The 72,089-nt window shown below is 45.0% G+C and overlaps 1 protein-coding gene across 1 annotated transcript; it reads right to left on the bottom strand.

Moving 5' to 3' along the window:
• Positions 1-23,676: 23,676 nt before the first annotated feature.
• Positions 23,677-71,225, bottom strand: LOC141075588 (uncharacterized). Its single transcript, XM_073562699.1, has 7 exons — positions 71,092-71,225; positions 63,029-63,178; positions 62,720-62,899; positions 62,522-62,645; positions 62,341-62,438; positions 62,052-62,142; positions 23,677-25,583 (listed from the first exon to the last, which is right to left on the bottom strand). Exons 1-7 carry the CDS (start codon positions 71,110-71,112, stop codon positions 24,148-24,150), a joined length of 2,100 nt encoding a protein of 699 aa, XP_073418800.1. The 5' UTR covers positions 71,113-71,225; the 3' UTR covers positions 23,677-24,147.
• Positions 71,226-72,089: the final 864 nt, after the last annotated feature.

Raw genomic sequence — 72,089 nt, 5'->3', positions numbered from 1 at the left:
TGCATCAGCTGGCAGTCATGAGGATTCACCCTGGTTGACGGTTCAGCATCATCTGGGCTCAGTCTCAGCGCTCATTTGGACATCTTCAGTCTACACACAAGACACAACCTGCACTGAGGGAAAGTGAAGTTCACAATCATACTTGAAAGTTCCAAAGTCTTGGCAGAGCTAACTCAGTCCAAAGCAACAGTCCAAAATAACTCAGTCCTGGTGGCTTGTTTTCCACCCCTTGATCAAATGAATCAAACAAAATTACCGTAGGTTTGTTGGTCCAAATTGTGCCCAGAATGACCTTTGAAATTTTCTACTGTAGCAAATATTTCTACTCTAGATAATAATACTACATAAAATATATATCATGTGTGTATGGACTTATACACTGATCAAACACATCAGATTCATGTCAATCGCATTTGCATAATAACGATGATCATAATTACCAGTACAATCGTGTTCATGGAGATCACAAAATAATGTTACTACTAATCAGAATCAGAACAATTACATGTTAAGGAAAACCGAACCCACACCAATTCGCTATTAACCCAATTCTAACAAATTATTATTTTTTCATAATATACACATTACATATACACACACTCTGGCTAAACCTATTGCACTCATTCAGTAAGCAGGAGAGATTCTCATTTACATATAGACACACACTTTGGGTGCCCACACATTTGCATTGCATGACTCAGGCGTAGGTGAACAAAGCTATATCAAGACATTAACAAACTAGCATTCATTGAAATCATTTAACATATATATTCTTCAAAACCCAATTTGCACGGGAGATCCCAAAAAAATAAAAAATGTTAAAACTCAAAAATAAGTCATAAAATATAATCTTATATTAGATGGACTCCTTTTTCACTACTGCAGGAATGAACTATTTACTGTGCACTGTATTTACATGTTAATTAAATGGCCAAGGTTTCTTCTTTCACTCCTGCAAACAAACGAAAGGTTAATTACACCCCCCACCCCCCAATCCAACATGTAGTGGACTGAAAAGAGAAAAAACAATTCCTTTAAAAACCAAGAATGCTAAACACAGTACAATTAAAATTCAGAAAATGAGCTCTTAAAATAAAAAATATACCAAATAAAAAGTAAAAATAAAAATACCACGTGGGTTTTTTCTTTGGCTGTGAACCAATTTTAATCAAGGGATATCCATGACAAATACACAAAGCACATACAGTGACAAAGACAAACACTTAGTACAAATAAGTCATCTATTTATCTTGTCAACCCCCAGTATATTATCAGTCATCTAACTTTAGGTCAGTCTTACATTCATTGTCTGTACTGTCACTCCCTCTTTGCCTTGTATGGTTCTCTCACAATGGCTCCCACATACAGAATCATCTTATATCTGCTGTGGTCTTTTGCCTTTTAAAACATCAAGGTCTATTACAAACCCTCAGGTGAGGAATGCACATTTATGCATCACCAAGACCAAACCCAATTCATCATATATCAGCCAGCGCATACGTCACAGTATGCTCACAGGAGTATTTCTCTTCATATATCAGCCAGCGCATACGTCACAGTATGCTCACAGGAGTATTTATCATCATATATCAGCCAGCGCATACGTCACAGTATGCTCACAGGAGTATTTCTCTTCATATATCAGCCAGCGCATACGTCACAGTATGCTCACAGGAGTATTTATCATCATACATCAGCCAGCGCATACGTCACAGTATGCTCACAGGATTATTTCTCTTCATATATCAGCCAGCGCATATTTCACAGTATGCTCACAGGAGTATTTCTCTTCATATATCAGCCAGCGCATACGTCACAGTATGCTCACAGGAGTATTTATCATCATACATCAGCCAGCGCATACGTCACAGTATGCTCACAGGAGTATTTCTCTTCATATATCAGCCAGCGCATATTTCACAGTATGCTCACAGGAGTATTTCTCTTCATATATCAGCCAGCGCATATTTCACAGTATGCTCACAGGAGTATTTCTCTTCATATATCAGCCAGCGCATATTTCACAGTATGCTCACAGGAGTATTTCTCTTCATATATCAGACAGCGCATACGTCACAGTATGCTCACAGGAGTATTTATCATCATATATCAGCCAGCGCATACGTCACAGTATGCTCACAGGAGTATTTCTCTTCATATATCAGCCAGCGCATACGTCACAGTATGCTCACAGGAGTATTTCTCTTCATATATCAGCCAGCGCATACGTCACAGTATGCTCACAGGAGTATTTATCATCATACATCAGCCAGCGCATACGTCACAGTATGCTCACAGGAGAATTTATCATCATATATCAGCCAGCGCATACGTCACAGTATGCTCACAGGAGTATTTCTCATCATATATCAGCCAGCGCATACGTCACAGTATGCTCACAGGAGTATTTATCATCATATATCAGCCAGCGCATACGTCACAGTATGCTCACAGGAGTATTTCTCTTCATATATCAGCCAGCGCATACGTCACAGTATGCTCACAGGAGTATTTCTCTTCATATATCAGCCAGCGCATACGTCACAGTATGCTCACAGGAGTATTTATCATCATACATCAGCCAGCGCATACGTCACAGTATGCTCACAGGAGAATTTATCATCATATATCAGCCAGCGCATACGTCACAGTATGCTCACAGGAGTATTTATCATCATATATCAGCCAGCGCATACGTCACAGTATGCTCACAGGAGTATTTCTCTTCATATATCAGCCAGCGCATACGTCACAGTATGATCACAGGAGTATTTCTCATCATATATCAGCCAGCGCATATTTCACAGTATGCTCACAGGAGTATTTATCATCATATATCAGCCAGCGCATACGTCACAGTATGATCACAGGAGTATTTCTCTTCATATATCAGCCAGCGCATACGTCACAGTATGCTCACAGGAGTATTTCTCTAAGAAACTCTAGAATGAAAACAACATCATTAGACATCAAAACATGGCAAAACTGTTCAAACAACAATTTTCAGGGATGTTCCACAACTTTTATAATTAGTCCATGAGGGAATCTTGGCAGGGGGTGTAGTATGCCATGGTATTGGAGGAGTGCAAGGGGCGGTTACAGTGGGGGCTTTGCATGCCTCCATCAGGTGTCCCACCTCTATCTTTCCAACCCCCTATCTCATTTGTCGCCACCCTCTTGGGTCTGGCGAGTTGCAATTTACCTTTTCTCCTCAGATCTTGCCATCTCCTCAGCAGGTCACTTGTAGAGATCCCATCTATCTCCTGGAATGGAACTCCACTAGCTATCAGGTCACAAAACAACTCTGTCTTGCTCTTTCTAATTTGGGTATCCTCCTCTTTTCTCCTTTCTTGATCTACTCTCTTTACTGTACTATTTTTTGATACTTTTGCTCTCTCTAGAGCAGATAGCTGGGAGATTAAATTGCATGCTGTGTAGACAGTAGTGGAATTTCCCATAAGTGCACTGAACATAGTGAACAATGGGGCTTTGTGTGACGCTGGGGCACCTTCTATGCACTTATTCTTCATCAATACTGTCAATATTGCAGCATCTGGTCCCTTCCAATCCTCAACAACAGCAAAATGATCATTCAGATCAGGCAAAGGATTTTGAGTTATGCCACCTATACCTGCGATTTCTCTCAATCTCTGAACTCCATCTGCAAGATTCTCCCATCGTGTCTGTGGTATTAATTCCATGGGAGAGTCATACACTTGTGCCACAGAATCCCTCAAATCAAAAATCAAATCAAATTTATTATCGCCAAGTACATATTACATATATACAAGGAATTCTTTGTGGCAAAGAGGCAACATAATATATAACAACAGATACAACAAGTAACATCTAACAAGACAGATACAGTATATAGTCTACACATGATGATTCATTGTTGAACAGAGAGTGGATAGAAGCTGTTCATATGGCGGTTGGTGCTGCATTTGGGGACTCTGAAGCGACGTCCTGAAGGGAGTAGTTGGAATGAGGAGTGTCCCGGGTGAGAGGGATCGGATGAAATTTTCAATGCGTGGGATCGAATACTCTTATCATAAAGATCCTGGATTTTAGGCAGGGGGAACCTATAATTCTCTCTGCTGTTCTGAAAGTCCTTTGTAAGCGGAGTTTGTCATGCGCAGTGGCTCCCCCATACCAGACTATCAGAGAGGAACAAATCACAGATCTGATGACAGCATTAAAGAATAAGATCAGCAGATTCTTAGACAAACCATATCTTTTCAGCTGACGCAGGAAGAACATCCTCTGTTGTGCTTTTCTTATAACAGCATCCACGTTTTTCCCCCATTTAAGATCATGAGAGATGATAACACCAAGGAATTTGGTCTCTGTGACCCTAAGAACCACTTCGCCATGGATGTAGATTGGAAGTATCTCATGTTGATCTTTCCTAAAATCCACAACCATCTCAGCAGTTTTTTTTAGTGTTGAGTACAAGATTATTGACTTTACACGGGTCACATATTCTTTTCACCTCACTCCGATACAAGTCTTCAGCATTTCCACTAATGAGACCAATCAGTGTCATATCATCGGCAAATTTCAAGATTTTTACTGAGTCTGCTGAAGAGATGCAATCATTCGTACTCACCAAATGCAGCAAAGAGAAAGTCTCTGTAGTGTCCCTTGCACGCCTCATTTTTAGACGTACCATAGGATCAGTACAAATACTACAAAGTCCTACTGCCTCAAGACGGTTCAAGATTATAGTATCGGCTCCCTGATCCCATAATCTGAGAATCCATGCTAACAAAGGTTCTCCTGCTTGCTGCCTGTTCCTGGTAGCTAATTCTGTTAATTCTCCGGCCGTATAATTCCTAGTTTCCTCGGTCATTGAAGCTTCTGCTCCTGTAGCTGCGTTTCCTGCATCCATCCTATCTCCACTACGCTGTGTGACTTCTCTCCTAGTTTTAGTAGTCACAATCGGTCTGGCTTGCTTTTCTTCCTCATCTGTCTCACAGCCATCCCATTCTAGCAAATCTGACCATTTCTCACGTGCAATCAAGGTTCTAATCTGTGCAGTACAAATATCTGACACTGGCCGCTGTCTCCTCCTGCGCCTATTCTTATTCACATTTTTCATTACATAAGCTTCAAAATTCCTTTGAATATTGTCATGCTGTTTCATTTGGTCTCTCAAGGCTGATTGCAAGCTAATCCTTTGCTCTAAAACTGTATGCAGCTCTAAACGCAAATTGTCTATCTTCTCCTGTATTCTTTGGGACACTTGCACACAGATCCATCCAACGGCTGCTGCAGTTTTCTGCTCTTTTGCATCATACCTTGAGAGATCAAATTTGCCAGCCACATCCTGAGGATTTGATAACCGCTGTCCCTCCATATATTTGTTACATTCCTGTGCCATTGGGGTCCACTTTCCTGGTAACACCCATTCTGGCAAAGATCTGACACTACTCTCAACGGCTTTCCTACTCTTAACAAACTTATTCAATTTTGCAAACATTTTTATTCAAAACAATCCCACTTCTGACACCAATTTTGTATTGTAAGGGTTCCAATGGATTGTGATGAATAAGAAAATGCTCACACAAGAATTGAATTTACTAAATTGATTTACTATATAAAGTGATAAGATCAAATAATAAACAATATAAATCTATAAATACATATGCATTAATCAGAAACAGGCATTATTCATACATTACATTATTCAGATAGTCTCATCTCAGTCCTCTCTGGTCTGTCACACCTCTTTCTCTGTCTCTCTCCCTCTGCTAATCAGTACCCTCCTTTTATATGTAAAAACTTCTCTAAAGCCTTTGATGTCCCAAAGTAAGTGTGAGACTTAAACAGTATCTATCCTTGGATGCCAGTGAGACGACCCCCTGAGGCCAAATAGATGAGATTTCACCAGTTGACAATCCATGGGGAAAGTTAACACACCCAATCTAATTATGGCAACGAAGGTCCTTTGTTGGTAGATAAGCGTAAGCCAGTTATTTGCTCTGCTTGGACAATTTGATCATCTGGTTGAAACAAGTTTCAATGACTTGTGAAATACGTTATGGATCTTGAATGTAACTGGAAGAGCCAGTCGAAAAGAAACAGGATTAAGAATCTCCAAAATCTTATACGGTCCAACAAATCTTGGCTTACATTTTGGAGATGCAACCTTCATAGGAATATTCTTAGATGACAACCAAACCATATCACCCACTTTAAACCGGGGACCAATGGTCCTATGCCGGTTGGAAAATCTCTGGGCCTTTTCCTGAGAGAGTGACAACTTATTCACCACTTGGTCCCATATCTGCTGCATTCTCTCAACCACAGTGTCCACACCTGGGCAGGACGAAGATTCCACTTGCCCTGAAGAGAATCGAGGATGAAACCCAAAATGACAGAACTAGCTCTATTATTCAGCGCAAATTCGGCCAAGGGCAAAAATGAGACCCTATCATCCTGATCAGCAGATATAAAACATCTTAAAAAAGACTCCAAGGTCTGGTTTGTTCTCTCAGTCTGCCCATTGGTCTGGGGATGAAACGTGGAGGATAAGGATAACTGAATTCCTAGATTGGAACAAAAGGCTTTCCAGAATCTGGAAACAAACTGGACTCCTCTGTCGGACACAGTGTTCTCAGGAATCCCGTGTAACCGAACCATCTGTTGTAAAAACAAGGGTACCAACTCAGCGGAAGATGGCAACTTTGGGAGTGGTACAAGATGGACCATCTTCGAAAATCTATCACAAATCACCCAGATAACAGTCATTCTCTGAGAGACAGGAAGATCAGAAATAAAATCCATTGAGATATGGGTCCATGGCCTCTTGGGCACCGGCAGGGGCATCAGCAACCCACTAGAACAAGAACAGGGTTTAGACCGAGAACAAGTCCCACAGGACTGTACAAAATTCCTGACATCACGAGATAAGGCAGGCCACCAAAAAGACCTACCGTATATACTTGTGTATAAGTCGAGATTTTCAGCCCTTTTTTTGGGCTGAAAGTCCCCCTCTCGGCTTATACACGAGTCATATACTGGGGGGGATCGGCGGGGGGAGGGGGAGCGGGGGTGTCAGATCATACTCACCCTTCTCTGCAGCTCCCCTGCTTGTTCCATGTTGACGGCGCTGCTCTCTTCCTGCTTCAGCTGTCAAATGGTACCCGCTCATTAAATATGCGCATATTTAATGAGCGGGTACCACGTGACTGCTGAACCAGGAAGAGAGCAGCGCCGACAACATGGAACAAGCAGGGGAGTAGCAGAGACAAGCGCCAGGACCCGGTGAGTATGAACGGGGGGTGGGGAGGCATATTCACCTGTCCCTGCGCTCTGCTGTCTTGCGTCCTCTGCAGTGACATTCAGGTCAGAGAACGCTAATCGTGCTCTCTGCCTGCACAGTCACTGCAGAGCCCGCAACGCTGATGAGCAGGGGCAGCGACTGAGGGGAGTATACAGTTTTTTTGTTTTTTTGTAAGTGAGGCAGCGGCAGCAGCACCATGATGGGGCCACACACTGTGCAGATAACTGGGGCCACATACTGTGCTGTATAACTGGGGCCACACACTGTGCAGGTAACTGGGGCCACATACTGTGCATCATGACTGGGGCCACATACTGTGCATCATGACTGGGGCCACATACTGTGCATCATAACTGGGGCCACTCACTGTGCATCATAACTGGGGCCACATACTGTGCATCATAACTGGGGCCACTTACTGTGCATCATAACTGGGGCCACTCACTGTGCAGTTTAACTGGGGCCACATACTGTGCATCATAACTGGGGCCACTCACTGTGCATCATAACTGGGGCCACTCACTGTGCTGTATAACTGGGGCCACACACTGTGCAGGTAACTGGGGCCACTCACTGTGCATCATAACTGGGGCCACACACTGTGAATCATAACTGGGGCCACATACTATGCATCATAACTGGAGCCACACACTGTGCATCATAACTGGGGCCACTCATTGTGCATCATAACTGGGGCCACTCACTGTGCATCATAACTGGGGCCACTCACTGTGCATCATAACTGGGGCCACTCACTGTGCATCATAACTGGGGCCACTCACTGTGCATCATAACTGGGGCCACTCACTATGCATCATAACTGGGGCCACTCACTATGCATCATAACTGGGGCCACTCACTGTGCATCATAACTGGGGCCACTCACTGTGCACTATAACTGGGGCCACTCACTGTGCATCATAACTGGGGCCACATACTGTGTAGATAACTGGGGCCACTCACTGTGCATCATAACTGGGGCCACATACTGTGCATCATAACTGGGGCCACATACTGTGCATCATAACTGGGGCCACACACTGCAGATAACTGGGGCCACTCACTGTGCACCCTCGGCTTATACACGAGTCAATACGTTTTCCCAGTTTTTTGTGGCAAAATTAGGGGGGTCGGCTTATACTTGAGTATATATGGTACTCACCAAATCTCTGGTACCCAAAATACCTGGATGACCAGCCAATGCGGAGCAATGAACTTCAGACATCACTCTCTTTCTCCACTGGTCAGGAACATACAATTTTCCCATAGGGCAACGCTCCTGTTTTCTCCACCTCTCCTCAGTCTCGTGATATTCCTGATCATCTGGCCAATTTTTCTGGGATTGTCAAGACACTGACTGATCTGACCAAGAAGGGAGCTGATGTGCCGAATTGGGGCTGGTGATTCTGTTATGAATGGGTCACCGAGGAGTAAAAACAAAACAAGCTCGTCTCAGAAAACCAGAAAGGTTGGTAACTATGCAGATTGCAGATCCCTGATCATAACCACACAACTAGCAGCAGTCGTGGAGCGTTCCTACGATGAATCCACAACTGGAGAACTAAATAAGCCTAAAGCAAGAAAAGGGGAAATCTAACTGCCCCAGAGCAGACCCCAAAGGAAAGACAGCCCCCACACATGTATTGATGGTGAGAAAAGATGAAAACACAAACACAGGCAGGAAAATAGGCTGAGCAAATGATGGGGCCCACACTAACTAGAAAGGATAGGAAAGACACTGTCTGCAATCTGCCAAAAACCCTACAAAAATAATGTCCAACACTTCTGATAACAAAATTAACCCTGAAGTCACTAGACTTCTCCCACTATATCAGCACTCTGAAATATTCTGAGACAGACCAAAAAGAGGCCAATCTAATAAGGGACAGAAATAGCAAATTGGCAAATACAGATGAATAAGAGAGGAAATTCAGCACAGCCCCAGTCGGGGCTGGCTGGCCTCATAAAAAACTGAATAGACCAACAAAGTCAAGTGTGAACATTAGCAAAAGACTTAGCTTGAGATGACTGGAACAGAGGTGAAAACCAAGACCTGAGAAGCCAGAAGTATCACCAGCACCAGAATAGGGCGTCGGCTGTCTTAAATCCAGTCAGAGATTCCAGAGATCCAATCGCTGTCCTCATCATCAGGTGGCAGATCTCCACCACTTAAATCAACCTCACTAACTCCTGTCACCACCAGAGGGAGAACGGAAGGAGAACTCCCAACTGGTAGACCAGACAATGAGTTCACAACACACCCTCATATCCACCCTCTGTATATGCACCCCCATAGCCATCCTCTATAGTATATGCAACCCCATAGCCACCCTCTGTATATGCAGCCTTATAGCCACCCTCTGTATATGTAGCCTTATAGCCATCCTCTGTATATGCACCCCCATAGCCACCCTCTGTATATGCACCTCCATAGCCACCCTGTATAAGCTGTTATGATTGAGTCACCGTAGGAGGCAAAAATAGAAATGCTAGCTAAGTCCAGAAAACCAGAGAAGTTGGCAGCTATCGGATTGCAGACCCCTGAACCTATCAACACAACTAGCAGTAGCCGTGGGGGGGGGCTCCTACGATGCCCTAGGCCCCTCGATCACAGCCGGAGGACTACATAGCCTAAAGACAGAAAGGGAAATCTAAACTGCCCCAGAGCAGACCCCAAAGCAAAAGGCAGCCCCCCACATATAATGACGGTGAAGCAAGAAGAAAGAACAAAACACAGACAGAAAGATAGACTGAGCAAAGATGGGGCCCATGCTAGCTTAGATAGGAAAGGACAGGAAGGCTGCTGTCTGCAATCTGTGAAAAACCCAATGAAAATAAGAGCCAACAAACTGACAGTAAAAAAGGCCCTGAAGACGCTAGGCTTCAAAAAAGCTATGTCAGTACTCAGGAATATTCTGAAGACAGAGCAACAGGCAAAAGGAGATTCAGCTCACCCCAGCAGGGAATGGCAGAATCCAGAAAAGCAAGGAAAACAAAACACTAATGCAAAAAGGCAAAGCAGAAATCTTAGCTTTAGATGAGCAGGAATCAGACTGGTTTCCTAGAAGTCCACAGAGAAATCACCCGCAGGCCAGAAGGGCGTCGGCAGCCTTATATCCAGTCATTAACTCCACTCAGCCAGTCATCATCATCAGCCCCAGGTGTTTGACAATCAGACTCACTACCTTTCTTCACCAGAAGAGGGAGTTCCTCGGGCCTCAGTAGTGAAGGGGAAAATTAACTCACAACAGTACCTCCCCCTTGAGGAGGGGTCACCGAACCCTCAACCACGCCACCAGGGCGATCAGGGTGAGCCCGATGAAAGGCACGCACCAATCTTTTGGCATGAATATCAGAGGCAGAGACCCAGGAAATATCCTCCTGACCATAACCCTTCCACTTAACCAAATACTGGAGTCTCCGTCTAGCCAGACGGGAATCCAGTACTTTCTCTACCTCATATTCCATGTTACCTTCAACCAATACAGGGTCTGGAGGTGCAACCCCCGGAACAACAGGTTCAACAAACCTCTTCAACAAAGATTTATGGAACAAATTATGGATTTTAAATGTGACAGGAAGAGCCAAACGAAAAGAGACTGGATTAATAATCTCCAAAATCTTGTAAGGTCCAATAAATCTAGGCTTAAACTTAGGAGAAGCCACCTTCATAGCAATATTTTTTGATGATAACCACATCATATCACCAACCTTAAATTGGGGACCAATCAGGCCCGGATTGGCAATATAACCAACCGGGCCAGCTGCCAGCTGCTGCGGCCACTGTTGCTCCTGCCCCGGCCCTCTGCGGGCACGGCGGTGATAGTTTCCAAGTTCCTCCCGCACTGCAGGGAGATAAGCCGCCACACCCCCCCCCCTCGCACCCCATCCTCGCCTTAGCATGAGACCCCCTCCCCCCCGCAGCCACTCACAGCGTCGCACTCGCTTGCCTGCTCGCTCTGTTCGCAGGACCTGTGATGAGGTCACAGGAGGGGAGGAGTCAGGGGGTCACATGATCAGGAGCCTTTGTCCAGACCCCCGATCATGTCACCCCTGACTCCGCCCCTCCTGTGACCTCATCACAGGTCCTGTGCGCTCAGCCTTGCCTCTACCGTCTGCAAGACTCTGCTTTGCTGTTGTCATGGTGCTGGTTGAAGTAAGTATGTGTGGGGTCAGGATTTACAGTGTGGATGTAGCAGAGCCGTGTGTGTACGAGGTGTACGGAGCGGAGCCGTGTGTACGAGGTGTACGGAGCGGAGCCGCGTGTGTATGAGGTGTACGGAGCGGAGCCGCGTGTGTATGAGGTGTACGGAGCGGAGCCGCGTGTGTGCGAGGTGTACGGAGCGGAGCCGCATGTGTACGAGGTGTACGGAGCGGAGCCGTGTGTGTACGAGGTGTACGGAGCGGAGCCGTGTGTGTACGAGATGTACGGAGCAGAGCCCTGTGTGTACGAGGTGTACGGAGCGAAGCCGCGTGTCTACGAGGTGTACGGAGCGGTGCCGCGTGTGTACGAGGTGTACGGAGAGGAGCCGCGCGTGTACGAGGTGTACGGAGAGGAGCCGCGCGTGTACGAGGTGTACGGAGAGGAGCCGCGCGTGTACGAGGTGTACGGAGAGGAGCCGCGCGTGTAGGAGGTGTACGGAGAGCCGCGCGTGTAGGAGGTGTACGGAGAGGAGCCGCGTGTGTACGAGGTGTACGGAGAGGAGCCGCGCGTGTACGAGGTGTACGGAGAGGAGCCCCGCGTGTACGAGGTGGACAGAGTGGAGCCGTGTGTGTATGAAGTGGAGCCATATGTGTACGGGATGTACGGAGCGGAGCCAAGTGTGTAAAAAGCATACAAAGCGGGCTTTTCCCACGGACACAGGAGTACATGGCGGAGCCCCGAGGAGCATTTTAAAACACACACATGACGTTCCACCTGAAGTGATGTGCTGGAAGCTGACCGGAAATTAGATAATTTCTTGAGGAGATTGTGACGGAACCAGGAATGCTTCAGATCCATCACCGTGTCCTCCTCCGACAGCGCAGACAGCAGGATCGCCTTGGAATCGGGGATGCCGGCCATGTGAGCGGATCATGATAGGTCCTGCACCGGGAGGCTCAGGTGGGCACTACAATGGGAGCCGGGCTGCTATAGTATCTTTCCTCTCTCTCTGTTCTTTCTTTCTTTTCTTTACTTCTTTCTTTCTCTCTGTTCTTTCTCTGTCTCTCTCTGTTCTTTCTTTCTTTCCCCTCTTTCTTTCTCTCTCTGTTCTTTCTCTGTCTGTCACTGTTCTTTCTTTGTCTCTCACTGTTCTTTCTTTCTTTCCCCTTTCTTTCTCGCTCTCTGTTTTCTTTTTTCTCTCTCTCTCTGTTTTCTCTCTTCCTTAGTGCCAGTCAGTGTGCCCATAATGCCAGCCACTGTGCCCTCAGTACCAGTCAGTGTGATCAGCAGTGCTAAATGGGTGCGATTAGGTGTGGACATGGGTGTGACTATTTGTGAAATGGGTGTGGCTGGGCGTGGCCAAAATTTGCGCGCCGCAGTCTTTGTCCATCTTTCCCTTCTTCAAAAGTTGGGAGGTATGATAGGGGCGGCTATGACCAGGTGGTCTGGTTGCCCAATGGATAGCAGTTCTGCCAGGAATTCTGTAATCATGCATACAAAAGGGGACAGAGATTTGGGAGGAGTACTGTACATAAAAGCAATAAATAGGACTGAGCTGAAATACTGGGCACAGCTATGACTACATGTTATATAGTCGTGTTAATCTCCTCTCACTTCTTGTAAACTACAAGTGTACAAAGATATTATATAGTCACCATGTGACTAGTGGGCCTGTGTAACTTCAAATGCCAGGGCTGAATTTTAGTCCCAGTCCGGCCCTGGGACCAATGGTCCTATGTCGGTTGGAAAACCGCTGGGCCTTTTCCTGGGAGAGAGATAACTTATCCACCACTTGGTCCCAGATCTGGTGCATTCTCTCCACCACAGTGTCAACCCCTGGGCAGGCAGAGGGCTCCACCTGCCCTGAAGAAAATCGAGGATGAAACCCAAAGTTACAAAAAAAAGGAGACATCAAAGTGGCAGAACTAGCTCTATTATTTAAAGCAAATTCGGCCAAGGACAAAAATGAAACCCAATCATCCTGATCAGCAGAAATAAAACATCTCAAATATGACTCCAAGGTCTGGTTTGTTCTCTCTGTCTGCCCTTTGGCCTGAGGGTGAAAAGCAGAGGAGAAGGACAACTGAATTCCCAGCTTGGAACAGAAAGTTCTCCAAAATCTAGACACAAACTGGACTCCTCTGTCAGATACAATGTTCTCAGGAATCCCGTGCAAGCGAACCACCTGTTGTAAAAACAGGGGCACCAATTCAGAGGAAGACGGCAACTTAGGGAGTGGTACAAGATGAACCATCTTAGAGAACCTATCACAAATCACCCAAACAACAGTCATCCTTTGAGAGATAGGCATATCAGAGATGAAATCCATTGAAATATGGGTCCATGGCCTCTTGGGGACAGGCAAAGGCATCAACAACCCACTAGAGCGAGAACATTTAGACCGGGAGCATGTCCCACAGGACTGCACAAAATTCCTGACATCACGAGACAAGGAGGGCCACCAAAAAGACCGACTCACCAGATCTCTAGTACCAAAAATACCTGGATGACCAGCCAAAGTAGAGCAATGAACTTCGGACATCACTCTCTTCTTCCACTGGTCAGGAACATACAACCTTCCACTGGGACAACGCTCAGGTTTGTCCTCCTGGAACTCTTCCAGAGCATGTCTCAAATCGGGCGAGATGGCAGAAAGAACTACCCCTTCGCCTAAGATGGTAGCAGGCTTGGTCACCACAGGAGAATCAGCAAAGAAGCTCCTAGAGAGGGCGTCAGCCTTGACCTTCTTAGTTCCAGGAAGAAAAGAAACCACAAAATCAAAACGTGTAAAAAACAAGGCCCACCTAGCCTGTCTAGGGTTCAAGCGCTTAGCCGACTCTAGGTAAATCAAATTCTTGTGGTCAGTGAGGACCACGACTTGATGCTTAGCTCCCTCCAACCAATGTCTCCACTCCTCAAATGCCCATTTCATGGCTAACAGTTCCCGATTCCCCACATCATAGTTACGTTCAGATGGAGAGAACTTTCGGGAAAAGAAAGCACAGGGATTCATTTTAGATGTTACAGGATCCTTTTGGGACAAAACAGCTCCTGCACCAATCTCAGAAGCATCCACCTCTACCTGGAACGGAAGTGAGACATCAGGTTGCCGCAAAACCGGGGCGGAGGTGAATCTTCGCTTCAGCTCCTGAAAGGAAGAAACAGCCTCCGGAGACCAATTTAACACATCAGCACCCTTCTTAGTCAAATCAGTCAATGGCTTGGCAATACTAGAAAATTTTGCTATAAATTTCCGATAAAAATTAGCAAAACCCAAAAACTTCTGGAGGGCCTTCAAAGAAGTGGGCTGAACCCAATCGTAAATGGCCTGTAACTTGGCCGGGTCCATTTCAATAGTTGACGGGGACAAAATAAATCCCAAAAAAGAAATCCTCTGTACTCCAAAAAGGCATTTAGATCCTTTGACATACAGGGAATTCTCCCTCAAGATCCGGAACACAGTCCGAATATGTTCCACATGAGAATCCCAATCCTTGGAGAAGATCAAAATATCATCCAGATAGATAATCAAAAATTTATCGACAAAATCTCGGAAAATATCGTTCATGAAGCACTGGAAGACAGAAGGGGCATTAGTGAGCCCAAAAGGCATCACCAGGTACTCAAAATGTCCCTCCGGAGTATTAAACGCCATCTTCCATTCATCCCCATGCTTAATGCGAATAAGATTATACGCCCCCCTGAGGTCAAGCTTGGTAAACCAGCAAGCACCTTTAACTCTGGAGAATAGATCAGAAATCAGGGGTAACGGATACTGATATTTAACAGCAATTTTGTTGAGAGCACGATAATCAATGCAAGGTCTTAATGATCCATCCTTTTTGGCTACACAAAAAAAAACCGGCACCTAAGGGTGACGAGGATGGTCTAATATGACCCTTCTCCAACGCCTCCTTAATATAGGATCGCATAGCCTCGTGCTCGGGTACAGATAAATTGAAGAGCCGACCCTTGGGAAATTTACACCCCGGGCTCAGTTCAATAGCACAGTCATAACTCCTATGAGGAGGCAGAGACGCAGACTCATTCTCACTAAATACATCATAAAAGTCCGCCAAATAATCAGGAACATCATGCGACTGAGGAGAGGTGGAAAACACCGGAGCCTCACTAAGGGCACACCGACAACCCCAACTCACCACAGACACAGATTTCCAATCCAAAACTGGATTATGAATTTGTAACCAGGGAAACCCCAGAACAATAGTATTTTGCAGATTATGTAACACCAAAAACCTGCAATTTTCTTGATGGTCTGGGGCGACCCGCATTACCACCTGGGTCCAAAACTGAGGTTTATTTTTAGCCAAAGGAGTAGCATCAATCCCCCTCAAAGGGATAGGCGTCTGCAGAGGTGTCATCGGAAATCCACAACGTTTAGCAAAATCCAAGTCCATTAGGTTTAGAGCTGCTCCCGAATCCACAAAAGCCTTGGCGGAAAATGTGGACAGGGAGCAGATCAGAGTAATAGCCAGAAGAAACTTAGGTTGAACACCACCAACAGAAAACGTGTGTGCAAAGCATTTCTCGCGTTTAGGACAGACAGAAATAATATGCGAGGCATCTCCACAGAAAAAACACAACTTATTACGCCTTCTGAACTCCTGACGCTGCTCTCTGGAAAAAACTCTATCACATTGCATAGGTTCAGACATCTGTTCAACAGGTGGCAACACCTCTCGTGCAGCTCTGCGTTCGCGTAAACGCCGATCAACCTGAATGGCTAAAGACATAGAATCGTCAAGACCAGAGGGAACAGGAAATCCCACCATAGTATCTTTTATGGCTTCTGACAACCCCTTCCGAAAGAGAGCAGCCAGCCCACTTTCGGAATTTTTGACAGTACAATTCTGCAGAATCACGACCCTGGTTCAATGCCAGCAGGGTCTTTTCAGCCTGATCAATGGCATTAGGTTCGTCATACAACAACCCCAAGGCCTGAAAAAATGCATTCACATTAGTCAGAATAGGATCATCTGGTTTCAAAGAAAACGCCCAATCCTGGGGATCGCCACGCAGCAAAGAGATGACAATTTTAACCTGCTGCGCGGAGCTCCCTGACGAGTTAGGCTTCAAGGCAAAAAATAATTTACAATTATTTTTGAAATTCAAAAATTTAGACCGATCCCCAAAAAATACATCAGGTATAGGAATCTTTGGTTCAGCAGCATGTGAATGAGCAAGGTAGGCGGAAATTCCCCGCACTTCCGCAGCGAGCTGCTCCACACGATCAGACAATTGCTTTATCTCCATTGAGAGAAAAAAAATTCCCCCTACGGCCTCAGAGATATAGAGGAAAAAATATACACACTTTTTTTTTTTTTATACAATTCTTTCCTGCTATTGAGTACCCTAGAATCTGCGGTAGGGCGGGTGATTCTGTTATGATTGAGTCACCGTAGGAGGCAAAAATAGAAATGCTAGCTAAGTCCAGAAAACCAGAGAAGTTCTCAGCTCTCGGATTGCAGACCCCTGAACCTATCAACACAACTAGCAGTAGCCGTGGGGGGCTCCTACGATGCCCTAGGCCCCTCGATCACAGCCGGAGGACTACATAGCCTAAAGACAGAAAGGGAAATCTAAACTGCCCCAGAGCAGACCCCAAAGCAAAAGGCAGCCCCCCACATATAATGACGGTGAAGCAAGAAGAAAGAACAAAACACAGACAGAAAGATAGACTGAGCAAAGATGGGGCCCACGCTAGGTTAGATAGGAAAGGACAGGAAGGCTGCTGTCTGCAATCCGTGAACAACCCTATGAAAATAAGAGCCAACAAACTGACAGTAAAAAAGGCCCTGAAGACGCTAGGCTTCAACAAAGCTATGTCAGTACTCAGGAATATTCTGAAGACAGAGCAACAGGCAAAAGGAGATTCAGCTCACCCCAGCAGGGAATGGCAGAATCCAGAAAAGCAAGGAAAACAAAACACTAATGCAAAAAGGCAAAGCAGAAATCTTAGCTTTAGATGAGCAGGAATCAGACTGGTTTCCTAGAAGTCCACAGAGAAATCACCCGCAGGCCAGAAGGGCGTCGGCAGCCTTATATCCAGTCATTAACTCCACTCAGCCAGTCATCATCATCAGCCCCAGGTGTTTGACAATCAGGCTCACTACCTTTCTTCACCAGAAGAGGGAGTTCCTCGGGCCTCAGTAGTGAAGGGGAAAATGAACTCACAACAATAAGCACCCCCATAGCCACCCTCTGTATATGCACCCTCATAGCCACCCTCTGTATATGCACCTCCATAGCCACCCTCTGTATATGCACCTCCATAGCCACCCTCTGTATATGCACCTCCATAGCCACCCTCTGTATATGCACCCTCATAGCCACCCTCTGTATATGCACCCTCATAGCCACCCTCTGTATATGCACCTCCATAACCACCCTCTGTATATGCACCCTCATAGCCACCCTCTGTATATGCACCCCATAGCTATCCTCTATAGTATATGCAACCCCATAGACACCCTCTGTATATGCACCCCCATAGTCACCCTCTGTATATGCACCTCCATAGCCACCCTCTGTATATGCACCCCCATAGCCACCCTCTGTATATGCACCCTCATAGCCACCCTCTGTATATGCACCTCCATAGCCACCCTCTGTATATGCACCCCCATAGCCACCCTCTGTATATGCACCCCATAGCCACCCTCTGGTTATGCACCCCCATAGCCACCCTCTGTATATGCACCCCCATAGCCATCCTCTGTATATGCACCCCCATAGCCATCCTCTGTATATGCACCCCTATAGCCATCCTCTGTATATGCACCCCCATAGCCACCCTCTGTATATGCACCTCCATAGCCACCCTCTGTATATGCACCCCCATAGCCATCCTCTGTATATGCACCCCCCATAGCCATCCTCTGTATATTCACCCTCATAGACACCCTCTGTATATGCACCTCCATAGCCACCCTCTGTATATGCACCCCCATAGCCACCCTCTGTATATGCACCCCCATAGCCACCCTCTGTATATGCACCCCCATAGTCACCCTCTATACATGCACCCCCATAGCCATCCTCTGTATATGCACCAGTTGCCATGGCTTCAACCTTTTTCTACCGACAGCTCACCTTTATTCTGAAATGCCCCTCTAGTGTGCCTAACCTTATCTACGGGCGGCCACACGTAGCAAGTCAGAGCGAGCCTGCCAAGCTGTAGCGGGAAGGCTCCTTGCCTCTCACCCGGTAGACCTACAGGATGTAACGAGAAGGCTCTCACCCATTAGATCAGCTGACTAGAATAGGAATAGGCCTTTTTCCTTCCAGCCCAGCTCCATGGATTGTGGGAAGGCTACTTTAACTTAGACAGCTCATCTTTCTTTTGAAATGCTCTTCTGTGTGTCTGGACCTCTGTCTTACAGCCCACACATAGCAAGTCAGAGTGAGCCTGCCAAGGTATATCCAGAGGGCTCCTTGCCCTCTCCTCATCCACAACAAGAAAACCTGCTGACTAAACTAAGAAGGCCCAGGTGTGATAGGCCTCTGACCTACTTTATCAGCCATACAGTCGGCTACCTCCTTTGCTGATACACAATTTGCTATACAAATCAATCACACAACTAGAAGCGGGTTCAAACACATTAATGACCAAACAATCACTTACAATTTCCTTCTAAATTAGGCACCATATTTTACTTTCAACTTCCACAATTTCTTTCCATTTCAATTAAGTACTGTTGCTTTAAAATGCACAAATCTTATAGCGAGCCTTTCAGAACCACAGAGAATCTGAGCGCCGCTCTGTGAATCCTCTCATTAGACACTCAGCAGAGATAAGACGAGAGGAGCGAGAGAAGGGGAGAAGAGAAAGTGCGCAGCGCCATCATTCCCCCTCCCATCAGAATGTAGTGTCCTTCAACTAACAGAATGCCATAGCTCTTTAGACTTAATCAAAATCAATTTCTACAAGAAAAACTCAAAATCACGGGATTTCAATGTAAGAGCAGATAACTGTATAATGTAAGTAACCACGTCTTGCCATTTTATGGCCAAATGCATTCAGGAAACTTTACAATGTAATGCCACATATAACACGAGCTATATCATTACTCAATTCATTCAGTCTCAGATGTAGATTTGAAATATCTATAACGCATCTGTCCGGGATTCCCCCACAACTAGAAAGGTCACAAATCTCTTGACACAAAATGATGTGTGATGATTCATTCATACGGTCATTTGATTTTACAAAGAGAAGATAACAAAAATCCCTTATCTCAATTACTCATCTCTCATTTCATTCGGAGGTTCTCATAGACATATATACAAGGATTCACACAGCCTGCGTATCCTGCACTTTGGATTTGACACCTTAACCTGCAGCCGTGTCCACTGACACTCTGAGAACACCAAAGCCAACTTCTTAAGCAACAGGAATCAATGAAAACCTGAGCAACCAAAAACCACAGCCCTATACAAAATAGAGCCTCATATGATTTACTGAAAATCCAAAATAGACGCTGCACAGAGTCTATCCCAGACTTTGTGATACACAGTACACCAGTACACGACCAGTTAGTATATTAGTATATTGCCAGAACAGATTAACAGATAATACAGATGACAATTATTATCTTATTACTCTATTATTCAACTCTCATACGGACATACTCACCGCTCACTGGTGATGTGGGTTATTTTTGAACCGTGTTTGTACAGTCTTACCCAGAGATATGTAGAGATTAGAGTTGAGCGACTTTGGTCGGATCGGGTTTCGTAAAACCCGAATGAAACAAAATAAGTTTCAGATGAAACTCGTCCGACTAGAGCAAAAAAAGTCGGAGTTTCGTCCGACTTTTATTTCCCATTGACTTGCATTGGGGTCGGGTTTCGGACGAAACTCCGACTTTGTTTTGCTCTAGTCGGACGAGTTTCATCTGAAACTTATTTTGTTTCATTCGGGTTTCACGAAACCCGATCCGACCAAAGTCGCTCAACTCTAGTAGAGATCCTTAGAGAGGTTGCAAATGCAAAATCAGTGTAAGAATAAAAGTTCTCACCTGCTGCAGCCTGGATTCTGCATTTTCAACCTCCCAGGAAACTCCCACATATGGATTCCGAATAGGCTGGTCTCCACACGGTCCCCGTTGGGCGTCAAAACTGTCGTAGCTGCTTTTTGTTCTGACCAAGCGTCAGATCTTGCCAGATCACCAGTGAGGCCAGAGTACGAGGTTTCGCCCTTCTGTTCACAAGCGCTTGGAGACAAAGAGACTCAACACACACGCAGTGGTCAAATCACTTTATCTGACGTAATGCAGCAAAAGGCAATATTTTTATACCATTTACAACAATATGTGGCTCTATGGAGCTCATTTGACCCCCACCATCACCTCAGGGTCGTACCTTGTTTACAATGTACCCAGAACATGTTGTTGAGAACAAATATGATAACAAGTATAGTTTCCTTGAAGACAGAGACTAATACTCTACATAAGAATAACACATAGCAATAATAGGAAAAAAGGCATTTGAAGTCTTAAAGGTAATTAAAGGGATATAAAAGCAAACCATTAACTCTTCTATATCATACACAGGACCTCTGTATATAGTATACAATGTATAGTGTCAGTGTACAGGTAACACACTAACTCACCAGTGATGTCTCTAGGTGAAGTCCTTCATCCTTGTTTTTCTTCATCCAGCACAGATCGCCATCACTTCTTCCAGCCAGCACTCGTCTCTGCAGGAAATAACAGTTATCTAGAGCTCCGCTTGCAGAACACACTATTTATTTTTTCCCAATTACTACATTACACCACATGAATAAAAAAGGCGACAGTGTCGCTCTGCACAGTACAGGACCACCCCCCCATTTAAAACAGTATACTCAAAAAATTAAATACATCACTGCAGTAATAATATCCCTTAATTTACCCCTATGGTAATAACATCCCCCATCCTGACCCCTGTGTGTCTCATTCCTGGCTTTAGCCATATGTTCTCCCATCCCGCCCTCATGAGTGTCCATTCTTCCCCATATGATCTCCATTGTATCCATCCTGCCCCATGATCCTGTGTGATCTGTCTCCAACCCTGCCCCATCTGTCTCCAATCATGCCCCGTATCTCCATTCTGCCCGTCTCCAGCATTCTGCCCCAGTCTCCAGCATTCTGCCCCAGTCTCCAGCTCTCTGCCCCAGTCTCCAGCTCTCTGCTCCAGTCCAGCATTCTGCCCCATGTTTAGCATTCTGCCCCAGTCCAGCATTCTGCTCCAGTCCAGCATTCTGCCCCATGTCCAGCATTCTGCCCCAGTCTCCAGCATTCTGCCCCAGTATCCAGCATTCTGCCCCATATCCAGCATTCTGCCCCAGTCAAGCATTCTTCCCCATGTTCAGAATTCTGCCCCAGTCTCCAGCATTCTGCCCCAGTCCAGCATTCTGCCCCAGCACCCAGCATTTTGCCCCAGCACCCAGCATTTTGCCCCAATCCAGCATTCTGTCCCAGCACCCAGCATTTTGCCCCAAGTCCAGCATTCTGCCCCAGTTAAGCATTCTGCCCCAGTCCAGCATTCTGCCTCATGTTAAGCATTCTGCCCCAGTCTCCAGCATTCTGCTCCATGTCCAGCATTCTGACCCAGTCCAGCATTCTGCCCCATGTTAAGCATTCTGCCCCAGTCCAGCATTCTGCCCCATGTTCACTATTATGCCCCAGTCCAGCATTCTGCCCCATGTTAACCATTCTGCCCCAGTCCAGCATTCTGCCCCATATTAAGGATTCTGCCCCAGTCCAGCATTCTGCCCCCCGGATCGCCGCTGTCAGAAAAGAAACAAAACAATTTCTCCTTACATGGCCGCGTTCCAGTGGCGGGCGACGCTCACACTCCCTCCACGCTGCAGCGCGCTCTAGCCGGCGACTGACACTAACGTCACATGCCGGCGAGGTGCACGCTGCTGCTGACGTCAGCTGCCAGCCTCTGATTGGCTTGTGGCTGCCGTGGCTGTTAACTATTGACGTGCGGGCTGCCGGGCCCGCATGTCAATAGCGTTTAACTGCCACTGCGCCGAGGGCCCGGTTTAGCTGCCGATAGGGGCCCAGTGAGCAGAGGAGACCAGGCCCGATGCGGGCCCCCTCTGCCCTCCGGGCCCCATACGCCAGTCAGGGCAGTAATGCCCAGATGGCGGCCCTGCATGTATCATGTTAACCGAAACAGTCAGAAAACTAGCCCCATATTGGCAGATCCCAGACCTCAAACTATATACTGTGTAAGTTTATAAGCCACTCCAGTGTCGAGAATAGATAGTATGTGAAAATACAGTATATACCACTCAGGGAACACTTATCTTTCAGAGATAATTTCCATATTCATACTAAATAATGGCCCAGATCTCCCAAACATTATGGTTGCACATATCCCTAGTCTTTATACCGATATTGCACTCATTCCCTGACAGACCGCAGCACGGCCATTAGTTAGAAGCTTCTAATGATCTTTGGAGCAGGTAAGTTTTCCCTGAGTGGTACATATTGGGCCGTCTGAAGACTGAGTTTAGTCTAGGACAATTTGTCTGCACTACTAATTAACAGCTGTTACAATCCCACCAAGGACAACATCTGCAAGGAGTTTGTATGTTCTCCCCTTGTTTGCGTGGCTTTCCTCTGGGTACTCCAGTTTCCTCCCACATTCCAAAAACATACTGATAGAAAATGTAGATTGTGTGCCCCATCGGGGACAGCGATGATAATGTGTGCAAGCTGTAAAGCGCTGCAGAATATGTTAGCGCTATATAAAAATAAAGATTATTATTAAGATTATACCAAACTAGGGCAGTCCCTATAGGAGAAAAATCACAAGAATTATACTGTATTGTCACATACTATCTATTCCTGACACTGGAGGGGCTTATAAACTTACGAAGTATATAGTTTGAGGTCTGGGATCTGCCAAAATGTGGCTAGTTTTCTGACTGTTTCGGATAACATGATTTTAGCTTTTTTTGTCTAGTCTCATTTGAATATAGGTCAATATTAAATAGTCTCCTGATGAGTCGCCTTTGGTGAGGTCGATGAAGCACGTAGAAATGAGAGCCTTGGACAGTGAGTGTGTATACGTCATCTCACCCACTGAACTTTGGGTACATGTTTTTTCTATTAGTCACCTTCTGACTAACCTTCAGGGGGTGAATTATGGGTATAGTTTTACATTTGGAATTAATAAAGTTTACTTTTATCCTTTTTTCAGCAAAAATGAGGAATGACAAGAGACAACCCATTTAAGAAGATTCTATTTTGGTTAAAACTATTCAAACATTATGGACATAAAAAAGGCTTCTCCCCTATGTGACGTCTCTGATGTTTATTCACAGTTGATTTCCAAGTAAAATATTTCCCACATTAAGAAAATGAAAAAGGTTTCTCCCCTGTGTGAGGTCTCTGATGTCTAACAAGAAGCGCTTTCCGGTTAAAACATTTCCCACATTCTAAACAGGAGAAAAGGCTTCTCCCAATGTGTGCTCTTTGATGGCGATCAAGATCTATTTTCCATTTAAAACATTTTCCACATTCTGAACATGAATATGGCTTCTCTGCTGTGTGAATTCTCTCATGTGTAACAAGACTTGAATTCTGAGTAGAACATTTCAACATTCTAAACATCAAAAAAGCTTCTCTCCTGTGTGAGTTCTTTGGTGAGTAAAAAGCAGTGATTTATGTGCAAAACATTTCCCACACTCTGAACATCAAAAATGCTTCTCTCCTGTGTGAGTTCTCTGGTGTTTTACAAAATGTGATTTCTGCTTAAAACATTTCCCACATTCTGAACAGGAAAAAGGCTTCTCCCCTGTGTGTGTTCTATGGTGAGTAACAAAATTTGATTTATCTGCAAAACATTTCCCACATTCTGAACAGGAAAAAGGCTTCTCCCCTGTGTGAGTTCTCTTGTGAGTAACAAGCAGTGATTTACATGCAAAACATTTCCCACATTCTGAACAGGAAAAAGGCTTCTCCCCTGTGTGAGTTCTATGGTGTTTTACAAAATGTGATTTCTGCTTAAAACATTTCCCACATTCTGAACAGGAAAAAGGCTTTTCCCCTGTGTGAGTTCTCTGGTGAATAACAAGCAGTGATTTACGTGCAAAACATTTCCCACATTCTGAACATGAAAAATGCTTCTCCCCTGTGTGAGTTCTCTGGTGATTAACCAAAATTGATTTCTGGTTAAAACATTTCCCACATTCTGAACAGGAAAAAGGCTTCTCCCCTGTGTGAATTCTCTGGTGTTTAACAAAAGTTGATTTCTGGTTAAAACATTTCCCACATTCTGAACAGGAAAAAGGCTTCTCCCCTGTGTGAGTTCTCTGGTGAGTAACAAGCATTGATTTACGTGCAAAACATTTCCCACAATCTGAACAGGAAAAAGGCTTCTCCCCTGTGTGAGTTCTCTGGTGTTTAACAAAATGTGATTTGTGGTTAAAACATTTCCCACATTCTGAACAGGAAAAAGGCTTCTCCCCCATGTGAGTTCTATGGTGAGTAACACAATTTGATTTATCTGCAAAACATTTCCCACATTCTGTACAGGAAAAAGTCTTCTCCCCTGTGTGAATTCTCTGGTGTTTAACAAAAGTTGATTTCTGGTTAAAACATTTCCCACATTCTGAACAGGAAAAAGGCTTCTCCCCTGTGTGAGTTCTCTGGTGTCTAACAAAATGTGATTTAAGTGCAAAACATTTCCCACATTCTGAACAGGAAAAAGGCTTCTCCCTCGTGTGAATTTTATGTTGAATAACCAAATTTAATTTCTGGTTAAAACATTTCCCACAATCTGAACAGGAAAAAGGCTTCTCCCCTGTGTGAGTTCTATAGTGAGTAACCAAATCTGATTTCTGGTTAAAACATTTCCCACATTCTGAACAGGAAAATGACTTCTTTGCTTTAGGAGCAGTTTGTTTTTTAATGCCTCTTTTGTGACTTTGATTTTCCTTAGTAGTCGGTAATGAATCAGAAGATGGGACCTGTTTCATAGGATCAGATGACGGATCTTTGCTGTGAATGGATGATGATATATCTGGAGTAATAGCATTCACTTCAGTTGTATCTTGCAGGATCTCAAGATCATCAGATTTAAAAATTGAAGATGTCAGCTGTCCCTCTGATCTCCTGGTGCAGTCATCTGCTAAGATAGAAAACAATTTTTTTAATAAAATATCATTGAGTTTTATATTTTTGAACATTTCTACTTAAAGAAGTTGTCCACCACTATAACTTTTTTTTCATAAATCTTGCCATTATGTGCCAGTAAAAACATCCACTGTGTTTATATTAGCAATATTACCTTTTATCATGCTCTAGCAGCACATTTTCTGTGCTGGCTCCAGCTCTCATCGGGTTAATCGACAACTTCCTTTCTCCCGACTTACTGTGCTCTAATACTACAAGTTCCATGATGCATTGCACTGGCCTGTAAGCCAGCACCTTGCACACCCACTCCAAAACACACCCAAACCCCTCCCTCCTCTCTCTTCAATCTGAAGCATCTTATTGTAAGGGTCTGTGCACACGTTGTGGATTCTACTGTAGATCTGCAGCGGATTTGGCCCTGCGGATCCGCAGCAGATTCTCCTGCGTTGTACAGTACCATTATAGTCAATGTAAAACAAAAACCTCTGTGCACATGGTGCAGAAAATCCGCAGCATAAACGCTGAGAGTTCATTACTGCAGAATGTCGGATTCCGCAGCGTTTTACACCTGTTCCATTATAAGAATCCGCAGGTGTCAAAAAGCAGGTGAAAGTCACACAAAATCTGCAGGTAAGACGCCAGTCATTTTACCTGCGGATTTAACAAAATCTGCATGGAAAAATCCACAGCACAATCTGCCACGGGTTCACATAAAACACATTGCAAGCATCATGAGCGCACACACGCAGGAGCGCGCACAGACACAGACGTTCTTAATAATAAGTCCCCATGTACACACCGTTATAGTGCTGAGAGCTATAAGGCTGTGTGCACACCGGGCGGATTCCAGGGCGGATTATTCCACACAGAATCTGCAGCTCTTGGCAGAAAATGCAGGTGCGTTATTGATGCGCTTTTCATGTGTTTTTCACATGCGGATTTGTGTGCGTTTTTGCAAGCTAAATAAAGATATGTTATTTAACAAAAAATGATTTGTGATGTCATTTCTGTCCAACCTCCTCTTTTACACTTGTCCAACCCACACTACATTACACACCGATAGATAGAGGATAGAAAAAAAGATAGATAGATAGATATGGGATAGATACAGAGATGGATGGATAGATAGATCCATATATCTATCTATAGATAGATCCATATATCTATCTGTAGATATATCCATAGATATAGCCATGGATATTTCCATAGATATTTTATTTCCATAGATATTTCCATATATATATATATATATATATATATATATATATATATATATATATATCCATAGATATATCCATATTTATTAATGAACAATATTTCATTTAAAAAAAAATAAGAAATAAAAAAAATGGCGTGGGCTCCTGCACAATTTCCTTTGCCATAGGGGGAAAGCCGATGGCCGGGGGCCAATATTTGTAGCCTGGGAAGGGGATAATACCCATGGCCTTTTCCCAGGCTATGAATATCAGCCGGCAGCTGTCTGCATGTCCTTTACTGGCTATTAACATAGGGGACCCCCAAAAAAATGACGTGGGGTCCCCCTAAATTTTATAGCCAGAAAGGCAACACAGACAGTTTCGGGCTGATATTCATAGCATAGGAAGGGTCCATGGATATTGGACCCCCCTGGTTACAAATACCAGCCCACAGTCGCCCCAAAAATGGCGCATCTATAACATGTGCCAATTCTGGCACTTAGCCCCTCTCTTCCCACTCCCGTGTAGCAGTGGGATATGGGGTAATAAGGGATTAATGTCACCTTGCTATTGGAAAATGACATTAAGCTCGGTTAATAATGGACAGGTGTCAATAAGATGCCTATCCATTATTAATCTTATAGTAATAAAGGGTTAAAAAACACACACACATAAGAATAAAGTATTTTAATGAAATAAAACACAACATGGAATTCATATTTTTTTTGCACGCCCAGATCCAAGCGATGCCCTTGGTCTCCTGTATTAAAAAGTAATAAAATAAACAAACAAACCGTATACTCCCTGTCCGACACAGTCCAATTAATAACAAGTGTCCCACGACGATCTCCCCTACAGAACAGTGACATCAGGTGAGTGGGCCTCCCAGTGATGAACTGACAGGAGACAATGGCTCCTGCAGTGCATCACTGAGGTTACATGAGTTCAGGCTCTCACTTTGCAGCAATGCTGCATGAGAATTAGGATTAGGGTTAGGGCTATGGTTACGGGATCTCTTTCCCGGTGGTGGAGGGATACACAGCGGAGGATTACCTCTGCCTGTCATTTCATTGCTGGGGTCCCTGGAGAGAGGTCACATCAGCTGATGCAACTGCTCTATATGGGAGATAGTCTTGGGACCCTCATTATTATCTGGACTACAGCGGAAAGGTGAGTATAGGTTGCTTTATTATTTTATTACAGGAGATCGATGCCCGCAGACCCCCGCATGGCCTGTCCACCAACCTGCACAGCCAGCAGACAGCCCACAGATCCCCGCACGGCCCGTCCACTCCCCGCATAGCCAGCAGACAGCCTGCAGACCCCTGCACTGCACACACAGCAGCCCGCAGACTCCGGTACGGCCTGTCCACCCCTCGCACAGCTGACAGACAGCCCGTCCACCCCCCCGCACAGCCCCGTCCACCCCCTGCACAATCCCATCACTCTTGATGGGTGAGGAGACAGATGCTGCAGAGTGATGGGGCTGTGACGTGTGGTGCAGCACCGCCCACACACTGCTGTGACTCTTGATGAGCGACAGCAGTGTGTTGATGCTGGGTCACGCCTGCTGATGATGTCACATCAATTTCCAGAGTCAGGAAATTGACATGACATCAGCAGATGTTAGCGGCAGCTGCAGCCTGGGGGTCACGTGACCTGGAATCAGCTGCCCGCATGACGCCGCTCACAGGCAGAATTGGCAACGCAATGTAATTACAAAAATCATTAGGGGCCCCAGGGGGATATAATGGGGGGTTACAAAAAGTAGTGGACAACCCCTTTAAATTGTCCATAAAAATGGCAAGCTATGTAAAAACCTTTAATTATTTACCAAGACAATGACAGCTCACAGTCTAATAGAAAACCTTGTTGGATGAACCAGTAGTGTGTGGTGTTCAACTGTTTGTTCATTCTGCCTCCCAAATATCAAATAAAAAGAAAAACAGATAAGGCAGATTAGTTAGGGTTAGTGTTGGGGCTAAAGTTAGGGTTTATTCTGAAGTTAGGGGTAGGGTAAAGAATTAGGCTTTTCTCCATTGTTTCCCCAATAATTTGGTCACGTCAGTCACGTCGTAGTTTTGTATTTACGTAAAAAAAAAGAAAACGAATAAAATGGCCGGTCAGTATTATAGTGCAGAGGAGGCTTATGCACTTTTATGTTCCGACAGCGAATAAAGTATTGAAGAAAGCATACAGGATAGTATTACATACATAAGTATACATTAGAGTACAAATTATAATACTTTCCCCATATTTTAATAAATGCAAATACACCAAACACATCCCTCCCCCTTCCCATAACAAGAACCCCCCCGTCACGCATCTACAATCCTTAGCCATGCATTACAATGTTGTACACTGTTTTATAACCCTAATAACCTATTTTTGACGAGTTCTGCGGAAGCCAATCCGGGAAAGTCCAAGCACCCCCCCAGATATTCTCGTAGTGGTTCATCTTGCCTCTTTTCATGTAGACGCTTCGCTCCATAAGGATTACAAAATTAACTCTCTTTACAAATTCCTGCCTAGCTGGAGGATTCTCATCTAACCAGTGCAATATGATAGTTTTACTTGTAACATAAAGCAGTCTGGCTATTGCTAACCTACCCCATTCATCCAACGCCACCTCCTCTACATGATCTAAAATACACATCAATGGATCTCGAGTAATATTTGCTTCCGGCAAGCTTTCCACCAAATCCAGGACCCCGATCCAAAATGCCTGTAATCTTGGACAAGACAATGGCATATGAAGAATATCCACTTCATCCATCGTACATCTCGGACATCCAGAGTCTGCCCTTAGTCCAGCCTTTTTCATCCACACAGGTGTCCTGTATACCCCATGTATAGTGTATAACTGCGGCCCCCTCCCAGATTCACTTACAGATATTCTAGGGACATATTGTAAAACCGACTCCCACTGCTCATCCGATATGTCTCCCAAATCCCTTGTCCATTTGGATCTAGCCATCAATGGGTGTCTATACAAAAATGTACCCAGCAATCCCCTGTAAATTATCGATATAACACCCCTAGTGCCCCTCTGGGGGCCAAGCGTATTCAATATACTGTCATTCTGTATCACTATCGGTGACTTGCTCCACTGTCTAGAGAATGCGTGTCGCAGCTGCAGATACTGGTAAAACATAGTATGCTCCAAAGGGAACTCTTCACTAAGTGTTTCAAATGTTTTAAATGTCTCACCATCTAGCAACAGCGACACATACCATATACCTATTCTTCTCCACTGTCCAAAATTCCATAGACTTAGCAGTTCAGTCAGCCGGGGGTCAAACCAAATAACTGTATCTCATGTATTCCCCTATACCCCTCTATAGCTTTATTTTTTTTCCACAGTTTGAGATTTTGGCATTTTTATGACACTAGTCAATGTCTGCCCAGAAATGCCCCTGAACATGACAGACTATTCAAAATCAGACCCATCATCGTAGACTTGACAGAAAAGTTCTTAAAGCTCTACATCCCAACAGAAAACATTTCCATTGATGAGTCCCTTGTAAAATTCAAAGGAAGACTGCACCTCAAGCAATTTATTCCTTCGAAGAGGGCAAGGTTCGGAATAAAGCTCTATAAAATGTGCGAGAGTTCAAGCGGATCCACATCAGCTTTTCACATTTATGAGGGGAAAGACAGCCAACTAAACCCACCAGGATGCCCTTCTTATCTGGGGACATCTGGAAAAATCATTCATTTTTACAAAAATGCTACAATCTGTATATTGACAACTACTACACCAGCATACCCCTATTTAAAAGTCTGGTTGAACATAACATAGGAGCTTGTGGGACCATTCGAAAAAACCGTCAGGGGTTTCCACAATCATTGGTCAGCAAAAAGTTCCGAAAGGGGCAGTCAGGGGCTTTACACAATGGAGAGCTGCTTGCCCTTAAGTTTAAGGATAAAACAGATATTTTTATCCTGAGCTCGATCCACACAGATGCCACAAGGGCCACTGCAGACCAACAGGGATCCACTACTCCAAAACCTGTGTCTGTCACTGACTACAACAAATATATGGGGTGTGGACCTTGCAAATCAGGTTCTACAGCCATACCAGGTATCAAGAAAATCATATGTCTGGTATAAAAAGTTATTTGTTTCAGGTGGCCACATATAATTCTTTTATGTAATGCAGAAAAGCCGGAAATGCAGATACTTTCCTTGATTATCAGGAAAAGGTCACTGAAAATCTTGTTTTTGAAAATGTTGTCCCAGCCAATCCTTTAGAATCTGAAGATGTCAGAAGACTCACTGAGCGACATTTTATTGCGCTCATCCCAGTAACTGAAACAAGAAAGAACCCCAGAGAAGATGTCGTGTATGTTCCTAGAGAGGAATGAGGCATGATCCCCGCTATTATTACCCACAATGCCCATCACTGCCAGCCTTATGCCTCCATGACGGCTTTACAATCCTCCACACAGAACCACGTTTTTGAACTGTTTTGACATTCAAGCATTTGGATTATTTAGTGACAGACACATTTGAGTAGAGCTGACTTAACAATTTCCGGGGGTAGGTGGGGGGAGGTCTCCAGAGATACAAGCTGGGCACAATATATTGGGCACTACAATGACATTTTTGCTCTAAACCTTCCTCTACGTGCTTCTGGAAATCATTTGTGTAGTGAAAATGGTCACTATATCCATAGATGAATTCCCAGTGGGGTGTCATTTCCAAAATGGGCACAAGAAATATAATTCACCGCACACTTTTCTTGGATATTATGCAAAATTAGTGAATTTTATTAATAAACATCCAGTCCACAGAAAAAAAGTGCCAGAACAGAAAAATTAGTATATACAACCTAGATTCCCATACCGAACGTTTCGATCCTCCCGGATCTTAGTCATGGGGTACTACAAAAATAGAGAGGACAATATAAGAAAACATATATGACAATATATACATATACACTGTGTGCAGAATTATTAGGCAAATGAGTATTTTGATCGCATCATCCTTTTTATACATGTTGTCCTACTCCAAGCTGTATAGGCTTGAAAGCCAACTGCCAATTATGCAAGTGAGGTGATTTGCATCTCTGTAATGAGGAGGGGTGTGGTCTCATGACAACACCCTATATAAGGTGTGCTTAATTATTAGGCAACTTCCTTTCCTTTGGCAAAATGGGTCAGAAGAATGATTTGAAGGACTCTGAAAAGTCAAAAATTGTGAGTTGTCTTGCAGAGGGATGCAACAGTCTTGAAATTGCCAAACTTTTGAAGCGTGATCACCAAACAATCAAGCGTTTCATGGCAAATATTCAACAGGGTCGCAAGAAGCATGTTGATAAAAAAAGGCGCAAAATAACTGCCCATGAATTGAGGAAAATCAAGCGTGAAGCTGCCAAGATGCCATTTGCCACGAGTTTTGCCATATTTCAGAGCTGAAACGTTACTGGAGTATCAAAAAGCACAAGGTGTGCCAAACTCAGGGACATGGCCAAGGTAAGGAAGGCTGGAACACGACCACCTTTGAACAAGAAACATAAGATAAAACGTCAAGATTGGGCCAAGAAATATCTTAAGACAGATTTTTGTAAGGTTTTATGGACTGATGAAATGAGAGTGACTCTTGTTGGGCCAGATGGATGGGCCCGAGGCTGGATCAGTAACGGGCAGAGAGCTCCACTCTGACTCAGACGTCAGCAAGGTGGAGGTGGGGTACTGGTATGGGCTGGTATCATCAAAGATGAACTTGTGGGACCTTTTCGGGTTGAGGATGGAGTGAAGCTCAACTCCCAGACCTACTGGCAGTTTCTGGAAGACACCTTTTTCAAGCAGTGGTACTGGAAGAAGTCGGTATTGTTCAAGAAAAACATGATTTTCATGCAGGACAATGCTCCATCACATGCATCCAAATACTCCACAGCGTGGCTGGCCAGCAGGGCTGTGGAGTCGGAGTCATGGAGTCGGAGTTAGTTTTGGTTGGAGCCGGAGTCGGAGTCGGTAGAAATGTACCGACTCCGACTCCAGCTTTAAAAAAAATGTATTAATATTTCATAATTGAACTTTCATATGAATTTTATAAACGTTACTCAAATATATATGTTCTATCAAACTATGAACAACAGTGATAAGCAGTTCTGCTGGAGATAGAGACATTTCTTACTTCTTGTGTGTCACTGTTCTCCACTGCCCTTATCTAATCTTATACTTGGTTAACCTCATGCTGCCCCAACCCCCCTACTTACAATGTATGAAACTGAAAGTGAAAATGTGTTGCAAATTCTTAGTAGTAAAGCTCCTCCTCTAGACTAGATCATACTAGGTGTGCGTCTTCCATGCATCTCACAGCTGCCTGCTACTCAGAAGAGGAAGACTGTAAGAAGTATTATCCTTTCAACAAACTTTGCATCAGTTAACTGTGAGTACATGAGGAATAACAACAGTATTACTGACCACTAGAGTTGAGCGATACCGTCCGATACTTCAAAGTATCGGATCGGAATGGATCGGCCGATCTTAAAAAAAAGTATCGGTATCGCCGATTCCGATACCGGAAATCCCATTCAAGTCTATGGGACTTCCGGTATCGGAATAAGAAAAATCCTGTTTTTCCCTTGTACAGCCTCTCTGGGGTCTGTACGGGCCTTTCTGGGGGCTGTGCCGGCCTGCCAGGGGGTCTGTGCCGGCCTGCCGGGGGGCTGTGCCGGCCTGCCGGGGGGCTGTGCCGGCCTGCCGGGGGGCTGTGCAGGCTCCGGTGGTCTGTGCCGGCCTGCCGAGGGGCTGTGCAGGCTCCGGTGGGCTGTGCCGGCCTGCCGGGGGGCTGTGCCGGCCTGCCGGGGGGCTGTGCAGGCTTCGGGGGTCTGTGCAGGCATCGTCCGATGGGACTACAAGTCCCATCGGGCGATGCCTGCTACCATGACAGTGATTGACACATTAGCCAATGATGGGACAGTAGTAGTCCCATCATCCGGCTAATGTGTTGAATGTAAAAAAAAAAAAAATTACATGCTACATACATACAACATGCATGCTACATACATGCTACATTCATACTACATATATACTACATGCAACATACATACTACATATATACTACATGCAACATACATACTACATATATACTACATGCATGCAACATGCATACTACATATATACTACATACATACTACATATATACTACATGCATGCTACATACATACTACATATATGCTACATACATACTACATATATACTACATACATACTACATGCTACATACATACTACATGCTACATACATACCACATATATAATACATGCTACATACATACCACATACATACTACATACATACTACATGCTACATACATACTACATATATACTACATGCAACATACATACTACATATATACTACATGCATGCAACATGCATACTACATATATACTATATGCTACATACATACTACATATATACTAAATGCATGCTACATACATACTGCATGCTACATACATACTACATATATGCTACATACATACTACATATATACTACATGCAACATACATACTGCATGCTACATACATACTACATGCTACATACATACCACATATATACTACATACATACTACATGCATGCTACATGCTACATACATACCACATACATACTACATACATACTACATGCTTCATACATACTACATATATACTACATGCATGCTACATACATACTACATGCTACATACATACCACATACATACTACATACATACTACATGCTACATACATACTACATATATACTACATGCATGCTACATACATACTGTATGCTACATACATACTACATACATACTACATACATACCACATATATACTACATACATACTACATACAATACATTCATACAATACATACATAGACATACAGTACATATAACATAGAGTAACATACTTACCAATACTTGTCACATTGTTCCCCGAAGCCATTGTCTTTTACGGAATAAATATTAACATAACAAACCACAAAAATACTCACCCACGATCCGAAGCAGTCCACGAGTGTGTCCCACGATGATCTTGGGTAGAGAACTGCAGCATCAGCTGTTGCTGCCGTTCTCTACGGGCTGCAGGAATCCAATGACGGAAGGTAGGTATCCTTCCGCACTGTATTCCTCCGCCACTTAAAAAAAAAAAAGTCCCTAGTCTCACTTTATGCCATTGCTGTGTGGGAAATTCCCACGCAGCAATGGCATAAAGTGAGACTAGGGACTTTTTTTTTTTTAAAGTGGCGGAGGAATACAGTGCGGAAGGATACCTACCTTCCGTCATTGGATTCCTGCAGCCCGTAGAGAACGGCAGCAACAGCTGATGCTGCAGTTCTCTACCCAAGATCGTCGTGGGACACACTCGTGGACTGCTTCGGATCGTGGGTGAGTATTTTTGTGGTTTGTTATGTTAATATTTATTCCGTAAAAGACAATGGCTTCGGGGAACAATGTGACAAGTATTGGTAAGTATGTTACTCTATGTTATATGTACTGTATGTCTATGTATGTATTGTATGAATGTATTGTATGTAGTATGTATGTAGTATATATGTGGTATGTATGGAGCATGTAGTATGTATGTAGTATGTATGTAGTATGTATGTAGTATGTATGTAGTATGTATGTAGTATGTATGTGGTATGTATGTGGCATGTAGTATGTATGTAGCATGCATGTAGTATATATGTGTTATGTATGTAGTATGTATGTGGTATGTATGTAGCATGCATGTAGTATGTATGTAGTATGTATGTAGTATGTATGTAGCATGCAGTATGTATGTAGTATGTATGTAGTATATATGTAGTATGTATGTAGCATGTAGTATGTATGTAGCATGCATGTAGTATGTATGTAGTATGTATGTAGTATATATGTAGTATGTATGTAGCATGCAGTATGTATGTAGCATGCATGTAGTATATATGTAGTATGTATGTAGCATGTAGTATGTATGTAGCATGCATGTAGTATGTATGTAGTATGTATGTGGTATGTATGTAGCATGTAGTATGTATGTAGCATGCATGTAGTATATATGTGTTATGTATGTAGTATGTATGTGGTATGTATGTAGCATGCATGTAGTATGTATGTAGTATGTATGTAGTATGTATGTAGCATGCAGTATGTATGTAGTATGTATGTAGTATATATGTAGTATGTATGTAGCATGTAGTATGTATGTAGTATGTATGTAGTATGTATGTAGTATGTATGTAGTATGTATGTGGTATGTATGTAGCATGTAGTATGTATGTAGCATGCATGTAGTATATATGTGTTATGTATGTAGTATGTATGTGGTATGTATGTAGCATGCATGTAGTATGTATGTAGTATGTATGTAGTATGTATGTAGCATGCAGTATGTATGTAGTATGTATGTAGTATATATGTAGTATGTATGTAGCATGTAGTATGTATGTAGCATGCATGTAGTATGTATGTAGTATGTATGTAGTATATATGTAGTATGTATGTAGCATGCAGTATGTATGTAGCATGCATGTAGTATATATGTAGTATGTATGTAGCATGTAGTATGTATGTAGCATGCATGTAGTATGTATGTAGTATGTATGTAGTATGTATGTGGTATGTATGTAGCATGTAGTATGTATGTAGCATGCATGTAGTATATATGTGTTATGTATGTAGTATGTATGTGGTATGTATGTAGCATGCATGTAGTATGTATGTAGTATGTATGTAGTATGTATGTAGCATGCAGTATGTATGTAGTATGTATGTAGTATATATGTAGTATGTATGTAGCATGTAGTATGTATGTAGCATGCATGTAGTATGTATGTAGTATGTATGTAGTATATATGTAGTATGTATGTAGCATGTAGTATGTATGTAGCATGCATGTAGTATATATGTAGTATGTATGTAGCATGTAGTATGTATGTAGCATGCATGTAGTATGTATGTAGTATGTATGTAGTATATATGTAGTATGTATGTAGCATGTAGTATGTATGTAGCATGCATGTAGTATGTATGTAGTATGTATGTAGTATATATGTAGTATGTATGTAGCATGTAGTATGTATGTAGCATGCATGTAGTATATATGTAGTATGTATGTAGCATGTAGTATGTATGTAGTATGTATGTAGTATGTATGTAGCATGTAGTATGTATGTAGTATATATGTGTTATGTATGTAGTATGTATGTAGTATGTATGTGGTATGTATGTGGTATATATGTGGTATGTATGTGGTATGTATGTAGTATGTATGTAGTATGTATGTAGTATGTATGTAGCATGTAGTATGTATGTAGCATGCATGTATGTATGTAGTATGTATGTAGTATTTTTTTTTTTTTTAACATTTAACACATTAGCCGGATGATGGGACTACTACTGTCCCATCATTGGCTAATGTGTCAATCACTGTCATGGTAGCAGGCATCGCCTGATGGGACTTGTAGTCCCATCGGACGATGCTTGCACAGACCCCCGGACATCAGCACAGCCCCCCGGCAGGCCGACACAGACCCCCACAGGGTGCACAGACCACCGGCAGGCCGGCACAGCCCCCCGGCAGGCCGGTACAGACCCCCACAGGGTGCACAGACCACCGGCAGGCCGGCACAGCCCCCCGGCAGGCCGGTACAGACCCCGGGCAGTCCACACAGCCCCCCGGCAGGCCGGCACAGCCCCACGGCAGGCCGGCAGAGACCCCCGGAAGGCCCGAAATGACGGCGCATCATGATGCGCACACACCGCGCATCATGATGACGTCAGGCTGTCAATCAACTTTGAACTTCCGATTCCGATGCCGACTTCCGATATTGAAAAAATATCGGAAGTCGGTATCGGAATTCCGATACAGCAAGTATCGGCCGATACCCGATACTTGCGGTATCGGAATGCTCAACACTACTGACCACTATATCAGTTGTACGACCTGGCAATAATTTTGTACAATTGTTTTTAGGAAAAACAATTGTCATTTGGATTGTGAATGCAGAATTAAAAACCTGAGAATGTCAAAGAAGCATCACATTAAATCAGCTGTATTTGAACATTTCACCATCACTCAAGATAGAAAACATTATGTCTGTCAGTGTATGACAAATGATCCAGACGAAAACAAATGCTGTGAAGCCAAGATGAGTGCATATTCAGGCAAAGATAAAAATGCTCCTACCAGAGCTTCTAATCTAAAGAGACATTTACAGCGCTTTCATCCAGAAGTACTGAAAGCAGTGGATGAGAAAGACTGCATCCAAACCAATGAACCAGTGCCCAGCTCTTCCAGCCAAACAAAGCAGCAGAGAACTTTGCAGCCATCAGTTGCAAGATATTTTGTCAGTGACAAAGTTACTGTGACAATGACAGTAGATACATTTAAAAAACAGATCATAGAGCTTGTTGTAAAGGATAGTGTGCCTATTTCATTATTTTCACGACCAGCTTTTATGTGTCTGAATGGGGAAATGGTCCGCAAGCTTGGTGTTTCTCTGGAGAGAGTATTAGAAAATTAGTAATTGAAGAAGATTTTAAACAAAAGGAAGAACTTAAAAAAACTCTCAAGGGAGCCTGTTTCTTAAAATGGATGCCTGCACACGTCACAGAGTGAACTATTTTGCCATCAATGTCCGATTTGTTTGTGACAAAAATGAAAGTTACCAAGACATTGGCAGTAAAAGACACCAAAGCTCATCACACCAGTGAGTTTCTCCAGGTCTTGGTGGAAAAGGTTCTGCAAGACTATGAACTTAAAAAAGAGCAAGTTCTTTCTGTCGTAACTGACAATGCTTCAAATATGATAAGTACTATTAAGCTAATGAATGAGAGTAATGATGGTGACCAGCAGCTAGAAGAACATTCTGGGTCCACAGACACAGAAATGTTTGAAATAGAGGAACACAGTATTGTAACTGAGGAGCAAACTGAAGTTGCTTCAGATGAACAGCAACATGATAGTTTAGATGATCTTGTTAAAACTGTGTCAATATGTTCTTTCATTCATCACATGCGCTGTGTTGTGCATACGCTACAGCTGGCTATAAGAGACAGTCTGCAAGAAGGACATGCTGCTGCACGGATTGGCAAGGTGAGAAAATTGGCTACTGTTGCCAGAACCCCTAAAGTTGACTCAATTTTGAAGAGACGTGCTGGAAAAGGGGCAATTATTGATCAAGCCACACGATGGGGCAGTACTTACTTAATGATTCAGCGCTTGGTTGAACTGAAAACCTTTCTTGTAGACATGGCTAACCCTCAACTGACGCTAAATGAAAGTCAGTGGAATCAGGTGACTGAGCTGGAAAAATTGCTAGAGCACCCATTTACAGTGACTAAAAAATTACAAGCAGAGGACTTAACTCCAGGTATTTTCTTAAAGGAGTGGAAGAACCTGATGTTTCGCCTGTCCCAAAGAGGAGGGTTAATTGCAAGTGGCATTGCTACATCAATGAAACGGAGAGAGGAGCTACTATTACAAAATAACATTCTTTTGGCAGCTGTTTATGTAGACCCAATGCATCGGATTCTTCTAGATGATCAACAGCTAAGTAAAGGAAAAGAAGCTCTGTTTGAAATAGCAGTAAGGATGAAAGGGTTGCAGAACAGTCAGGAGGAACAAGAAGAATTTGGTCGTCCTGCCACATCTTCACCCTCATCATCAACTGATGAAGAATTTAATTTCGAAAAATATTTGGATCACAAGCACCGTGCAAAGCGTTCCCGCATAGAAGAACAGCCAGTACATTTCAGCAGAATTTTTCATGTGCACTAAAAGAAATTGAGAAATTTGACCGTTCATCAAAAATAACAGTGCAACAAGCGATTCCTCTGTATCCTGACATTGTCAGAGATGTTGCCCGAGTGGTTACTGCTTTGCCACCAACACAAGTTAGTGTAGAGAGGTTGTTCTCTGCTCTCAAAATAATTAGATCAGATTTGAGGGCATCCATGAAGGAGGATCTGACAGAGGCAATACTTTTTCTGAGGACAAATTTATAGATTTCTTCCTTTTAACTGCATAAAAGTGTTTATTGCATATTTACTTACAGTTTAGAAAAGTTTATAAAAGTTATTTGCTATATTCTAATTGTATTCTAATAAATGTAGTTTTTGCTCTAAGTGGTCTGATTACTTATATGATGGTGAGAAACTGAATAAGCACGATGTTTAATATTTTACAACAGTAAATTTGTTGTTATGAATTGGCCATTTATGAAGGAGTCGGAGTCGGAGCCGGAGTCGGAGCCTGATAAAATCCAGGAGTCGGAGTCGCAACTGTGGCTTACCGACTCCACAGCCCTGCTGGCCAGTAAAGGTCTAAAAGAAGAAAAAATAATGACATGGCCCCCTTGTTCACCTGATCTGAACCCCATAGAGAACCTGTGGTCCCTCATAAAATGTGAGATCTACAGGGAGGGAAAACAGTACACCTCTCAGAACAGTGTCTGGGAGGCTGTGGTGGCTGCGGCACGCAATGTTGATCGTAAACAGATCAAGCAACTGACAGAATCTATGGATGGGAGGAAGGCCAGTGTCATCATAAAGAAAGGTGGCTATATTGGTCACTGATTGTTTTTGTTTTGTTTTTGAATGTCAGACATGTTTATTTCTACATTTTGTGTTGTTATATTGGTTTCCATGGTGAAAATAAACAAGTGAGACGGGTATAGATTTGTATTTTATTAAGTGGCCTAATAAATCTGCACAGTAATAGTTACCTGCACAAGCAGATATCCATCCTCCTAAGATAGCCACATCTAAAAAAACCCCACTCCAACTTCCAAAAATATTAAGCTTTGATATCTATGAGTCTTTTGGGCTGATTGAGAACATAAGTTGTTATTCATTAATAAAAAGAATCCTCTCAAATACAACTTGCCTAATAATTCTGCACACGGTGTACATATGGCTAATACATAAAAACCATATATACAAAATGATTATGTACAAAAGAGGGACTGTTAATACCAGATGAAGGGAAACCACGGTTTAAACAAGGATTTTTAGTGATTGAAATCCAGAATTTGTAAATATGCAAATAAATACAGCAACACAAATTATGGAACATACGTAGAATGTATTGTATTGATTAACGAACGCTGTAAGCTAAAGCTGGATGTTTTTGAATAAAATTCACTAATTTTGCATAATGTCCAAGAAAAGTGTGCGGTGAATTATATTTCTTGTGCTTATCTGGGTCCCACGTGGTCCATTTCACCAGCACCTTGCCCTTTTAATGACCCGAGTGCACGCCATCCTACCATTATTTCCAAAATGGGGTCACTACAGGGGGGATTCTGTTGGTCTGGGAATTGGAAATGACACCCCTCTGGGAATTGGAAATGACAGCCCTCTGTGAATTCATCTATGGGTGTAGTGACCTATCTACCTATTTTCCAATGTAAAATCTGGGGTTAAAACAACATTTTAGTGGTAAAAATGTAATTATTTTTTCTTCAAAGCCCAATGGTATAATTTTCTATGGAACAGCTGTGGTGTCAGTATGCTCACTGCACCACTAGAATAATTCATTCAGGGAAGTATTTGGTAAAATGCAGTCACTTTTGGGGGTTTATGCTGTTCTGGCACCTCAGGGGCTCTGACAATGTGACACGTCACCCACAAACAATTCCAGCAGAATCTGCTCTCCAATACGGCGCTATTTCCCTTTGGAGCTCTGCCATGCGCCCAAACAGTGGTTTACCCCCACATATGGGGTGTCAGCATACTCACGACAAATTACACAACACATTTTTGGGTCCAATTTCTCCTGTTACCCTTTGGAAAAAATTGAGGGCGGAAAGATCATTTTTTGTGGAAAAAATATGATTTTTTAATTTTCATGGCTCTACGTAATTATCTTCTATGAAGCACTTGGGGTTCAAAGTGCCAACACACATCTCCTTGGGGGGGTCTTGTTTCCAAATTAGTGTCACTTGTTGGAGGTTTCCACTGTTTAGGCACATCAGGGGCTCTCCAAATGCAACATGGCAACCGCTAATTATTCCCACATATTTTACATTCAAAAAGTCAAATGTCGCGCTTTCTCTTCCGTGCCCTGCCGTGTGCCCAAACAGTAGATTTCCCCCACATATGGGGTATTGGCATGCTCAGGAGAATTTGCAAAACAAAACGTATAGTCCATTTACTCCTGTTACCCTTGCAAAAGTGAAAACATTAGGTGTAAAGGAACATTTTTGGTATAGAAAAGTAAATGTTTATTTTTTCCTTCCAAATTGCATTCATTCCTGTGAAGCACTTGAAGGGTTAATAACCTTCTTGAATGTGGTTTTGAGCACCTTGAGGGGTGCTGTTTTTAGAATGGTGTAACTTTTGTGTATTTTCTGTCATATTGACCCCCCAAACTCACTTCAAATGTGAAGTGGTCCCTAAAAAATGGTTTTGTAAATTTTGTTGTAAAAATGAGACATCGCTTGTCAAATTTTAACCCTTATAACTTGCTAATGAAAAAAATTTGTTTCCAAAATTGTGCTGATGTAAAGTGTGGGAAATATGATTTATTAACTATTTTGTGCAAAATATTCAAAATTTTTGACAAATTTTCTTTTTTAACAAATAAACGCAAATCATATCAAATAAATGGTACCACTATCATAAAGTACAATATGTCACAACAAAACATTCTCAGAATCACCAGGATTCGTTGAAGCGTTTTAGAATTATGACCTCATAAAGTGACACTGGTCAGAGTTGAAAAAATTGGTCACAAAAGCAAAAACAGGCTCTGGCGTGAAAGGGTTAATATTTTGTTGCACAACATTTTGATGCAATCACTACAATCAAAAGATTCCTGTAACGGTCAATGAGACTTACGTAGTGTGCTCTGATTACATATTTATCTATATTGGCTTATGACAGGTTGCTGATCCCTCACTGACCTGCCCCCATTTTTACGTAATGCATATAATAGCATTGATATTATTGTTGATAATGCCTGTAACGATAATGTAAAATATGACGTAAGATTTCCCTGATTTTCACATTTTCTGGAACATTCAAGACTCTTCTATTCACATACTGAACTCTGCTATGCCAGTTGTGAGGGCTTGACACCCCCTGTTTTTTTCCTGTCATGCCTGCATCTTCACTCACAGCTTTTAACCTGAGACTACAGCTCACTCGCTCCTTCCTGTTCCCCCTCCCCATTAAGGAATGCTAATTAGCCAAGAATGTTCTTTGTATAAGCCCATGTGTTGTATATATATATGTGGGAAATATCAAAGAGGCCATAACTCGGACCCAATCAGTGATAGAAATATGAAATTACATATTTGGCATGTTCTTCGATGGGACTATTTAGCCTGTGTTTTTCCAAATTATAGCTTCAGCAGAATCCGAGAAGTGGATTCCTGCGCAACCAGGGCAGCCCGATGCTTTGTGTTTCATTTTGAATGAACGCCAGCGACAAGCTGAATAAGATGATACTATGTGCGTTTCTATACGAGGTACCCTCTGCAAGATATGATTATTATAGTTTTCTTAGCCAGATTGTAACTCTGAAAGCAGGGGGAGGACCAACACAAGCCAGACCCTTTACTGATGTCACAAACCCAGGGGTATAAGTCACTTTAAGTCAGGACAGCTCATTCTAGCCTGGGAAACTGCTGCATCCAGACCCCTCAATGCATGGTGATGTCTGGCTTCTCCCACCAGCATGGTTCTGCCTGAAATGATCTAAGTAAAGGCCCCTTTACATTTAGCAATGCACCAGCGATCCCGACCAGCGATATAACCCGGTCAGGATCGCTGGTGCATCGCTAAATGATTGCTAGTGAGCTTCCACACAGGAAGATCTCACAGCGATGCAGCAGGGATCTAGCGGTTGTTACTTACCTTTCACACGCAGCCCAGCAGGAAGCAGATGACGAGAAATGGAGCTACGCGATTAGCGATGGACAGCGGGGGAGCCGGTCGGAGGTAAGTATCACACATAGCGATATCGCTGCTGCGTCACCAAATCGGTGATGCTTTAGCGATATTGTTAGCGATATTGCTATGTGTAAAACCCCCTTAACATGTGAATGCCTCTTTTCTTGTTAATCCTCTTTTTTTTATTTGTAATTGCTTTGTACATAATTTAATTGTCTCATATTGTAAAATCTTTTTATATCTTCTGTAAACACTGCCTATCTTTTGGGAGTAAAAATATAAAATTACTAGTTCCGTATCTCCTTGCTCTATCACAAATTCATACGTGCCTGAAGTTGATTACGCTACTAATTTGGGTTGTCTTCGTACCCCTTTATTAATTTAAATATTGATAGAGAAATCACAAGCTGGTGGTAGCGAAGTGTGCTCTGGCCTAGGTTGGCTAGCTGGCAGTGACGAAAGGGATTTTATAAGCTGATTGTCTAGCTGCGGCCAGAGCCTTTATAATTCCCTTGCTGCAGTGGGCCTAATAGCCAGTGCACAACAAGTAGCCCGTCTGGCAACTAATTATCCTAGGTGCAGTTCCCTGATTGACCTGAGGGTAAAGGGGGTGCCGGAGAGTTGCAATTTCCAAAGCGGAACTGGAAAGTGGGATATACACAATTCCCAGCAGTTTGTAACTCATTGTTGGCAGCGGTGGGATGACTAAAATAAGCCCCCATGCAGTAAATTGATAGGTCAAGACTATCTTGCTGTTTTTCATCACATTATGGCAGTGGTGGGATAACTAAGATAAGCCCCCCGGCCCATGTAATAGCCGTGTGCTTGCCAAAGGTCATACAACCCCTTTTCCTGACATTTGGTGGCAGAGCGGTAGGATCATAGAGCACTAATGATCTGGATTAAGCAATCATCCCTCTCACTAAAACTTGCATGGTTCTTCCGAGGACCCTGCAGCAACAGTTTGGAGAACGAACTCAGTGTTTACTAGTCCTGAGACAATTGTGTGTACTTGTGATTACCCCCTCCCTTCTCTTTGTTTTTCTATCCTATCTCTTCCTTTATTTTGCAAACATGGATACGTGGAGAGAATCTTATTATAAGCGGCTGAACAAGGATGCCCTTGCGGCCCTGTGCACATCAAACCAGCTTGACGTCGCCGACAAAAGCAGAGAAGTTGATTGCGGCGCTGGTGCAATGGGAAGAGAGCCAGGACCATTCCCAAGGCCCAGTGGACACAGAAGGCAGCGCCCATGCCGATGGTGCAGCTTCAGCGGTCTAGCTGGTGCTGGCCAGCCTTACCTGTAGCCAGGGAGCCATGGACTGCTATCCGGAACTGGCCCTACAACACTGCCCCGCTGAAGATATGGACAGACGTCAGCTGCTGATCCAGCAAGCGCTGGAGAGAGCGTCAAGCTGAGAGAGCTGAGTGCCAAGCAGAGCCTGAAAGAGCTGAGCGCCAAAGCCCAGTGAGACAACGAACTGGAGGTTCTTAGGCAGGGGGGAATCCTCTCCACAGCCTGGAGCCGCAAGCCCAACAGCGCTCAGAGTCCTAAACCCCGGCAAGAGCATTTTCCTGTGATGGAAAAGGACGGGGACTTGGACAGTTTTCTGTGGGCCTTTGAGAAAGCCTGTAGACAGTACCAGCTGCCTATGGAACAATGGGACCAGGCACTTGGCCCCAGGGCTAAAAGGCAAAGCTCTGGAGGCGTTTGCTTTTCTCCCGCCAGAAGAAGATGACCACTATGGTGCCATCAAGCAGGACCTGATCGCCAAATACTGGCTAACCCCTGAGGTATACCGAAAGAAGTTCCGGAACCTCCAACATGGCCCATACGACAGTTATATTGATGTGGTGCAAGGACTCAGGACCCACTTTGACCAGTGGATCCACGGACTGTCAGTGAACACCTTTGAGCTGCTGAAAGACCTTATGATCTAAGACCAGTTCTTACATCTTTGCCCAGCTGAGGTCCGACAGTTCATACTGGACCAAGAGCCAACGGATGCGAACAAAGCAGCGCAGATTGCCGACACCTATGAGGCCAACCGGAAACCAGAGACACGGAAGCCAGTCACTGCCAGCTGGAGAGGGGGTAAGCCTGCAACCAACCCCAGTGCCCCGGCCAGCCGACACACCGGAGGCCCTGTCCCATTTGCCAATGCCAGACCCACATCAGACCCTCGCCAGTGTTTTCTCTGCAAACGGACTGGACATCTCAGTGCCACCTGTCCGGAGATGCAGAAGAACCCCCCAGTCAAGGCGTCTGGGCCCAACGCCTCTGTTCTTTTGGTGGGTGGTGTGGTTGGAAAGGTCGATGACAACGTGCAGCACATCTGTGTGGGGGCCCGCCTCGATAGAAGCCTCAAGGACACCATGGCCGAACGAACCCTCATCCAACCCGGACTGGCGACCAGTGAAGAGATGATTGATGGGAAAACCCTAAACGTCACCGGGATTGGGGGCGTCAGCTGCCCCTTGCCAATGGCCCGGGTTTTCATTGATTGCGGTGCTGGGAGCTGGGTGAGGGAAGTGGGGGTGTCCGAAAGCCTGCCCACTGATGTTTTATTGGGGAATGATTTGGGGAGAATGGTTGCATATTACTTCCCTGACACCCCTCCCCAATCTGATAATAAGGGTAACATTGACCCTGATGATGGTCGGAAACTGAATGGGTTACCTGACAATGCTTTATATAGTAATGATGCATTTGATAACCATTCTTTCCCTAGGAATGATGCTGATAGTGATGTAAATGTGCCAACTGAACCTGATAACCATTTTTCTGAGAAGGTTGATGTGTCTACAGGTACAGGAGTGCTCAGTCACGTTGCTCTGCGGAGTGAGACGGCTGAGGAAACCCTAGCAGGAGCAAGTGTCGATGCTACAGGAAATGGGGAGGTGCATGGGAACCGTGAGGAAGGTGATGCCATGCCACTGGCCAGTGCCACCGAGGAAGGTAACTGGCCCATAAGTAGCACTGCCCCTGAAATGTTGGGGGTGGATGGGGAGGTAGAAATCCCCTTGGAGACAGCCTACGTAGCTGCTGTCACCCGCAGTCAAAGTGCCTGGAATGCAGGTAGCACCCTGCATTCTGGACCCTCCTCCGCTACAGTAGTGACTGAACTAGAGGTGGACCCACAGCAGGTCCCAGAGGGTCCCAGTGAAGAGGGGACCCCACTTCTGTCTGCCTCCAGCCAGGAGTTTCAGGTTGCTCAGCGGTCAGATGCGAGCCTGGAGAAATTGAGACACCTCGCCGAGACACCCACCTCCGCAACTGATAAGGAAAGGGTGTTCTGGGAACGAGGAAGGTTGTACCGGGAGACAGTACCCGGAGAATCCCAAAAGGAGTGGCTGAGGGAAAGACAGCTGGTCATTCCCTATTGATTTAGGGCTGAGTTGTTACGGATTGCCCATGAGATTCCACTTGCTGGACACTTGGGGATCAGCAAAACTAAGGACCGGCTGTCTCAACACTTCTATTGGCCCAAGATGGGGACAGACATGTCCGAATCATGCCACTCCTGTATCATCTGTCAAAAAATGGGGAAGGCAGGGCTTGCCCCTAAGGCTCTCCTGATCTCTTTGCCGGTGATAGAGGAGCCTTTCCAGAGAATCGCAGTGGACATTGTGGCCTGCTGGCAGTCCCCAGCAGCTCTGGAAAGCAATGCATTCTTACCATGGTAGACTACGCTACGTGGTACCCAGAGGCAGTAGCTCTGTCCTCAACCAGGGCGAATAAGGTGGCGGATGCACTGGTGACCATCTTTTCAATGGTAGGATTTCCCAGGGAGATGCTTACCGATCAAGGGACCCAATTCATGTCTCACCTAATGGAGGCTCTCTGTAAGAAAATGCAGGTGACGCAGATGGTATCGAGTGCGTATCACCCACAGACCAATGGTTTGTGTGAACGCTTCAACGGTACCCTCAAACAGATGCTCCGCTTGCTGGTTGAGACCCAAGGGCGCGACTGGGAGCGGTACCTCCCACACCTGCTATTCACTTACAGAGAAGTTCTGCAGGCCTCGATGGGGTCCTCCCCCTTCGAGCTCCTCTACGGCAGGCCAGTCTGGGGTCCCCTTAGGTTGGTAAAAGAATCCTGGGAAGATGAGCTAAACCCCACTGAAGTGTCCATCATGGATTATGTCATGCGCTTCCGTGACAAGATTAAGATAATCCTTTAATCGTCCCACCATGGGGAAATTCAGAGCATTACAGCAGCAAGGCAGGAACAAGTACAGATACAGATGCATAAAGGCATTACATTGACAGTAGGTAGGTACATATACGAAGAAAAAAAAAAAAAAAAATTTAACCGGACTGTCACAACTTTGGATCTATCAGTTCTCTGTTTGGGTCGTTCTCCGTTTTGGACAGTGCTGGTTATACAGCCTAACTGCAGCAGGAAGGAAGGACTTTCGATAGCGCTCCCTCTCACATTTAGGATGAAGTAGCCGGTCACTGACAGTACTGCACATCTTTGTCACGGTCTCATGCATGGGATGGGAATCATTCTGCACCATGTAGCTCACCTTGGCCAGTATCCTCCTGTCGCCTACTTCCTGAACTGGGTCAAGGGGGCATCCCAGGACAGAGCTGGCCCTTCTAATCAGTTTGTCCAGCCTATTCCTGTCCCTGGTTGATATGCCACTACCCCAGCACGCCACACCAAAGAAGATGACTGATGCCACAACAGAGTTGAAGAATGATGCAAGGAGTGCCCCTCTAACTCCGAAGGCTCTCAGCCTTCTGAGCAGATAAAGCCTGCTTTGGCCCTTCCTGTACACTGCATCCAAGTGATGGGCCCAGTCAAGCTTATTATTGAGGATCACACCAAGGTACTTATAGGTGTCGACTATCTCAATGTCATTTCCCTGAATGTTCACCACTACTGGTGGATTTTTGCCCTTGCGAAAGTCCACCACCAATTCCTTGGTCTTCCCGGAATTAATCCTAAGGTGGTTTCTCTGACACCACTCCACAAAAGCTTGGTTAGTATCTCTGTACTCTCTTTCAACTCCTCCTGTGATGAGGCCTACTATTGCAGAGTCATCAGAATACTTCTGCAAGTAGCAGCTAGATGAGTGGCACCTAAAATCCGCAGTGTACAGTGTGAAGAGAAAAGGGGCAAGAACTGTACCTTGAGGTGCCCCTGTATTGCAGATCACTGTATCTGACACACTGTCCCGAACCTTTACAAACTGAGGTCGGTTCGTGAGGTAGTTAAGGATCCAGGTGGAGAGTTGGAGGTCCACGCCAACAAGGCCCAGCTTGTCTCTCAGTAGACCTGGCTGTATGGTGTTAAAAGCACTAGAGAAATCGAAGAACATTATTCTCACAGTGTTCCCAGGTTTCTCCAGGTGAGAGAGAGTCCTATCTAGAAGGTGGATAATGGCATCATCCACACCAATGCCCGGCCTGTAGGCAAACTGGAGAGGGTCCATATCAGAGCTCACTAGAGGACAGAGACGTGTGAGAACCAATCTCTCTAGTACCTTCATCAGGTGTGATGTCAATGCTACAGGTCTATAGTCATTAAGGTCTTTCAGATAAGGTTTCTTCGGAACTGGTACCACACACGATAATTTCCACAGTTGTGGTACTATACCCATTCTCAGGCTCATATTGAACAGATATGTAATGGTCTCACTCAGCTGGTGCCCACAGGTTTTGATTAGCCTTGCACTGATGCCGTCAGGACCTGAAGCCTTCAAAACTTTGATCTTATTCAGTTCTTTTGCAACCTGGGTACTTGTGAAGAATCATAGAATCATAGAATCGTAGAGTTGGAAGGGACCTCCTGGGCCATCTGGTCCAACCCCCTGCTCAAAGCAGGATTCGCTAAATCATCCCAGTCAGATGCCTGTCCAGCCTCTGTTTCAAGACTTCCATTGAAGGAGAACTCACCACTTCTCGCGGCAGCCTGTTCCACTCATTGATCACTCTAACTGTCAAAAAGTTTTTTCTAATATCTAATCTGTGTCTCCTCCCATTCAGCTTCATCCCATTGCTTCTAGTCTTTCCTTGTGCAAATGAGAATAAAGTTGTTCCTTCTACAATGTGACAGCCCTTTAGATATTTGTAGACAGCTATTAAGTCTCCTCTCAGTCTTCTCTTTTGCAAACTAAACATTCCCAAATCCTGCAACCTTTCCTCATAAGACAGGGTTTGCAGACCGGTCACCATTCTGGTCGCTCTTTTCTGAACTTGCTCCAGTTTGTTGATGTCTTTTTTAACCCCTTCACCCCCAAGGGTGGTTTGCACGTTCATGACCGGGCCAATTCTTACAATTCTGACCACTGTACCTTTATGAGGTCATAACTCTGGAACGCTTCCATGGATCCCGGTGATTCTGACAATGTTTTCTCGTGACATATTGTACTTCATGTTAGTGGTAAAATTTCATTCAAATAACTTGCGTTTATTTGTGAAAAAAATGGAAATTTGGCAAAAATTTTGAAAATTTCGCAATTTTCCAACTTTGAATTTTTATGCCCTTAAATCACAGAGATACGGCACACAAAAAACTTGATAAGTAACATTTGCCACATGTTTACTTTACATCAGCACAATTTTGGAACCAAAAATTTTTTTTGTTAGGAAGTTATAAGGGTTAAAAGTTGACCAGCGATTTCTCATTTTTACAACACCATTTTATTTTTAGGACCACATCACATTTGAAGCCACTTTGAGGGGTCTATATGATAGAAAATACCCAAAAGTGACACCATTCTAAAAACTGAACCCCTTAAGGTGCTCAAAACCACATTCAAGAAGTTTATTAACCCATTAGGTGCGTCACAGGAATTTCTTTGAATATTTAAAAAGAAATGAACATCTAACTTTTTTTCATAAAAAAAATACTTCAGGTTCAATTTTTTTTATTTTACCAAGGGTAACAGGAGAAATTGGACTGCAAAAGTTATTGTGCAATTTGTCCTGAGTACGCTGATACCTGATTTGTGGGGGGGAAACGACTGTTTCGGCGCATGGCAGAGCTCAGAATGGAAGGAGCGCCGTTTGACTTTTTCAATGCAAAATTGGCTGGAATTCAGATCGGACGCCATGTCACGTTTGGAGAGTCCCTGATGTACCTAAACAGTGGAAACCCCCTACAAGTGACCCCATTTTGGAAACTAGACCCCCCAAGGAACTTATCTAGATATGTGGTGAGAACTTTGAACCCACAAGGGCTTTACAGAAGTTTATAACGTACAGCGGTACAATTAAAAAATCATATTTTTTCCACAAAAATGATCTTTTCACCCCAATTTTTATTTTCCCAAGGGTAACAGGACCCTAAAAGTTATTGTGCAATTTGTCCTGAGTACGCTGATACCCCACATGTGGGGGTAAACCACTATTTGGGCGCATGGCAGAGCTCGGAAGGGAAGCAGTGCCATTTGACGTTTTTGGCTGGAATTGAGATCGGACACCATGTCGCGTTTGGAAAACCCCTGATGTACCAAAACAGTGGAAACCCCCCACAAATGACACCATTTTGGAAACTAGACCCCCTAAGGAACTTATCTAGATGTGTGGTGAGAACTTTGAACCCCCATGGGCTTCACAGAAGTTTATAACATAAAGCCATACAATTAAAAAATCATATTTTTTCCACAAAAATGATCTTTTCACCCTCAATTCTTATTTTTCCAAGGGTAACAGGACCCTAAAAGTTATTGTGCAATTTGTCCTGAGTACGCTGATACCCCACATGTGGGGGTAAACCACTATTTGGGCGCATGGCAGAGCTCGGAAGGGAAGCAGCGCCATTTGACGTTTTTGGCTGGAATTGAGATCGGACACCATGTCGCGTTTGGAAAACCCCTGATGTACCAAAACAGTGGAAATCCCCCACAAATGACACCATTTTGGAAACTAGACCCCCTAAGGAACTTATCTAGATGTGTGGCGAGAACTTTGAACCCCCATGGGCTTCACAGAAGTTTATAACATAAAGCCATACAATTAAAAAATCATATTTTTTCCACAAAAATGATCTTTTCACCCTCAATTCTTATTTTTCCAAGGGTAACAGGACCGTAAAAGTTATTGTGCAATTTGTTCTTACGCTGATACCCCACATGTGGGGGTAAACCACTATTTGGGCGCATGGCAGAGCTCGGAAGGGAAGCAGCGCCATTTGACGTTTTTGGCTGGAATTGAGATCGGACACCATGTCGCGTTTGGAAAACTCCTGATGTACCAAAACAGTGGAAACCCCCCACAAATGACACTATTTTGGAAACTAGACCCCCTAAGGAACTTATCTAGATGTGTGGTGAGCACTTTGACCCCCCCAGTGCTTCACAGAAGTTTATAATGCCTGGGCGTGAAAATAAATAATTCGTATTTTTTTCCACAAACATGATCTTTTAGTCACCATTTTTTTATTTTCCCAAGGGTACCAGGAGAAATTGGACCCCAAAAGTTGTTGTCCAATTTGTCCTGAGTATGCTGATACCCCATATGTGGGAGAAAACTACTGTATGGGCACACGTCGGGGCTCGGAAGGGAAGTAGTGACGTTTTGGAATGCAGACTTTGATGGAATGGTCTGCGGGTGTCATGTTGCCTTTGGAGAGCCCCTAATGTACCTAAACAGTGGAAACCCCCCACAAATGACCCCATTTTGAAAACTAGACCCACTAAGGAACTTATCTAGATGTGAGGTGAGCACTTTGAACCCCCAAGGGCTTCACTGAAGTTTATAATGCCAGGGCATGAAAATAAAAAAATCGTATTTTTTCCAGAAACATGATCAATTAGTCCCCAATTTTTTCATTTTCCCAAGGGTAACAGGAGAAATTGGACCCCCAAAAGTTGTTGTCCAATTTGGCCTGAGTACGCTGACACCCCATATGTGGGAGAAAACTACTGTTTGGACACACGTCGGGGCTCGGAAGGGAAGCAGTGACGTTTTGGAATGCAGACTTTGATGGAATGGTCTGCGGGTGTCATGTGCGTTTGGAGAGCCCCTGATGTACCTAAACTATTGAAACTCCCCACAAGTGACCCCATTTTGGACACTAGACCCCCCTTCGTAACTTATCTAGATGTGTGGTGAGCACTTTGAACCCCCAAGTGTTTCACAGAAGTTTATAACACTCGGATGTGAAAATAAATCATTTTTTTCCACAAAAATGATATTTTTGCCCCCAATTTTTTATTTTCCTAAGGGTAACAGGAGAAATTGGACCCCCAAAATTGTTTTGCAATTTGTCCTGAGTAGGCTGATACCCTACATGTGGGGGTAAAACACTGTTTGGGCGCATGGCAGAGCTTGGAAGGGAAGGAGCACCATTTGACTTTTTCAACTCAGAATTGGCTGGAATTGAGATCAGACGCCATGTTGCATTTGGAGAGCCCCTGATGTGCCCAAACAGTGGAAACCCCCAATTATAACTCCAACCCTAACCCCAACACACCCCTAACCCTAATCTGAGCCCTAACCCTAGCCCTAACCCTAGCCCTAACCCTAACCCTAGCCCTAGCCCTAAGGCTGTGTGCACACGCTGCAGATTTTGCTGCGGTTCCGCAGCGGTTTTGGCTGCTGCGGACCCGCAGCAGTTTCTGCTGCGGTGTACAGTACCATGATTCCCTATGGGAATCAAAAACCGCAGTGCAGACGGTGCGGAATTTTCCGCGCGGATTATCTGCGGTTTTCAATCCGCAGAAAGAATTGACATGTCAATTCTTTCTGCGGATTCTCCTGCGGTTTGCCATCTCCTCTATTGAGATGAAAAACCGCAGGACAAAACCGCAGAGCAATCCGCAGGTAAAACCGCAGGTCTTTTGACCTGCGGTTTCACCTGCGGATTTTACAAAATCCGCGCGGATGAATCCGCACCTAATCCGCAGCGTGTGCACACAGCCTTACCCTAACGGGAAAATGGAGATAAATACTTTTTTTTTTAGTTTTATTATTTTTCCCTAACTAAGGGGGTGATAACGGGGGGTTTGACTTACTATTTATGGCGGTTTTTATGTTTGGCGGCTGTCACACGCTAAAAGACGCTTTTTATTGTAAAATAGTTTTTGCATCACCACATTTTGAGAGCTATAATTTTTCCGTATTTTGACCCACTGAGTCATGTGAGGTCTTATTTTTTGTGGGACGAGTTGACGTTTTTATTGGTACCATTTTCGGGCATGTGACATTTTTTGATCGCTTTTTATTCCTATTTTTGGGACGCAGAATGAACAAAAACCAGCGTTTCATGAATTTCTTTTGGGGGGGGTGCGTTTACACCGTTCCGCGTGCGGTAAAATTGATAAAGCGGTTTTATTCTTCGGGTCAGTACGGTTACAGCGATACCTCATTTAGGTCGTTTTTTTATGTTTTTGTCGGTTTTATGCAATGAAAACTATTTTATATAAAAAATAATTATTTTTGCATCGCTTTATTCTGTGAGCTATAACTTTTTTTTTTTTTCGCTGATGATGCTGTGTGGTGGCTCGTTTTTTGCGGGACAAGATGACGTTTTCAGCGGTACCATGGATATTTATATGCGTCTTTTTGGTCGCGCGTTATTACACTTTTTGTTTGGCGGTATGATAATAAATCATTATTTTTTGCTTCGATTTTTATTTTTATTTTTTAAGAGGTTCGCTAAAAGGGTTAACTAATGGGACAGTTTTATAGGGCGGGTCATTACGGACGCGGCGATACCTAATATGTGTACTTTAATTGTTTTTTTTTATTATTTCCAAAAAATGGATTTATTGAGGGAATATTTTTTTTTTTTTTTCTAATTTATTTGGCGATTTTTTTAAATTTATTTTTACATTTTTTTTTAATTTTTTTTTTACTTTATTACATAGTCCCAGGTGGGACATCACTGTCCTGTGACAGATCGCTGATCTGTCACATCACAGATCACTGTGACAGATAAGCAATCTGTCACAGGCATTGAAGAAGACTTCCTCTTGCCTGCGCTTTGCAGGCACTGAGGAAGCCAGCTTCCTCAGGTCCCCGAAGGCCCCCGTCGCCATCTTGGATTCGGGGGCCTGGAGGATAGGAGCCCCCCGCAGCAGCGCTGCACATTGCGCTGCCGTGGGGGGCTCAGGGAAGCACGGAGGGAGCCCCCTCCCTGCCGATGCTTCCCTTTAACTCCCGGTACACCGCGATCATGTTTGATCGCGGTGTGCAAGGGGTTAACGTGTCGGGGGCGGTCCGTGACCACCCCTGACACATAGTGCCGGGTGTCAGCTGTGATAATCAGCTGACACCCGGCCGCGATCAGCGGCGCTCACCACGTGGGCGCCGCTGATCGCGGTAGACGTACTATCCCGTCCACGGTCATACGGGCCCGGGTACCGTGGACGGGATAGTACGTCGCATGTCAGGAAGGGGTTAAAATGTGGTGCCCAAAACTGGACACAATATTCCAGATGAGGTCTGACCAAAGAGGAGTAGAGGGAAATAATGACTTCACGTGATCTAGACTGTATGCTTCTGTTAATACATCCTAGAATTGCATTTGCCTTTTTTGCTGCTGCATCACACTGTTGACTCATATTCAGTCTGTAATCTATTAGTATACCCAAGTCTTTTTCACATGTGCTGTCACTTAGCCCTATTCCTCCCATTCTATATATGCTTTTTTCATTTTTATTGCCCAGATGTAGTACTTTGCATTTTTCCCTGTTAAAAACCATTCTGTTAGTTGCTGCCCACTTCTCCAGTTTATTTAAATCTTTTTGAATCCTCTCTCTCTCTTCTCTAGTATTAGCTATCCCTCCTAGCTTTGTGTCATCAGCAAATTTGATCAGTTTACCCTCAATTCCTTCATCTAAATTATTGATAAAGATGTTGAACAATACAGGGCCCAGGACAGAGCCCTGTGGTACCCCACTTGAGACATTCCTCCAACTGGATGTGCAGCCATTTACGACCACTCTTTGGGTCCGATCACTAAGCCAGTTATGAATCCACCTAACAGTTGCCTTGTCCATTCCATACTTAGTCATTTTTTCAATAAGGATTGTATGAGAGACTTTGTCAAATGCTTTGCTGAAGTCAAGATATACTATATCTACAGCATTTCCTTGATGCACCCAATCAGTGATACCGTCATAGAAGGAAATTAAGTTAGTCTGACATGACTTATTAGTTACAAACCCATGCTGACTCTGTTTAATCACTTCATTCTTATCCAGGTATTGACATACATGTTGTTTAATAATTTGCTCAAAGATCTTTCCTGGTATAGAAGTCAGACTCACCGGCCTATAGTTGCCTGGGTCCACCTTCTTCCCCTTTTTGAAGATAGGAACAACATTTGCTCTTCTCCAGTCTTCTGGCACTTCTCCTTTTCTCCAAGAATTTTCAAAGATTATGGAGAGGGGTTCAAAAATTTCTTCTGCTATCTCCTTCAGTACTCTGGGGTGTAATTCATCTGGACCTGGAGACTTGAATTCATTTAGGTTAGCTAAGTGTTTCCTCACTATCTTTCTGTTTATAGATATCCTGGATTCTTCTATTCCCTTAATAGGACAGTGAATAACAGTTGATGTTACATTTCCTTTCTGAGAGAAAACAGATGCAAAATAGGAATTTAAAAGTTCAGCCTTCTCAACATCCTGTCTTACCATGTCATCATTTTCATCCTGTAAAAATCCTATAGCATCTTTGACTTTTCTTTTACTTTTGACATATCCCCAAAATCCTTTATTATTGCTTTTGACATCTCTTGCAAGCCTCAATTCATTTTCAGCTTTAGATAATCTGATTTGTGCCCTGCAGGTTCTGCAGACAGCATTATATTCTTCTTTAGATATGCCTCCCTCTTTCCATTTTATAAACATTTTTTTCTTCCTTTTTAGCATGTGCTTAAGTTCTGTGTTCATCCATCCTGGCTTCCTTAAATGCTTCCTATTCTTCCCTCTTTTCGGAATTGTTAACAACTGTGCTTTGAGAATTTCATTTTTCAAGATTTCCCATCCTTCCTGGACATTTTTGTCTTTAAGGATATCCAGCCATTGGATCCCTCCAATTCTCTTTCTGAATCCCTTAAAATCTGCCTTTCTGAAATCTAACCTTGACGTCTGAGTCTTCACAGGTCTTCCGCCTCTAGTTATCCAAAATTCTAAAATAGCATGGTCGCTACTTCCTAGGGTCCCAGCCACTTTTACCTCCTCAACCATTTCCTCCCTGTTTATAAGGATTAGATCCAAGGTAGCAGTTCCCCTTGTTTTCTCCCTTACCTTTTGGAAGATAAAGTTGTCAGCAAGAGAGGATAAGAATCTCCTTGACCTGTTAGTTTTGCCTGAGAGAGATTCCCAACAAATGTCTGGATAGTTGAAATCTCCCATGACAACTATGTCATATTTTTTGGAGAACTTGGCCATTTGATGCATAAAGAGTTCACCCATAACTTCAGCTTGCACAGGCGGCCTGTAGTAAATGCCTACAATGGTGTCCTTTCCATTGTTCTGTCCTTGTATTCTTACCCAAACAGTTTCCACAGAACTCCCAGTCTCTGAAGCTTCAATCTCTGTGCAGATATACGCGTTTCTAACATACAATGCGACACCCCCTCCTCGTTTATCAAGTCTGTTTCTTGCAAATAAGTTGTATCCTTCTAGTCTTGTATTCCAATCATGTGTATTGTCCCACCAAGTTTCAGTGATTCCAATTACATCATATTTCTTTTCCTGTGTTAATAGTTCCAAATCTCCTTGTTTGTTGCCCATGCTTTCTGCATTAGTATAGAAACATTTTAGTTTGTGATTGGTTTCTCTTTCTCCAATATATTTATTAACTAGATTCTTTCGTCTTTGTTCTTCCTTTCCACTTCTAATAGCAGAGTTCTCAATAGCATTTGTCAGGTGTATGGCTTTTTCTGGTCTTTTGCTTCCCTTCCCATGTTGTTCTAGTTTAAAGCTCTCCTTACATATGGGGGCATATTCAGTGGAGCATCATATGGGGGCATATTCAGTGGAGCATCTTATGGAGGCAGCATATGGGGGCATATTCAGTGGAGCATCTTATGGAGGCAGCATATGGGGGCATATTCAGTGGAGCATCTTATGGAGGCAGCATATGGGGGCATATTCAGTGGAGCATCTTATGGAGGCAGCATATGAGGGCATATTCAGTGTAGCATCTTATGGGGGCAGCATATGAGGGCATATCCAGTGGAGCATCTTATGGGGCAGCATATAAGGGCATATTCAGTGAAGCATCTTATGGAGGCAGCATATGGGGGCATATTCAGTGGAGCATCTTATGGGGGCATATTCAGTGGAGCATCTTATGGAGGCAGCATATGGGGGCATATTCAGTGGAGCATCTTATGGAGGCAGCATATGAGGGCATATTCAGTGTAGCATCTTATGGGGGCAGCATATGAGGGCATATCCAGTGAAGTATCTTATGGGGCAGCATATAAGGGCATATTCAGTGAAGCATCTTATGGAGGCAGCATATGGGGGCATATTCAGTGGAGCATCTTATGGGGGCATATTCAGTGGAGCATAGTATGGGGGCATATTCAGTGGAGCATCTTATGGAGGCGGCATAAGGGGGCATATTCAGTGGAGCATCTTAAGGGGACAGCATATGGAAACATTCGATGGAGCATCTTATGGGGGCAGCATATGGGGATATATTCAATGGAGCATCTTATGGGGCCTATTCTATGGAGCATTTTATGAGGCAGCATATGGAGCATAATCTATGGAATGTCTTATGGGGCCATAACCTTTATGGAGCAGCATATGGGGCATATTATTCTATGGAGCATCTTATGGGGCCATTATTAACCTCTGTGCAGCATTATATGGGGTGCATTTTGTATGGAGCATCTTATGGGGCCATCATGAACTGTATGGAGCATTATATGGGGCTCCTGATTCAATATGGATATTCAAAAACATTCAACCTACTGATGTCTCAATTAATTTTACTTTTATTGGTATCTATTTTTATAGTGGTTTGAAAAAACCACTATATTGTAATCCGAACGCTGCTAACTTATTCTTCTTCTTATTATTATTATTAAGTTGATTTCCGCAATTAATACAGTACGAACCGCTACACGCACAGACTACGTTGAGGTGTCGTTTCGAAGCCAGCGTCCACGAGAGGTGTGCTAAGTATTTTTCGTGTCGATCGGATTTGTAGTTTTTGCGCAATTTGCATTTGAAAATTTTTTTTCCCGTCATTGGAATGCACTGTCTCCAATGCTTTTCAATGGGAAATGGCAAAACGTGCCCTGAGGCGATTGAAATGGCAGTTAAGCTCATTGATATGCGCAGGCAGACCAAGTTACTATGCCAACGCCTACGAATGTCACATGACGCCCCAAGGACAGAGCTTCTGCCACATAATATCAGCTCTTAAAGCGAAACCCACAGCACTAATGCAAATCTAGCTTCATCACATGACACATGCCCCTGAGAGAGAATGTACGCCAAAGTTGATTTAGAAGAAGCCCAGCGAGCCAAACTAGCTCTTAAAGGGCCGACGCGCCAAAGTGATTGTTAAAGGGCCGGTGCACCGAAATGAGTCTTAAAGGGCCGACACGCCAAATCGAAAGCTGAGCGACCCCAGGCTCCAAATCGGAGGCTGCGCCACCCCGGCCTCCAAATCGGAGGCCGAGCCACCCCGGCCTCCAAATCGGAGGCCGAGCCACCCCGGCCTCCAGATCGGAGGCTGATTGACCCCTGCCACAAAATCAGACCCTGAGGGGCCCCAACAAAAGCGGACCCTGAGGGGCCTCGGCCACAAAATCGGACCCTGATGGGCCCCAGCCACAAAATCGGACCCTGAGGGGCCCCGGCCACAAAATCGGACCCTGAGGGGCCCCAACCACAAAATCGGACCCTGAGGGGCCCCAACCACAAAATCAGACCCTGAGGGGTCCCAACCACAAAATCGGACCCTGGGGGCCCCGGACACAAAATCAGACCCTGTGGGTCCCCGGCCAGAAAATCGGACCCTGAGGGGCCCAACCCACAAAATCGGACCCTGAGGGGCCCCGGCCAGAACATCGGACCCTGAGGGGCCCCGCCCACCAAATTGGACCCTGAGGGGCCCCGCCCACCAAATTGGACCCTGAGGGGCCCCGCCCACCAAATCGGACCCTGAGAGGACCCGCCCGCCAAATCGGACCCTGAGGGGCCCCGCCCACCAAATTGGACCCTGAGGGGCCCCGCCCACCAAATCGGACCCTGAGGGGACCCGCCCGCCAAATCGGACCCTGAGGGGCCCCAACCACAAAATCAGACCCTGAGAGGTCCCAACCACAAAATCGGACCCTGAGGGGCCCCGGACACAAAATCGGACCCTGTGGGGCCCCGGCCACAAAATCGGACCCTCAGGGGCCCAAACCACAAAATCGGACCCTGAGGGGCCCAACCCACAAAAACGGACCCTGAGGGGCCCCAACCACAAAATCGGACCCTGAGGGGCCCCACTCACAATATCGGACCCTGAGGGGCAACACCCACAAAATCTGACCCTGAGGGGCTACACTCACAAAATCGGACCCTGAGGGGCCACAACCCACAAAATAGGAGCCTGAGGGATCCCGGCCAACAATTCAAGCCCTGAGGAGCCCAGGCCAAGGAATCAGATCCTGAGGAGCCCCACCCACCAAATCAGACCCTGAGGCCAAAGTGGCCCCTGAGAGGCACTCACAGTTAAACCGGATCCTGAGTTGAAAGTCTTGCAGGAGCAGCAGGCAAGTCTCTCTTAAAGGGGCAGCCGGGTACGATTTCAAACCACTATCTGTACTTCCTTCAGGAAATACACATCTAGTTATTTTTGAAATTTACCAGTAGCTGCTGCATTTTCCACCCTAGGCTTATACTTGAGTCAATAAGTTTTCCAAGTTTTTGTGTCAAAATTAAGGGGGGGTAGGCTTATACTCGGGTCGGCTTATACTCGAGTATATACGGGTAATCCTCCAATGTCAGCTGGACATGGTATGGGGATAGTTTATAGTTCAGTTAGTAAAGGCATCATACTTTTTGCTGTTAACTAGTTAATGCTTTCTTGACCACCACACTGCAGTGTCAAAAGAGGAAGACAGAGAGACAGGCAGCAACATCATATCAGAGAGCTCGTGACCTCAAAACACAAAATCCTCAGATCCTAATATTGTGACATAATATTAAGAATAATATCTATTCATTGATATTGCGCTATTAAATCCTCTGACGGATCTGCTGTGAATGGCGAAACTCGCTGATGTGAAAGTAGCCCAAGTCACTGCCGACAGTGTCTGCATTAGTCATACTCGCCAATGGGGGGGGCAGCAAGAAAAGTGCCTAGGGCAGCACAAACTCTAAATACGGCCCTGCCTGCAGGCGTGAATAAATGTATATTACAGCCATCAGCCACGCACAGCTTAGAGATATATCATGGCACAGGTGGAATGTTTGCCCTGTAGATTATCACAATCCTCCTTGAAGTTAGTTGGTTTTAATACAAATTGAAAAGTCAGGATAAAGGGAAACTCTGCTGTTATTGGACAGAAATTCACACTTGGCCTCACTGCACATTTAATGCTGTCCATCATAAAAGGGAAGTTTGGCCAGAAAGACTGGACCTGGTCTTGTAGGGACCATGAGACATTCAGCAGCACAGAAGGGAGAGAAGATTCATCCGATAAGATCTCAGGGATCTAGGAAGCCAACAGCATCATTACCCTCCGCTTTCTGTTACAGGCCCATCATAATACCTTTCTTCAAGTGATTTTCTAACTTGTCAGCACGCTCTACGTACGCTGTCATTTGGCTTTATAGTTACAGATCTGGGCAGGTAACGGTCAGCGTCTTCTAATGTGAAGGAGACAATGGCTAATGAAATCAGTTATTAAACCTTATATAAGTCAGTTCTGATATGGTGTACCAAGATGGCGTCTGTGTCTTCAGACACCTTGGAAGGAATCCTTGGAATGCAGAAGCTAAGATACTGGATACCATATATGGAAGTGAAGTTGAAATAGACCTATCATAGACTGACACAGGCTACTCAGGAGATTGTGTGACACCCATTTCCTGTCTCTCTGTCTTGAGAATAAACTTCAGTTGTGTGCAAGCCTTTACTGAGAAAGGAGTAGACATCTAACTCTGTGTTCAGTGTGACTCTTTAAGAGTGCACTCGGCCTATATTGGATCAGGTGCAAGCAATCATATAGATCTCTCTTTAAGGGATCACCCTCACACTAATACCAGGGGGTAGGTGGATCCTCCAGGTTGTAAGTTCTATAGAAAAGGTCAAAGTCATTTGAACAGTTTTGGTGGAGGAGAATGTTGTGGTCAAGAGGCAAAATGGTGATCATGGTAATATGGCCGGACTACACCACCGATAAGGCAGCCACAGCCAGTGACTGAGAAGAATCTGTGACTTCTCTGCATTCAGTGGTTACTACTCACCTGGGTAGTCATATGTGGGAATCTCCTCTTTACACCGCTCATCATCTCTCACATATGTCTCTGTAGTATTAATATGGGTCAGATCTTCACCCTGAAACAAATATTGTAAAAGTCACCGACAGATGGAGAAGTCCCATCTATGATCAGCTCTAATCCTGCCATCTCCACCGTTCTCATTACACAAGTATAAAACATATAATACTGGTGGATAAAACAAGACTGAGCACAAGACCTTCACAGCCGTCTACACATCATAGGGAAGATCTCCTGACACCTTCTCTCCATCTACCTGATGATCCTGAGGAACATTGGGATCTTCTTGGTTACAGTCCTGTGGAAGAAGAGGACGGGGACATCTCTCTGGTGTTGTCCTCTTACTGGATAGATCTGGAGGAAACACATACAGGGACTGAATTCATTCTCTACATACAGATAATTATAGGCCGTGTGTATTTAGTCCTGTCTATTACCTTGTGATGTGAGGGGTTTGGGAACCTCCATTATGATGGTCTTGTACAGATCTCTGTGTCCTTCTAAATACTCCCACTCCTCCATGGAGAAATAGACAGCGACATCCTGACACCTTATAGGAACCTGACACATACAATGATACCGTCATCCCCCCGATCCCTTCATAGTGTTACTGTATAATGTCCCAGCAGTGTCACCTCTCCAGTCAGCAGCTCAATCATCTTGTAGATGAGTTCTAGGATCTTCTGGTCATTGATGTCTACATGGATCAGGGGGTGAGGTAGAGGCCCTGTGATTGGGCTCAGGGGTCTTCTCCATCCCTCAGACATAGGGTCCTGACAGTGATCACCAGAGGTCTTCTTCACCACTGTGTAATCCTGGTAATGGAGAGACACATTAATAAATCTCACTCCAGACATTTCCAGAGTCCTCACCTCTCCAGTTCTGTCCATCTGTTATTCCCACAGATAAGAATGATGTAATGTGACGTCATCAGAATCTCTCACCTCTCCAGTGAGACTGAAGAGGATCTCTAGGGTGAGGTGTAATATCCTCTCCACCATCTTGTCTCTGTCCATATCCATCCTTGATGGGTAAATCAGGAAAATTTTCTTTTGTAGAAGATCTTCCCTGAGAGGATCCGATAATGTAGAGACCTGAATGAGAAGATGATGAGCCGATGTAACATCATATGAATCCTGTGTAATAATACAATTACTGGAGATAATAAGGGAAACATATGAGATTTATTATTTTACAGTGCTTAGTTTTGTTCCCTGACGTCCCCCCAGTTCCATCACCCTCATTCCCTTCTTTTGAGGTCCATACCATCAGGCTCTTCTGTCCCCTCTCCCTCAGAGTAGCGGTCATATACCGGCCCCCAGGCTCACCCACCCACTTCCTTGACCACTTTTCAGCCTGGCTGCCGCACTTCATGTCCTCAGAAATACCAACTCTTATTCTGGGAGGCTTCAACATCCCCATTAACAGCCCTACTTCCACATCTGCATCCCAGCTTCTATCACTAACCACCTCTCTTGGCCTCTCACAGCTCTCAACCTCTGAGACACAGAAAGACGGTAACACCCTTGACCAGGTCTGTGTCCGGCTTTGCTCAATCTCCTACCTAAATAACTCACCACTTCCCCTCTCTGACCACAACATTCTCTCCTTCACGCTCACAAATCCTCGCCCACCCCAGCACACTCCTACCTATCACACATTCAGAAATCTACAAGCCATTAACCCTCAGACACTTTTAGACTCCCTACAATCTTCCGTCCCCAATCTCCTCTTTTTCCTGTAATGATCTGGCTGTTCATCACTACAACACACTCTTACAACCACCCTTAAACAGGTAGCGCCCCTCACCCTCAGAACCTCCAAACACAGAGTAAAACAGCCCTGGCTCACATCGCAAACTCAATTTCTCCAGCGATGCTCTAGGAGTGCTGAACGCCGATGGAGAAAAACCCGCACAGCAGAAGACTTCATCCACTTCAAATTTATGTTAAGAACCTACAACTCTGCCCTTCACCTCGCCAAACAGACCTACTTCACCACCCTGATCTCCTCACTAGCCAACAACCCCAAGAAACTTTTTGACACTTTTCACTCCCTCCTCAGGCCAAAAGCACAAGCTCCTATCTCAGACATTTGTGCAAATGACCTGGCCTCCCATTTTATAGAGAAAATAGATAATATCCGTCAGGACATCCGCTCCCAACCACCAAGTGCTGTGACTCCCATCCCTAATTGCATTTCCCCTGGCTCACTTTCCATATTTGATCCCATCACAGAAGAAGAAGTCTCCAGACTCCTATCTTCTTCTCGCCCAACTACATGCACTACCGACCCCATTCCCTCACAACTCCTCCAGTCTCTTTCTCCAGTCATCACAACTCACTTAACTACAATCTTTAATCTCTCCCTCTCCTCAGGCATTTTCCCATCCTCCTTCAAACACTATCATTACTCCATTATTAAAGAAACCTGCTCTCGACCCATCCTAGTCTACTGCAGCCTTACCCGTTACCTCTCCTCTCACTCCCTCCTAGACCCTTCACAGTCTGGCTTCCGACCCCTACATTCGACTGAAAGTGCACTTATCAAAGTGACCAATGACTTTCTGACAGCAAAATGTAACGGTGAATACTCTCTGCTCATTCTTCTCGACCTTTCTGCAGCTTTCGACACTGTTGACCACCGTTTCCTACTCCATAGGCTCCAGTCACTAGGCATTAAGGACATCGCTCTCTCCTGGTTCTCTTCCTATCTCTCTGACCGCTCCTTCAGTGTTTTGTTTGCTGGCTCCACGTTATCTCCTCTTCCTCTCGCTGTCGGGGTACCTCAGGACTCAGTCCTTGGCCCCCTTCTCTTCTCTCTCTACACGGCCCCAATTGGACAGACCATCAGCAGATTTGGCTTTCAGTACCATCTTTATGCTGATGATACACAACTATATATGCCATCCCCTGACCTTACCCCCGCTGTACTACAGAACGCCAGTGACTGTCTGTCCGCAGTCTCCAACGTCATGTCCGCTCTCTATCTGAAACTTAACCTCTCAAAAACTGAACTTCTTCTGCTCCCGCCATGTACTAACCTCCCTAAATATGTCATTTCCCTCACCGTAGGTGGCACCATAATAACACCCCGGCAGCAGGCGAGCTGTCTGGGTGTTATGTTTGACACCAACCTCTCCTTCACATCCCATATACAATGTCTTGCCTGCTCTTGCCGCTTACACCTAAAGAACATCTCTAGAATCTGCCATTTTCTCACCAGGGAAACAAAAAAAACCGTCATTGTCACTCTGATCCACTCCCGCCTGGACTACTGCAATGATCTATTAATTGGCCTCCCCGCTACTCGACTTTGCCCTCTCCAGTCCATACTTAATGCAGCAGCCAGGGTCTTCTATCTGGCTAATCGGTACTTGGACGCGTCCGCTCTTCGCCAGTCCTTACATTGGCTGCCCATTCATTATAGGGTCCAATTCAAAGTACTTGTTCTCACCCACAAAGCTCTCCACAGTGCGGCACCCCCCTACATCTCCTCCCTCATTTCCGTCTATCGGCCTAGCCGACCGCTGCGCTCTGCAAAAGGCTTTCGACTAACCTCTGCACTAATCCGCGCCTCCCACTCCCGACTCCAAGACTTCTCCCGCGCTGCGCCAATCCTCTGGAATGCTCTACCCCAAGAAATTAGGACTATCCACAATTTGCACAGTTTTAGGCGCTCTCTCAAAACACATCTATTCAGAGCAGCCTATCACGTTCACTAATCAAAGTCATTTTATGTGCAAGTGTGAGTATGTAGCCCATTCACTATCTCTGTCCCCCACCTTCTCAAGAAGGCTGGACCATCATTGTAAATACATCATTGTAAATACACACCTGTACTTTGTATCTCCCCCACCTCATTGTAGATTGTAAGCTCTCACGAGCATGGTCGTCTTATTTTACTTTAATTATTGTATTGTTAACGTTGTTACTTATGACTTGTGTTTTGAAACTGTTAAACTGTAAAGCACTGCGGAATATTTTGGCGCTATATAAATAAAGATTATTATTATTATTATTTTATCTACTAATAAAACCTATATATTTAGGTCACAGACAACAAGCAGTTTCCTCCTCGGAGTCGGCAGCTGAACACGTTCCTCATAGACTCATCTTCCATAACGCTAATTCTCGTCTCATTACCGACACTGGAATCGGCATTAGCAATACTGCAGGAGAGATTCATTACACGCGACATGAGAAATAACTCCTTCATGATGAGGACGACATCTTCATCTTCTACTGCGGCTCTAGAGACAGATTTGGCCAGAGTCAGTCACTGCCTCCATCCCCACCGGCCGTCTATATGAAGGTTTCCCGTCTTCCCCGCACTGGAATCTTCTCTCACGTTAGATCTCAGCTCTGAGTCACACACAGAAGTTTGAGGCTTTTAGAAAAGATTTTTAGTTTCCACAATCAACGCGGACAGAAATGATCTGATCCCAAAGTCTCCATGTACAGTGATTTATGGGGTTTATTTCTGGCCTTAGGCTTTCCTATATTACAAGAAAAACTCCAGAAAAAGCCGATATTAAAATGTTTCTAAAGAAAAATTGGCTCCAACAATTCTTGTAAGAAGAAAAAAAATAACAAAAAAGCAGAAGACACATTTTATAATTTTTGACATGTTAAACATTTATTAAAAAGAAATTAATCTTTTTGGGCCCCAGAACACAGATGTACACCGCAGGGACGGCACAGGAGCGGCTGCAACAAAAACCCTGAGAGTTTAACCACTTGCTGATGTGAAAAGCAAACATGGCATCTAAGAAGTTGTGACAGAGTTTGGCTGAATGCCCCCCGCCTCCAAGTACTCGATAGTATGGGGCGGCCTAGTTACTGCGATACTTACATGCCTAATAATGGGGTCTGGGCTGCAATGTATGAAGGTCTATTAGGCCGGGCCAGAGGCAGCGTCCAATAAGTTACCTTATAACGCCCCCATACACATTAGACTAAAGTTCCATGAAGGCACTGATTTCGGGGGGTTTGGCCGACCATATAATGTATTTGGGGGCCTCCCGACAGATGTCAGGGCAGAGAAGGATCCGGCATCCTGAATTTCAGAGGATAATCTGTTTGTTCTTCCTGTAGATAATCCTCCTCTAGAGGAGTCTGGAGGCGACTCTCTCATAAAGACCACAGGAAAGCTGGAATATTTGTGTGTATGGGGGAGTCGGGAGAGATAGCCGTTTGCCAAATGACCATTCAGCCAACTCTGATCTCATCTGTATGGGGCCCACCATCCAGGTAAGGTGGAGACACCTGACCACACTCCAACACCGGCACCTCCACACCACAAAGTAGCGTAGCAAAGCACCACGGGTGGCTCCCTGCTTGGAGTGTAGCAAAGCACCTTTGGTGGCTCCCTGCTTGGAACACGAAACGTGCTGGGAGGCGGGTGGAGTTTAGTTTGCACTCAAAAGAGCGGGAAGAGTTTAGGATTTGGTCAGTCTGACAGAGTCAGAGGAGGAGAGAAGATCCCCGGAGTGGGATGGATGGAAGTAAGTGCTGCAGCCGACCTCAGTGACCTGGGTCCGCTGGCACAGGAAGGAGACATTATAGAAAGCCTGACTCTCCATGAGAAGGAAAGGATTGTACGGAACGCAAGGAGAGGAGGATTAAGGATTAGGGTTAGAGGAGAACCCTTCCCAAGTTCACATCGCAAGGCCGGGGTCCGGTCCCCGAGGTTGTATGGATACTAATGGTCCTGCAGCAGACACCGGAGGAATAGAAGTTGTCACCACTTTATTCCTACACAAGACTTGGGGGCACAACAGCATCATGAGTGAGCCGGGACTAGGTAGTAAGGAGTCCCCGAAGCAGGCCACAGCTGTCTGCCGTACAAGTAGAGTTCATAGGAACATCTGACAGGAGGAACTCCAGTGTAACTCAGTACTGTGATTACTATAGGCGCAACAAGGGAGACATTCAGAAAAGGCATATGTTGGCGGAGTGTTGGAAAGGAGTACTTTATCTTACCTGGAAGTTGGCTGAGCTCCTGACCCGGAGGACACGGCACGGATGCGGGCGCTTGTACCACAACAGACTGTGAGTAAAGCTTTGGAACTAAATGCCCTGGTGTCCTCCACTTATTCCTGCATCCACCTGCTCAGCACTGCTACATCCCTCGTGCCTGACACTGCACCATCTACGTGTCACTTCACCTACACTGCCCTGGGACTACAGCCCTGCCTGTGGAGGGCTATAACATCATTGCTGCACCACACCATCTGTCCCAGAGGATCTGTCTGCAGCCTCTGCTTAACATCTTCATTGCCACAGGTGGCGTCATGAATCATTCATTCATAAACTGTAACTATCAGAAACAGACTGAACTCATTCCCTCTTTACAATGGGCGCCCAGGGCCATGGGCCGGGTCCCAGCTGCCGTGACATCTACCATTGAAGCTCATTGGGCCCGGTACCGAGTACCCCGCCGGCCCTGGGAGGGCGACCCAACTTGGCGTTGCGAACAGGATGACGAAGCCCGGTACCACCGGGTTCTGTGTACCTCAGATTTATTGGACTTAAAACATTGCTGAAAATGTGCCGAAATAACCACATTTATAGACTGTAAAATGGACTCTAAAAATGGCCGCCGACATGGTGAAGAAGGGCGTGACAACATGGGTGGTCCTAAGAAAAGACCACAAACTGTCCAGGGCCTCCCCTGCCTGAACTTCTATGCAACCGCAACATGGCCCACCCCCAGAGGGGTTCGTATACTGGCTTGGTATGGAGGAGTAGGAAGAAGACGCCGCCCCCAGAAGGAGGAGCGAGAGTCGGTGGCGGGAAAGGAGTCCAGACAGGAAGAAGGAGAGACCACCATGATGAAAGAAGGAAGGAGGCCCGAAGAGAGCACGGAGGTTGAGCTGAACCTCCCCCGGCACACTGGCTGAAGGCTCCAATCAGACTCCCAACTGCTGGGAGGCGGGTGGAGTTTAGTTTGCACTCAAAAGAGCGGGAAGAGTTTAGGATTTGGTCAGTCTGACAGAGTCAGTGGAGGAGAGAAGATCCCCGGAGTGGGATGGATGGAAGGAAGTGCTGCAGCCGACCTCAGTGACCTGGGTCCGCTGGCACAGGAAAGAGACATTATAGAAAGCCTGACTCTCCATGAGAAGGAAAGGATTGTATGGAACGTAAGGAGAGTAGGACTAAGGATTAGGGTTAGAGGAGAACCCTTCCCAAGTTCACAGCACAAGGCCGGGGTCTGGTCCCCGAGGTTGTATGGATACTAATGGTCCTGCAGCAGACACCGGAGGAATAGAACTAAAAACAAGGAGAAACAAAGAGTATATGTTACCAAAAAATTATAACAAAAAATTTTTTTGTGGGCGCCTGTGGTCAAAATGAGAGCGAGAGAGAGCGCTGTATAATGAGGCCCAGGCTTTATAGTGAAGGGATAGGAGTCTGAGGAAAGGGCTGTTCTCAGGAGCTACAGTCTGAGTAAAGGGCTAAAAAGCATTCACTAGACCCCTGTACAGCTGTATAACGAGGCCCAGGCTTTATAGTGAAGGGACAGGAGTGAGGGCCTGTTCCCAGGAGCTACAGTCTGAGGAAAGGACTAAAAAGCCTTCACTAGACCCCTGTACAGCTGTATAATGAGGCCCAGGCTTTATAGTGAAAGGACAGGAGTGAGGGCCTGTGCCCAGGAGCTACAGTCTGAGGAAAGGGCTAAAAAGCCTTCACTAGACCCCTGTACAGCTGTATAATGAGGCCCAGGCTTTATAGTGAAGGGACAGGAGTGAGGGCCTGTTCTCAGGAGCTACAGTCTGAGGAAAGGGCTAAAAAGCATTCACTAGACCCCTGTACAGCTGTATAATGAGGCCCAGGCTTTATAGTGAAGGGACAGGAGTGAGGGCTTGTGCCCAGGAGCTACAGACTGAGGAAAGGGCTAAAAAGCCTTCACTAGACCCCTGTACAGCTGTATAATGAGGCCCAGGCTTTATAGTGAAGGGACAGGAGTGAGGGCCTGTTCCCAGGAGCTACAGTCTGAGGAAAGTGCTAAAAAGCCTTCACTAGACCCCTGTACAGCTGTATAATGAGGCCCAGGCTTTATAGTGAAGGGACAGGAGTGAGGGCCTGTGCCCAGGAGCTACAGTCTGAGGAAAGGGCTAAAAAGCATTCAGCAGACCCCTGTACAGCTGTATAATGAGGCCCAGGCTTTATAGTGAAGGGACAGGAGTGAGGGCCTGTGCACAGGAGCTACAGTCTGAGGAAAGGGCTAAAAAGCCTTCACTAGACCCTGTACAGCTGTATAATGAGGCCCAGGCTTTATAGTGAAGGGACAGGAGTGAGGGCTTGTGCCCAGGAGCTACAGACTGAGGAAAGGGCTAAAAAGGCTTCACTAGACCCCTGTACAGCTGTATAATGAGGCCCAGGCTTTATAGTGAAGGGACAGGAGTGAGGGCCTGTGCACAGGAGCTACAGTCTGAGGAAAGGGCTAAAAAGCCTTCACTAGACCCTGTACAGCTGTATAATGAGGCCCAGGCTTTATAGTGAAGGGACAGGAGTGAGGGCTTGTGCCCAGGAGCTACAGACTGAGGAAAGGGCTAAAAAGGCTTCACTAGACCCCTGTACAGCTGTATAATGAGGCCCAGGCTTTATAGTGAAGGGACAGGAGTGAGGGTCTGTTCCCAGGAGCTACAGTCTGAGGAAAGGGCTAAAAAGCCTTCACTAGACCCCTGTACAGCTGTATAATGAGGCACAGGCTTTATAGTGAAGGGACAGGAGTGAGGGCCTGTGCCCAGGAGCTACAGTCCGAGGAAAGGGCTAAAAAGCCTTCACTAGACCCCTGTACAGCTGTATAATGAGGCACAGGCTTTATAGTGAAGGGACAGGAGTGAGGGCCTGTGCCCAGGAGCTACAGTCCGAGGAAAGTGCTAAAAAGCCTTCACTAGACCCCTGTACAGCTGTATAATGAGGCCAGGCTTTATAGTGAAGGGACAGGAGGGAGAAAAGTGGGGAAAGGAGCAAGAAAAGCCGGACTGCCCATCACTAACCTGCAGAGCCGCACTCCACATATATGGCTGCTCTGTGCGCACAGGACCTGTGATGAGGTCACAGGAGGGGAGGAGTCAGGAGTCACATGATCAGGGGCCTCAGTGTGTGCAGGACTCTGCTGTGCTGGTTGTCATGGTGCTGGATGAGGGGAAGTTTCTGTGTGGGGTCAGGAGGGGTTTACAGGGTGGATGTAGCAGAGCCGTGTGTGTACGAGGTGTACGGAGCGGAGCCGTGTGTGTACGAGGTGTACGGAGCGGAGCCGTGTGTGTACGAGGTGTACGGAGCGGAGTCGCGTGTGTACGAGGTGTACGGAGCGGAGCCGCGTGTGTACGAGGTGTACGGAGCGGAGCCGCGTGTGTACGAGGTGTACGGAGCGGAGCCGCGTGTGTACGAGGTGTACGGAGCAGAGCCGTGTGTGTACGAAGTGTACGGAGCGGAGCCGCGTGTGTGTACGAGGTGTACGGAGCGGAGCCGCGTGTGTATGAGGTGTACGGAGCGGAGCCGCGTGTGTACGAGGTGTACGTAGCGGAGCCGCGTGTGTACGAGGTGTACGGAGCGGAGCCGCGTGTGTACGAGGTGTACGGAGCGGAGCCGTGTGTGTACGAGGTGTACGGAGCGGAGCCGTGTGTGTATGAGGTGTACGGAGCGGAGCCCTGTGTGTACGAGGTGTACGGAGCGGAGCCGTGTGTGTACGAGGTGTATGGAGCGGATCCGTGTGTGTACGAGGTGTACGGAGCGGAGCCGTGTGTGTATGAGGTGTACGGAGCAGAGCTGCGTGTGTACGAGGTGTACGGAGCAGAGCTGCGTGTGTACGAGGTGTACGGAGCAGAGCTGCTTGTGTACGAGGTGTACGGAGCAGAGCTGCGTGTGTACGAGGTGTACGGAGCAGAGCTGCGTGTGTACGAGCTGTACGAGCCGTGTGTGTACGAGGTGTACGGAGCGGAGCCGTGTGTGTACGAGGTGTACGGAGCGGAGCCGTGTGTGTACGAGGTGTATG

This window comes from Dendrobates tinctorius, unplaced genomic scaffold (genome assembly GCF_039654945.1).
Source record: "Dendrobates tinctorius isolate UK_male_01 unplaced genomic scaffold, ASM3965494v1 ptg000366l, whole genome shotgun sequence".
NCBI classification, from domain to species: domain Eukaryota; kingdom Metazoa; phylum Chordata; class Amphibia; order Anura; family Dendrobatidae; genus Dendrobates; species Dendrobates tinctorius.
The sequence above is the reverse complement of the archived record's forward strand: the minus strand, read 5'-3'. Positions and strand labels throughout refer to the sequence as shown.

Coding starts and splice junctions, on each gene's coding strand:
- LOC141075588 (XM_073562699.1), bottom strand. CDS start 71,112: ATGTGGAGTGCGGCTCTGCAG. Junction 63,179..71,091: donor TGTGGAGTGCGGCTCTGCAG/GTTAGTGATGGG, acceptor CTTCTCATTCAG/GTCTCTACATTATCGGATCC. Junction 25,584..62,051: donor TCCCACATATGACTACCCAG/GTGAGTAGTAAC, acceptor TTTCTATCTTAG/CAGATGACTGCACCAGGAGA.